This window comes from Lissotriton vulgaris, unplaced genomic scaffold, assembly GCF_964263255.1.
Source record: "Lissotriton vulgaris unplaced genomic scaffold, aLisVul1.2 SCAFFOLD_2919, whole genome shotgun sequence".
Taxonomy (NCBI): domain Eukaryota; kingdom Metazoa; phylum Chordata; class Amphibia; order Caudata; family Salamandridae; genus Lissotriton; species Lissotriton vulgaris.
This window is the reverse complement of record NW_028253686.1, coordinates 235,479-298,090: the sequence shown is the minus strand read 5'-3', so window position 1 is coordinate 298,090 and position 62,612 is coordinate 235,479. Positions and strand designations below refer to the sequence as shown.

General features: G+C 43.9%; 1 protein-coding gene and 1 long non-coding RNA gene across 3 annotated transcripts; both read left to right on the top strand.

Annotated features, from left to right (window-relative positions):
- The first annotated feature begins 7,223 nt into the window (after positions 1-7,223).
- Positions 7,224-38,183, top strand: LOC147660890 (uncharacterized). 2 transcript variants are annotated; one of them, XR_015306122.1, is made up of 3 exons: positions 7,224-7,344; positions 27,268-27,449; positions 37,666-38,183. It is a non-coding gene; the product is annotated as an uncharacterized LOC147660890 (long non-coding RNA). The 2 variants fall into 2 exon arrangements; XR_015306123.1 differs by having other exon boundaries at positions 27,263-27,449.
- Positions 38,184-38,903: 720 nt separating this feature from the next.
- On the top strand, positions 38,904-41,206 carry LOC147660889 (uncharacterized). The gene has a single exon (XM_086951443.1). It carries the CDS (start codon positions 39,072-39,074, stop codon positions 40,941-40,943), a length of 1,872 nt encoding a protein of 623 aa, XP_086807569.1. The 5' UTR covers positions 38,904-39,071; the 3' UTR covers positions 40,944-41,206.
- The last annotated feature ends 21,406 nt before the right edge of the window (positions 41,207-62,612 follow it).

Here is a 62,612-nt window from a genome sequence, read left to right as displayed (position 1 = left end):
ATTGTTGTCTTGGAACGTTAATGGTCTGGGTGACAAGATAAAAACGTGGCGTTGTTCTTCAGTTTCTTAGACGTCACTCCCCTGACATTGCCTTGTTACAGGAGACACATCTGATAGGGAATGCGTGTAGGGCCCTGGATAGACGCGGCTATAGATTGGTAGCTCACGCTGGGTTTACATCCGGCTCCAGAGGGTTCGGCATACTGATTAAATCCTCTCTGCCCCTTGAAATAGATGACGTCACACTTGATGATAGGGGTCGATATGCTGCTGTCTCCGGGCAGTGGGAGGGGAAGGTGCTCACAATCGTTAGTGTTTACGTTCCCCCGGGTCTTCAGGCTACCACCTATGCCGACCTGGGACGGACTCTGCTAGGGCTCCCAGATGGTCTCCTTGTACTGGGAGGGGATTTTAATTCAGTCGTCTCTGGCGATCTCGACCAATATATATATAACAGTGGATGAGGTCGCTGGTGCTATACGTTCCCTTCGATCTGGTAAGGCTATGGGGCCCAACGGTCTGCCAATCGAGCTTTACAAGTTGTGTCCTGACAAGATGGCGGCATACTTGCGAAATATGTTCATGGAGGCCTTTGAAACTGGCCTCCTTCCTCTTGATCAGCGCTTGGCCACTATTGTTGTCATACACAAGGACGGTAAACCTCGTGACCGATGTACTTCCTATCGCCCCATTTCTTTGCTTAACGCGGAGCCTAAGATACTGGCTAAAGTGCTTGCTACTTGTTTGCTTGCGGTCATCTGCGACCTGATCCATCCGGATCAATCCGGTTTTATCCCGCATCGGAACACTGCACTTAATCTTCAGAGGCTTCATGGAGTTCTCGCGAGAGCTGGGACGCTGACCGAACCCGCCATTTTGGCTTCCCTTGATGCCACCATGGCTTTTGACACCATCGAGTGGCCCTATCTCTGGGCGGCTCTCTCGAAGTTTGGTTTCGGCCCCAATTTTATTGCCTTGGTCAAACTCCTCTATGCACAACCACTGGCCCAGGTGGTGGTAAATGGCAGGGTGTCTGGTTCGTTTACACTTGGGCATGGCACCCGACAGGGTTGTCCGCTGTCTCCATTGCTTTTTGCCCTAGCGCTGGAGCCGCTGGCAGAGTGGCTTCGGTGGGAGCCCTCGATCAGGGGCATCTGGTGGGCCCCTGATCTTGAAGATCGTGTCTCGCTATATGCTGATGACATTCTCCTTTATTTCACCTCACCCCAGAAGTCACTCAATGTGCTTTTTGACGTCCTCACCTCCTTCGGGGAAAATTCGGGTCTCGTCATCAACTGGACCAAATCCTGCGTTTATATTCTGACAGGGGAGCTCCCTCCGTTGCCTTGTAGGTTTCCCGATCCAAGTGGTTGAAACTGGTTTCAAGTACCTGGGGATTCATATCTCCTTGGATTCTTCCGTCCGTTATGACCGCAATTTGTATGCTCCTCTCCGGCGTCTTAAACTGGACGTCCAGCGGTGGCGTCGCTTGCCCCTTTCCCCGTTGGGGCGTGCGGCTCTTTTCAAGATGATGTCGCTCCCTAGATTCTTGTACGCACTTCAAAATTTCTTCGATCCTATACCCTCTGGGTATTTCCGTGAGGTTGAGAGCCTTCAGAGGCAATTGATTTAGGATGGGCGAGCTCGTATCTCCTTACCCAAACTTACTTTGCCGTGGTACGATGGCGGCATTGCCCTCCCAGATATCAGGCGCTACTACTGGGCCTCCCAGTTGAGCGCGGTTAATCATGTAACCTATTCCCCTGGTTTTGCTCCTGCTTTTGCGATGGACAAGCTCCTCCTGCCGGGTGGGAATTTTAATAGGGCGTTGTATTCCAAGGAGCCATTCCGCGCCCTGACTGGTCCCACGAAAAGTGCTGTACGAGTGTGGAGGGATGCAAGTGCTGCTACAGGATGGGGCGACAGGTTGACACGAATGACGCCGCTGTATGACTCTGATAGATTGGGTGGCTTGTGGAGAACGAAAGGATTCGATAAATGGGACACGATTGGCATCAGTAAGGTGGAGGATCTCTGGTCCAAGGCCACTATTAAGTCCTTTGAAGCTCTTAAAGTGGAATACGAACTTGAAGACTAGGAGCTCTTTAGGTACCTTCAGGTGCGACACGCTTTGATATCCGTTTTCCCTCCGGGGACGGAGATTCCCCAGTCGTCGCCGCTTGAGGATCGGATTCTAGATGGCCATGTGCCAGACAGTACAATATCTCTGATCTATAAAAAGCTTATTAATAACAGGGCGGATCTCCTTGTGCGACTCAGGGCTTCGTGGACCGCCGACGGCTTGGAACTCGATGATGAGGATTGGCAGATGGCCGTCTCCTCCCCTAAGAAGGTGGCCATTCCGGCTCGCCTTCGTTTTGTACAGCTGAAGATCCTTCACCGAGTATATATGACGGTATGCGACTGGTGCGGATCGGTTACTCGATTGATGGGTTATGTAAGCGTGGCTGTGGTATGAGTGGTACCTTGTTACATATCATTTGGGAATGTCCTGTGGTGTCTGCCTTTTGGTCTAGAGTGCATGCAATTATGGAAAGGGTCACCGGGGTCTCTCTCTTGCCTCGAGCCCGACGGTGCCTGCTTAACGTCTGGGAGCCCACGGATTGTACTGCGGCTCAGACTTTTTGGGTTACTCTTGGTAACATGATTGCCAAGAGGGATATTGCTCAGCTCTGGGGTTCCCCTAGGCCACCCATGATAACTGCTTGGAAGGAGAACATGGACTGGTGCATGTTCAGGGAGAAGACGGTCTATGTGGCTCGGGGCTGTCCTAAGAAATGGGGCAGGATTTAGTCCCAGTGGAATGCATATCGTGGGAATATTTGCACCCCCCCATTTGACTATACCATTGATGCTACATTGTCCCCGAAGTTGACGTTCCGTACGTTTGTCTGTGGTAATTTTTTATATCAAGCTGCTCGTCACTCCCCCGTCCCTAGCCATATGTCTCACTATTCTATGGAGTTTGGTTCCCTTGCCCTCTCTACTAGAGTCCCTGGAATCGTTCTTTGCCATGTGTCTGTGTGGTTTGTTTGTTAGATGTTCCTTCACCAAAATTTTAAAATAAAACCTATTTCATCCTTTTGCTTTTCCTGTACTATGCGCCTGATGCACTGAGAAGTTGCTGATCTATGTACGAAATGTAAGCTTCAAGATACAATGTTATGATGCTATCTGTCATAGCGGCCGGCCCGTTGGGTTGTAGGCAGACGCTGTGTACTGCGCATACCGGAAATAAAGGTTTTAAAAAAACAAAAACATTGTGCAGCGGGGCAGGTTTGTCCAAGCCTTCCCTCCCCTCCTCCTGAGTTCAAAACAGTTGCCCCACTAAGATGGGTAATACTGTTATTGTAGGTACTGAACAGACCCATTTTAAACACTTTAAAACTCAAATTATTTTGAAAATTGTTGAATTCCCCTAAGCAGAAGTGGGTAACATCACGGTATAGATTATTACTTTGAAAAAAAATGTTTGATTGAGGCAATGCCTACAATTCTTGCCTCTTATTTGTTGCCTTTTCCTTGTGACAAGCTGATTTTTTCCCCATTGGCATCATATTAATCCTGTAAAGAGCCTTTTTCCTACTTTGTATTTAATGGTTTGCTTTTAATTACCTCAGGGTACCTCATGTTAAGGTAGTTTTCATGTGTTGCGTTAGATTGCCTTGTGTCTTAGCCTGTTTGGAATTGTCTTGCTTTTTGTGCTGAAATGTGAGGGATATATTTGATTTATTTTCTGTTTGTTTCCCTTTGGGTGCCCTGCTTTGTCGTGTGTTGCCTTATTTTGCCATGTGTTGCTTTGTTTCAAGTCTTGTCGTAGTTTCTCTTGTGTTGTTTTACTGACCCCATTAGTTGTCTGTTTGCCGTGTCGCTTTATTCAAGGCCTGCAATGCCTTTGGTTGCCCTGTGTTACCTTAGCTTGAATTGTTGCTCTACTTTTCTGTGTGTTGTCTTTCATCGCTCAGTTCTTTCTGTGCCATATGCGAGAGATTAAGCTATTGACATTGTAAATGACAATGCCATTTACTAATCTGTTTTCAAAAACAACACATAAAAAAATTGTCATTACTAACTTTGGCAAAGGCGACACCGTTGCATTGTAAATGCGTGTTCCTTCTGTTACCTTAGTTGTTCCTCACCGCCATAACTGCAGTGTCCCCTGCGGCCATGCCCCCCTGACTACCCATTCGCTGCCCCGCTCTCAACCACACACAACCACACACACACAACCACAATCACATAACTACATACAACCGCAAACAACCACACACACCACAACCACACACACAACCACACTCAAAACCACACACACACACAACCACACACACAACCACAACCACACACACTACCACACACACAACCACACACACACGACCACACACACGACCACACACACAACCACACACACAACCACACACACAACCGCACACACGACCACACACACAACTACACACACAACCACACAACTACACAACTACACACACACACACACATACAACCACACAAACACACACACACACGACCCTCGACCCCACCAGGTAGGTCGCTCCCCCTCCGCACAGCACCGCTTGTGTCTCCCTGCCCCAGCTGTCGCTGCTGAGGAAGTTAAAGGCTCTCCACCAGCAGCAGGCTACCACCTGCACCTCATCCATGGTGGCCAGTGGTAGGCCGAAGGTAGATTGTTCATCCTCCACTTTATTGCTTTTATTGTATTGCCTGTATTTTCATTGTTGTGTCTGTGACTGCTGCTGTCTGTCTTCCCCCGCTGCCGGTACGTGGTCCGTGCCTCTGTTCACCTCGCTGTCCTGTGCTCTCTCTGCCCGGTCTTTCCTACTGTACCCCTCGCTGCTCCGGTGTCTCTGCCCTGTTTTCCCTCTCTGCCTCTGTGCCTCTCTGCCTGTTCTGCCTTCTGTACCTAGCTGCGCCTGTATTTCTGTTTTCTGTATTTTGCCTCTGTGCCACTCGTTTTTCCGGTACTTCTGTGCCCTTTTTGCCTTCTGTGCCACTCGTTTTTCCCTCGTTTTTATGCCCCTTTTGCCTTCTGTTCCACTCATTTTTTGTTCATGTCTGCCTTCTGTGCACTAATTTTTCCCTCGTTTTTGTGCCCCATTTGCCTCTGTTCGACTCATTTTACCGTGCCCTCTTGCCCTCTGTGCCACTCGTTTTCCCTTGTTTTTGTGCCCCTTTTGTCTTCTGTTCCAATCGTTTTTTGTGCCCTTTTGCCTTTCTGTGCCACTTGTTTTTCTCTCGATTTTGCGCCCATTTTTTCTTCTGTTACCTTCGTTGTCCCTCACCGACCTCGCCGCTGCGTCCCCTGCAGACCGCCCCCTGACTGCCTATTTGCTGCCATCTCCCCATATATGCCGGCCGCTGCGCGGTCGTGCCAAAGGCGCGCCTAAGTCAAGCCCGTCTGCACCTCCGCCCCTGGATCATGCCCTGCCAGAACCCTTGGCCCCCGCACCTGCCACGACGACCGCCGCCACTACGACGCCTGCACTCTGCACACTCTCAACTCCGGACGGAGCCACACCTGCTTCAAGGCTGCCCCGAAATGCAGGCACGGCCCCTTCACCTGCCGGAACTGCAGCTACACCAGCCTCAGAGCCGATGAACAACCCGCCAAGAAAGACCCCAACCACCTCCGATGCATACTACTGAACATCCGCTCCGCAAGCAAGCATGCCGTCGAGCTCTGGGACCTGCTCGACACAACATCCCCGGACGTCGCTTTCCTGACAGAGAACTGGTTTAACAACTCCTCCGCACACGACATCGCCATAGCCATCCCTACAAGAGGCTACAAGATCTCCCACAGAGACTGCACCAACGGAGTCGGAGGAGGTATCGCCATCGTCCACAAGAACAGCATCAGGGTCTCGACTAGCACCGACAATACGCTCAGCACCGCCGAAGCCAACCTACGCTCCGCCGACCTCTCACTCACCACCGTCCCGCTCATCCGAAGAACAACCACCGGTGGGAGATCCTTCTCCCACCTCGCCCGAAGACATGGAACACACTCCCACTGAGCCTTCGACAAACCCAAGACCTGCTGACCTTCAGGAGGATACTCAAGACTGGCTGTTCCATCAGTAGCGCCCCCCGCACCTTGAGACCCTTGTGGGTATGTAGTGCGCTCTACAAATGATTGATACAACCACACACACACAACAACAAACACACAACCACACACATACACAACCACACATGCACAACCACACACACATCGACACACAACCACAAGCACACACATAAACACACACACAACCACACACACACAACCACACACGCAACCACACACACACACACACACAAGCACACATAAAAATCTTTCACTTTTTGACTCATACATTTAGCAGAAACATAGCATAGTACCATTAAAATAGTTGTGATGGGGAACATTCATGTGGGGTTAGGACTGGCTCGACCAGATTGGTTGCTGACTTGGAGGAGTATGGAATTGACCACCTTGCCTGGTCCGGTTTGGATACAAGCCAGCGATGCTTTGCTGCAGGCTCATTTGCCCTGATAGCTGGTCAACAGTTTGAGGAGGAAGAGGAGGTGAAGAGCTGGCTAAATGTGCCATGAGGCTGGCAGTTCAGTACATCCCTGAGAAGGGAGCTTTGAGTCCTGTAGTGTTCCTCTTATACCACGTGCAATTCACCCTCTCCAAAGCCTCAAGAATTCCTGGGTGTGAAGGGCGGCTGATTCTGATTGGGTGCTTGATAGTTTTCCAGAAACTCATGTTCTTGTTTGTTCATGTTTGTCTGTAGTTAGTGAAACACGCCCAGGCGTTTTATCTCTTCAGTTGACAGAAGCTGCAATAAAAGTTTCTTTGTCGTTACAAAATAATATGAATGGCCAACAAGCCCCTGTAGGTCAAAGAACGGAAGGGCTGGGAAACTGTCATTCATCTCACTGCTAAGCAGAGCCATGTCATGCTTCATCATCTGTCAGGCCTCTGATTTGGCCAACATCGCTTAGAACACAGGGACTTTAGAGACCATCCTTTTAATGAGAAAAACAAAACTACAAGTCCCATAATCAATAGTGGTGGAAGGTGTCACACATGACCTGGGACAACATCCGATTCAGCACATCCAGTTCCATTTTTTAAGTATTTGACACAATATTGAATTTATAACCTTTTGTTTTTTATGGTCATGAGTCACCAGAATACTAAAACGTGTCTTTTATTTTCAGGGTCACTTAAGTATTGGTCATCAGCTTGGAAGCTCTGTTCATTCTTCAGTATTTGTCATTGATCTCCACGTGTGGCTGGTTTGGGTCTGCCTCCTGCATCGTTCCCGATAACTCGCACAGGTAAGGAGCTCGTCGCAGCAATATTATAACCCCTTACTCGTCTGTAAGAAGTGCGCTCCGAGGCAGGTATCCGATCATTTTTGTGAAACAAGCAAGCACCAATATCTGCTATGTACATTTGTTAAAATAAAACACAATCAAATCACAGTATACTGTTCCGGAGGTTCAGTCCCAGAGTCATTATCTGTAACTGAACACAGACACCCTAGGAAGCATGTGCTCTTATGACAAGTTGCGTTCACTCACCTTAAGGTGACATGCTTCATCATTGGGCTATACTCCTCGCCAGGTTGGCGCTGCAATGCCTGGCGGGCACCACCAGAGGGCACTTTGTCGGAGATCTTTTATTAAGTACGCCAGTTGAACATAGTAGGACAGAGGATGTTGTGTCATAAGATGTGAGATTGGTGAAAGTCTGAATATAAGATCAACTATCGACCAGTTGCCGCAATATAGTTAATGTGAAGCCCCAGATCCGAGCCACATTTGCACCGACGCACAGGCCTCCACACTCTATGAGTGTCCCGTGGGGCCCGCTCCTGCATTTCAGCTCGACGCGTCTTCGCGGTTCCTTGCCCTTTGGCTAGTGAGCCCCTAGAAGACTTTCTTTTAAAACTAACTCGCTTTCCTGGTTGCTCCAGGCTTGCTCCAGCTTCCCTACAAAGGATAAGCTCCTCAGACCTTGCTGGTCTGCTCCGAAGCCAATCTTCATCTCCTGCGTAGATTGCGTTTGCCAAGGCTTGTTGGGTCCAATCCAGATACCAACACCGCAGTCCACTAGATCCTTCGTGGGACAGCTCGAATCCAGCACCTGGTCATCGTCGACGCCTCCTGGTCCTCGTGGCTGCAGAGACAAGCCTCACTTCTTCACCTGAAATCGCCTGCTTCCTTCCTGGTTCCTTCCTGGTCACTGGCTAGTGACCCAGACTCTGTCCCTTCTGCTTTCAGGTTCTTCAGATCTTCAATCCACTCTTGGATCCACCTGGACACTTTTCCTCCGGTCGCCTTCTGCCCTTCTTCGCAGCTCTCCATTGGAATCGACGACGAAACCCGACACGAAAAGACACCTACGCACCCGGCTTCCCTGGGTGAGGTAACTCGAGTACTCTGGTGCTCCTGCGGGTATTGACTCTCCTAGTGTCCTAGTCTAAAAGGGCTCCATCGTAGTTCACTCCCGTGTGCCCATAATCTGTAACTTTGTAACTTCTTCGTTTCCCATAGAAAGTCAATGGTAAGCTGCGGCTGTGTTTAGTTACTGCACGCGTCTCCCGTGGTCCTCCTGCATCCTAACCGTTGGTTGTTTAGAGTATCCCCAGCCATTCCACAGGCTATAGGCCTGCTTTCTATTCCAAAACTGGTTCTTATACCAATATTTTAGTGTATGGTTTGTGAGGCCCCTAAGGCATAACTGTATTTGTGCAACTTATCGTATGCTAAGTAAGTAACTTGTATTGTGCTTTTACCTCTGACCTCATAAAGAGTGCAGAGGGGTTGTGTTTAGAATAAATAAATATATATTTGATATATACCTTGTGTGGTGTCCTTTCATTTGGTATTCAAGGGATTAAGACAGGTAAAACAACGTGCTTAACTCGCCTCTAAGTCTTAGCCTGACGACTACTGGTCCATGCTACCACTAGGATAGCTTTCTATAAGGTTGACTTTACAACCACCATCAATAAGGGTCGATTAGACTGGTGCATGGTGCCCACTAGAACTAGTGGACATCATATGCCAGGCTGTAGTGTAGTTCCTATTTTCCCTATAGGCCCTGCGCATTTGAATAACATAAACAGCAGTGTAGACGTAGGACTGCGGTCTTCTAGGTCTCTACTGACTATGTTAGACTTAATTTAGGTTTGCGCCAGCTAGCACAGAGGTCACTAGAAACTTTGTTGACTGATTAAGAAGTGATCAGCTTCCCTGGCTCAGACAAGAAGGGATTCAGCTTCCGACAACCGCATAAACATGACAACTTTGCTCCTCAGAATAAGAGTCAATCTCTAGAGTTGTGTGAAACAATAGACAGCTATTTCACTCAGTCAGTTGTTCAGATTTTACTTTCACCAGGATGCAGAGAATAGAGAGACGGGCATTTTCAATAAAAGATATTATTTATTGAGCAGTCTTCCATCTCATGCAAGAGAAATGAATTGCCACAATTGCAAAACTTGTTATTATGAAAAGTTCGTACAGTATAAGGAGTATTACGAAATAATACTATAAAAGCATTGATATGGTTTCTTACCCATAAGATGGTTAAAATGAATAAAATATATACAATATATACATTCATATATACGTTGGCTAACGACCTCAACTGGTGCTTCTAACTATGCCTACCCCTCTGTACCTGACCTAAGCCTAATACATGGGAGGGAGTAAGTAAGTAGCAGTTTAAGTTAAGTTGGTTTTGCCAAGAGTTTGTTTCAAGAATTCTCTCTAAGGGTTTAGTCAGACCGTACCTCTGGAATAGAATGCAGGAGGTCTGGTATCTCCTCTCAGGACCCGATATCCCAGTTACCCGCAAGGGTAGGCTGGAAACTCCGGAGCTGGATTTTCTCGGCAGGAGAAAAGACAGCGTCTTTCTCAGCGCGTCAAGGAGGAGGAGGGGCAGCGTCCGTGGGCTTCTCGCATCTGCTGGGCTCTGCAAGGGACAGCTGTTCTGCTCCAGTATTCACCACCACTGTGTGTTTGCTTAAGGCAGCATTGGTATATTTATACCTGAAAGGTGCTGAGTTTGACGTACGTTTTTGGACATAAGACGTCAATAAAGATGTCATTAAGAACTGGTCGTTCTTACAGTGCTCGCAGGAGTTCTATTACTAATCAAAACAAAGCAAGCTGGGCTTTCCCAGGTTGCTGGGGGTTTGAGATGTCGAAAGAACTCGGTGTGTTATCTAGGAATCTAAGGAAGTGACTTCTGCTGTGTCATGGACTGACATGGACTGCAGAGGCGACTTGCTGAAATATGGTTTCGGATATTTTGCCATTATAGGGATATGTATCGATTATAGCCGTATAGGGGCATAAGGTCATGATATTGATCGGGGTCCTAGATAGAACACAACAAGGCTAACTTCTCACAAACTTCATCCCCAAGTTCTTCTTCCCTACTTTCAAAACTGAGGTTTTCCAGTGAACAACGCAAAAGGCCCAAACTCTGCATCCAGGTTCCCACACCCAGCATCCAAAGGCAATGCCCTATGGATGATTTGGTCAGGGATATTTGCGTACCCTTTTCCGCCTCTCCTGCTAATTCGATTACTGGTTCGGACACTCAGACAAACGTCCCCCACATTGATCTTAATGGCCCCCACATGTTCTCGTCAACCTTGGTACTCTCAACCTTAGAACTCTCAGTGGTTCCACATCAAAAGCTACATCTCACACCTTGTCTCCTCACTCAGAGCCATTGAGAAATCAGACATCCAATCCCCAGAGATCTCAACCTAGCGATTTGGCTCCTGAAGTGATAGAGTTTGGTTATTTACAACTACAACCAGACTGTATGAATATTCTCAAGGAAGCTAGAAAGCCTACTACTAGAGCATGTTATGCAGCAAATGGAAACATTTTGTTGCCTATTGTAACAACAACAATATCAATCATCTTGATGCGTTTGTGCAGAATCATTTGTTAACTGTTGCATCTACAGCAATGTGGATTCACTTACACATCCATTTGTTTACACCTGGGAGTCGTAGCTGCACACTTGCAAAATAGACAACACCTATCTCTCTTCAGAGTACCAGTGATTAAAGCCTTCATGGAAGGATTAAAAAGGGTTATACCGCCAAGTATTCCCCCTGCTCCAGAGTGGAACTTAAACATAGTCCTTACAAAGCTAATGGGTACGCCTTTTGAACCAATGCACAAATGTCCATTACAATTCCTATCATGGAAAGTTGCTTTCCTCATAACGATAACCTCACTAAGGAGAGTTGAGGAACTTCAAGCATTACTAATACAAGAGCCTTTCCTTCAACTTTACAAAGATAGAGTGGTTCTACCTACTAATCCTAAATTTCTCCTTAAAGTAGTTTCTGCTTAGGGGTAACTTGTGTACAATATCAAATTAAAATAACATATCATTAGCCTTTTCACTATTAATTGAACCATCGGACTTCTGGTATAGAATTTATGTGCTGCAATGATAATAGAGCAAAAGACACACAATTGATGCATGGAATGCAGAACAAATCAAAACATTCACCCCCAGCCAAGAGATCTGGGTTGAATCCATCATTATGCTAGTTGCTAGTTTTGCCGCCATCTTAGGGAAGGTGCTGGGTGACGGTGCATTTGACCGGACGATCCCACCCCCGGACAGCATAAAATGACATCACACTCTCGACCGCGCAGCGGACGATCGCAGCGGGCGCGCCTAAGGCAAGCCCGTCTGCGCCCGTCCGGGCCCAGGGCCACACTCCCTGCCCAAAATCTTCCTGACAGAGGGCAGCTGAGTTACTCCAGCCAGGAGCACCTATCGCTAAGACCCAGAGCTACATGTCCCATTATCGAGTTACAGAAGGAAGGTAAAAACTGTCCATCCTGCTTGCGCGCTTTTGCATTCGCATCTACCGGGGACCCAAACCTGCCCCAAAACCAGTACAAGATACCAAATCATAGAAACAACACTATCAAGGCTAGCTTAATCAATGTCAGGTTCTTGGTTAAACACAACATCCACACAGCGGAACTGATTGAAAGCCAAAAAATTGACCTACTATTTGTTACGGAAACCTGGGCAGATGAAGCCTCGGATGCCGATCTGACCTTGGCTATCCCAGAGGGCTTCTCCATTTATAGAGCCGACAGGAAAATGAAACGCGGGGGAGGTTTAGCAATCATAGCAAAAGAGGGGCTTAGGATCAGGAGTTCAGAAAAAGGGAGTAACCCGGACTGTGAAACCCTGATCTTTCAGATTAAGATCACAAACAATTACACGTTCAATGGCCTATTAATTTAGAGACCACCCAGTGCCAAAACACCTCTAATTGAGCTACTAAGTCCGTTCTTAGAATCTAGTGTGATAGGCCCTGACTACACAATTCTAGGAGACTTTAACCTACACTTGGAGAAAACTTCTGATCCCAAGGTAGCTTCATTCAAGGATGCATTGGCAAACTTTGCCTTGAACCAAAAGGTATACCCCGACACTCATTGTGCTGGCCATACCTTAGATGGTATTTTCACCTCATGTCAGTGCCTAAACAAAATTGGCACTCTCCCGGTTCCATGGGCAGACCACAAGCTGGTCTTCTTCTTATTAGAAATTTAAGAAGACACAGGGAGGCCCGCTGAAATTCTTAGGAACACTACATATCCCGACTGGTCAACAGTCAACCCTCAGGCTCTTCTTGACACACTCCGCTCATCCTACCCAGTTCTTGATGCGGACAGCAATACAGCCTGTAAGCAATTTAATGGGTGGTTGGATGCCCCAGTTCAGGTCACTTCCCACAAAGGAGAGTGACTTTCAAAGGGAAAACCCCCTCACATCCATGGTTCTCAGAAGCACTGAAGGCACAGAAACAGACGTGCAGAAGGGCAGAGAAAAAGTGGAGAACCAATTACGACACCAAGCTCAAACAGGAATATAAAGCAGTCCTAGCCAGCTATAAAAAATTAACAATGACGGAAAAAAGCAAATACTTTGTGCAAAAAATCAATGAGTCAAAAAATTCTAGTAAAGCTCTCTTTGCCACTGTAAAAAAAACTATCAAAAATTGGAAACAATAGTTCGGAAGCAATGTCGTAACACATTGGGTGAACTCTTTGTCAACAAGGTATCCTAAGTTTATGATTCCTTCAAAAGTCACCACCCAGATAACGCAGCCCAGGCTCTCTCACACCTAACAAATCTAGCGGAACAATCAGCCCAATTCACACTGTTCCATTTCATCCCTCCTACAGCAGGTAAATTCGGCAAGAGGTGCTTACCACTAATTCAGGCAGTCCAATGGACCCTTGCCCGCCTAAAGTAATGCAAGTCCAATCCATACTATACAATGCCACACGATTCCACTCAACGTCATATAATTTGGAATAAGAGCTGGGTAACAACGCAGTCGCGCATAGCAAATGTAATTTCTTTTTACAGGAGGCTTTAGAGGTGGGGCTTCTTTATCTATTTCAATACCACGGGAGGGGATTGGTGTGGGAGGAGTGTGAAAGGGACTGTGTGTGTTTCGGGAGGGGGCGGGTTGAAGAACAGAACACGCTGATGTCACAAGGGGGGATATTTCAGCCAAGCGTCCTGGACATGAATAATGTCCCAACTGTGGGTAGCATGAAAGAGGAGGGGGAGGCGGGGCTTTTAGAGATAGTTAGAGACGGAGACAGGACGGTTGGAGAGGGTAAACAATCCCGCGACCACGAAGAGGCAGAGTTAAGAGGGGTTTGAGGGACAGACTGCCAAGCACACAGACAGCTCACTGGGTAGCGGCGCACACGCCCTGTGGCCACAAAATACCAGAGAAACTGGCAGCAGTAGAGAGAGTCGGGCACAGAGACAGCCCCGCCTACGGAGGGCGGTGGAATGCTCGTAGCCCACAGACTAGTGGGCAGAGGAGGGAGCGCTAAATAACACTACGTGGGTAGCTTTGTAGTGTAGTTCCTATATTCCCAATAGGCATCTGCGCATTGGAATAATATAGACACCAGTGTAGACCTGGATCTGAGGTCACCTAGGTCTCTGCTGACTATATTAGACTTAAGTGTTTACCAGCTAGCTCAGAGGTCACTAGAAACTTTCTCGAATGTGCAAGAGGGTTTTACGCCTCCTACTTAGACAAGAAGGGATTAGTTTCTGACAACCATACAACATGACAACTTTGCATCTCCATGAATTATGAGGGAATCTCCAGAGTTGTGAAAAACAATAGAGGGGATGTTTCACTCAGTAAGTTCGTGCATGCTTAGTTTCACCAGAATATTAGAGACGGGCGTTTTCAATAAAAGATGGTATTTATTAAACAGTCTGTTTTCTCGTACATGGGAAGTGAATTGCTACGATCGCAATACTGGTGCTTCTAAGTTACGCCTACCCCGGTGTACCTAACCTAAGTCTAGTACTGGGTTGAAGTAAGTGAGAAGTACTTTAAGTTAAATCGTTTTGCTAAAAATTTATAAAACCAAGAATTCTCTCAGCGTCTAATCAGCTCCATACCTTATCTAGAATGCGAGAGGACTTGTATCTCACTCGGAACTCGATCTCCCGGCTTCCCGCGAGAGCAGTCGGGAAACACCGGAGCTGGATTTCTCGGCTGGAGAAAAGACAGCGTCTATCCCAGTGCGTCGGACAGGAGGGTCGCCTTCCTTCAGCTTCAGTAGGACATCGGGCGTGAAGACGGTCGATCTGCTCCATGAATACCACCGTGTGTTTTACTGGAAAAACCTGGGCATATTTATACTGTACAGGTGCCTGGCTTGATGTCAAGAGGTGGACAAGTTATCGTCAATGTAGACATGTTAACGTCAATGTAGACAGGTTAACATCAAGGTAGACATATTAATGTCAAGGGTGGACATATTAACGTCACTATATGCACGAAGTACGTCTATCCCTCCATGGGTCGGGTACAAATCAATACTGAAGACGTGGGTAAAATCCCCCAGGACTTACAGTGGGCTGATTTTGTCTCAGAGCCAGTTTTGTACTTTCTAGGGTCTTGGTGGAAGAGGAAACGCCATGTAAGGAGTGCGTCAACTCTTACTCTAATATGGGCTTGATTCTAATGTCCACATAGGGGTTTGAATGATTGAATCCGTTATCGGGCATGAATCGGGCAATTTAGATTAGGGACCTAGATAAGAACATGACAGCTTGGGGTGCAGAAAGAGAGTGCCGTAGAAGATGGGTCTTAAGAGATGCGAACTCGGCTGTTGAAAAAAGCCCAGCGCTGATCGAAATCCTAAGAGGCGTACCAGGGCATCATAAGAAAGCGGGGCAGAGTAACAATGGATGAGGGAAGGACGGGTAACAGAATACGAGGAAGGAGGGCAGAGGGGCGGCAGGCCACAAGAGGAAATATGCTGGTGAGGAAGGAGGGAGAAGCACAGAAACGAGCGAGAAAAGGGGCTGGCGAGGGTGAAAGAAACGGTCAGTTCACTCGGAAGGGAGGGATCGTCGAAAAAGGGTTGTGAAGGAACAGTATACGAGGACAGAGACGAGAACAGCACAAGCAGGAAGTGGTGTAAGGGAGGGGGTGGCAAATGGTGAGCACTGTCGCGGCCACTTTGATGTTCTCAGTGCCACCCGGCTCACTGAGAACAACAAAGCGGCCGCGAAAGTGCTCCCAATGGCTGCAGGCTGACAAATGGTGCACGCGCCAAGCGCACATGCACTGTATCTCATCCGCCTGCAGGCTTTGGGAGCACTTTTGAAAACCCCTTACTAAACTCTCACAGAGCAACGCATGTGCGTTAGCTCAGCGAGATCTAAAAAGGAACAGGACCTGCACTACACTCCCAACATGTTCCAGGAGGAATGTTGCTCCATCAGGTGATTATCAGAAGTTTGATAACAACAAGAATAGTGCACAGAGGGAGTCAAATGTTGGAGTTGAAGAGACAAAAAAAACTGAGATCAAGAAAGGGAATAGAGAAAGAAGAAACAGGGGAAAAGGAAACTTAGAGTTATAGGAATCCTTACCTGACAGTTATGTTATATTTTGCTCTTCCAAGGGTGGCAGCCACGCTGCACTGCCTGGTCATCCCAGAATACCTTGAAAGGAAGTAAAGAAATAGTTTTGCTTCAGACGATCACATTTCATCCCATCTTCCAAATAACCGTCCTGAACTTCCAAAACAAAAGAATCTCTTGTTCTCTGGACGCCATTGCCAAGCAACTCTGGTTAGGAATAAATACTTTTTTTGGTTCAAGAACCACGATACTCTGCTGGAAAAGGTCTCTGTGAATATAGAGTACACCCACAGTCTCAGAGAACAAACCCTAGCAACCCAGGCCACGTCTTCATAACCCCCATCTTTCCATTTAGATCCCATGAAACTTGCAAATCAAAACAATCTGGTTCACAAAAGGCATGTTAAAGTCCTTGTACATAATTCTGTCCACCATTCATAAATAATTCAACCAGACTCTTAGTTTTTTCCAAACCATGTTCTCTGAGCAACTGCAATTCTAGCTCAAGCTGATGCAGAGTTCGAATGAATGAATGAATGAATACGCACTTATATAGCGCATGACTACCCGGAGGCATCCCAGCGCATTAGACAACCTAGTCATTACTCAACGGTTCAGGAAAACAAAAAGGTCTTTAAAAGTTTCCTGAACCTCAGATGGTTAACTTCCAATCGGATGGCATCGGGAAGCTGGTTCCAAAATTTCGCAGCCTGTAGGGAAAAACGTCTGCCACCCATACAGGTCCTTTTGATCCTAGGGACATTCAGAAATTTCTTATTGCTGGACCTTAAAGTCCGTGGACTTTGATGGAGTTTGAACATAGGTTGTATCAAGGCAGGTCCGGAATCTATCATCGACTTATGCACAATAGTCATAGCCTTGAACCAAATCCTTTGTTGCACTGGCAACCAGTGCAGTTGACGTAATGCTGGCTTAGTCAAGCTCCTCCTAGGGATGTCCAACAGCAGACGAGCCGCACAGTTTTGGACTGTCTGCAGGATTTTTATCGTTCCCTGAGGGGCACCCAGATAAACTGCATTCGCGTAATCAAGCCACAATAGGATCAGGGCCTGCACCAGGAGGCGCCTGGCTTCAAACGGGAGGAGCTTAAGAATCTTTCTTATTAATCTTATTAGGGCGTAACAGGTGGTTGCCACCTTACGAGATTGAACCAGGAAACTAAGAGTTGGGTCTAGCCAGACACCTAAACTCGTAATTTGTTTCTTGTGGGAAGGGGGCTGGCCAAAGCTGCTAGGCCACCAAGCATCCACAGTAGTGGGTGCATTGTGCCCCAACATCATGACCTCGGTTTTTGTACCATAAGCTTCAGGAAGGACTCGTCCATCCAATCGAGTACTTCACTCAGGCATGCAGAGAGATTATTACAAGCAGAGCCCTGACCAGAGTGAAATTACTAACTGAGTGTCATCGGCATAAGTGACCAGTTGCACCCCCCTGGGCAAAACCACCTCAGCCAACGGCCTCATGTAGATGTTAAACTGGTGGGACTGAGGGAGGCTCCCTGGGGGACGACGCAGTGCAGGGGCATCTGGGTTGCAATTACCTCCTCCTCAAAGACAGCAAAAGTTCGGTCCGTGAGAAAGGAATTAAGCCATTTCAGGGCCACACCAGATACCCCTATGTCACTTAACGTTTGAATCATCACTGTATGATTGACAGTGTCGAAGGCTGCGCTTAGGTCTAATAGGATGATGGCTGCACAGCTTCCAGCATCCACAATTTTCCTGGCTTCTTCGACCACTGCAATGAGGGCGGTCTCTGTGCCCTGTTTGCGCCTAAAGCCCGTCTGGGTGGGGTGTAAGGATTTGTGGTTTTCCAGGAAGGTGGAAAGTATAGCGTTCACATGTTTTTCCACCAGCTTACTAATGCCCTGCAGCAAGGAAATGGGGCGATAATTTGTCCAGTCCTCCGGGTCTAGATTCGTTTTTTTTTTAAATAGCCTTCCACTCGCCTGCTTCCAAGGAGGTGGAACAAGACCCGATGCCATGGAAGAATTAATTACCTCCTGAATGACTGGCGCCACCGTCTCTGATACCCTCTTAAGAATGGTACGGGGAGCAGCATCGGCGGGGGACCCGGACTTAAGATTTCCCTGCAGTAACTGCAGTGTCGAGCAGTCGAGCGGATTAAACTCCTCAAGCCTAGTCATCCCAAGAGGGGGAGGGAGGAGTGGTACCGGGTCAACCTGCTGAAACAAGGAGTAGATTTTGGCCACTTTAGTAGCAAAATAATTTGCTAATTTATCGCAACATTTATGTGCGAGTAGTGGCTCACTGAATGCTGACCAATGGGAGCAACAAGGCATCAATGTGTTGGCGCTTTGAATTTATAAATTATTTAAAGGTGTGATGCGGAGGGTCAGTGTCTTGTGAGCCCTACAGGACGGCGACCCAAGGACTATAATTTGGAATAAATCCTTCGCAAGACAAAGCTTAGAATATTGAAATGTTGAGACCTCCATTGAAGTCAACGGAGCAGCAGCAGCCTCTAAAAACGGATATAGGCCCGCTGCTCTCAACATCACAATGTCCTAAAACACAGCCTCTGCCTTTCTCTTTCCCCTGCCTCTCCAAAATATATGAATTGGGCAGGAGAAGGCAGAGGATAGAGCCTGCAGCAGGGCACACAAGAGCCTCCCCCCCTTCCTCCTCGCAGTGTCACTGGCGTCTAGGAAGGAGGTGGGGTTCTGCTCATCTCTTGCATCTCTCCGGCTCACCTGAATGATGAAAAGCAGTTTAGCCGAGCCCAGGGAGAACCAGGGGCTGACTTCAGCCTCTTTTCACAGCTATTGCTGTGAATTTTCAACAATTAACCACCATGGTCCCGCATGCAGCTGTTAACTGTTGAACATTCACAGCAACAGCTGTGAAACAAAGGTTTCAGAGTACCGGAGGTGTTTCAACCCCCTCGGTCTCTGGGACACCGTTGTTTTATTAATGAACACATTCTGCCCTCATGGGGCAAACAGTGTAATGACCATATAGTTAGCCGTAGCAGGCAATACTGCCCATTAAAGGATCGCTCCCTTGATAAAGGCCATTGCCTTTGGAGCTACAACAAGCTTCAAAGCTATATTAAAGGTTTCAAATAATTACTGAAAGCATAAACATGGTTACTCAGTCAGAGAAATAATTATCATAATATTTGCAGGAGAATCACATAAAGGTAACTGCTAAAGTATATCAAAAGCCAGAATCAGAAATAACTCTATCTGTAAAGTCAATAGACAGACCACAACAACAAATGTGTGCTAAGAAATAAGAAAAACTGTTTCTATAATATCAAATAGCAAACTGACATAGAATTTGCTTAAGTAAAAATCAAGGAAAAGTTCTTAAGTACAAAATCAGTAAGAGGACTGACATGTAGTCTGACTTTAGGAAAAGTGTAAAATAAAACAATTCCAACAAATATCCCAAAACAGTCATTTTTTACGTTTTTAGACTGAGAGACCACACTATTGACATGGTTCATGATGAGGTAAAAATGACAGCAACCAATGAATGTTCATGAAAACATGGCACAACAAAATGTAGTTAAGTAAACCACACCTACAAAATGAATAATTAATTGTGACTTTTCCCCTAAAAGCCACAAGTCATTTTACAAGGTTATTCCCTAACATAATAACTGGATCTTAATCACAGTTTAAGTTTCTGGCCATTCATAATTGACCCAATTTGTACGGGAACATTTGCTGACAGCTCATTAGTTGTTTATTAGAAATAACCGAGGCTAGAGTTAACAGCTCGGCACAGGCTCTGCTAGCCTCGTATCTGTGCAACAGAATTTTTTCAGTCGAGCTGGGGGAAGATAGTTCAAAAACTTTCAGTTCCCCTTGCGGAGTGCCCCAGGGGTCCTCCTTAAGTCCAACCCTTTTTAATTTGTATGTAGCCCCATTAGCTGAAATCATTAGGGCAGCTGGCTTCACACCGGTGTCTTATGCCGACGACACCCAGATTGTGGTGTCTATTAGCAAGGATGTGAAAGAGACAGCGGAGAAATTCAGATCCTGCATGGTACAAGTCAGACAATGGATGCTCACCAATTGTCTGAAATTGAATGGGGATAAAAGTGAGGTTCTGGTGCTAGGGGGTGATCCAAACATCTGGTCCCCGGAGTGGTGGCCTGATAGCCTGGGCAGCTGTTCGGTTCCAGCAGAGAAGGTCAAAAATCTGGGTATGACCTTAGATATCAATCTTTCCTTCGACGCCCAGGCCAGTAAATTGGCTTCGGCAGTCTGGTTCATTTTAAAAATGATTAAAAAACTATTGCCCTTCATCCCAAAGGATGCCAGGAAAAAGATGGTAACTGCCCTTGTCCTGTCTAGGATAGACTATGGGAATGCCCTGTATGCCGGAGCTAAGCTGCAAATTCTATCAAAACTTCAGCGCCTGCAGAATGCAGCTGCAAGGCTGGTGCTAGACATTCCTAAACACGAGACAATTACCCATAAATTAAAATCCCTGCACTGGCTCCCTATCGTCAAAAGGATTCAATTTAAATCACTGTGTCTGTCCTACGAGGCGCTCCAGGGGTCTGGCGCTCAGTTCTTAAAGACCCGTCTGAAACAGTATGAACCCTCCAGGCTTCTTTTTTTCCAGTCAAGCCAAATTGATCCTGGTGCCCAGATTCAAAAGAGCCAGATGGGGAGGCAGAAGTTTCCTTCTACATACAGCAAAAATTTGGAACCTGCTTCCAATTTCTATAAAAAACAGTCCATCCCTGCTTTCTTTTAGAAAAGCAGTGAAAACCTGGCTTTTCACGGTAGCCTGCTAGAGGGCTTGATCAGGCCAAAAAACCTTCTTCTGTCTTAGCGCCAAGATGCCCTCAGGCATTCGCCCGCTCTATCAAATAATAAATCAAATCAAATCAAATTAAACCTGCACTACTTTCCCAAGAGGGGCGGGTTGGGAGCTCCCGTCAGTCTGACTGTGGAACGTGTAGGACATTTATTGATTAAAAGAGATGCTGGATTCCCATTTACTTCTTCAACAAAAGGGCCACTCTGGGTGACCTCTAGGACTGCACCAAGCATGCAATCCTTCTCCCGTCTCAGGCACCGTCATTGTGTCTGATTCAGTCCAGTAAAAACTCCTAGTGTAGATGCAAGTTGTGAAAAATCCTTATTAATCACTGAAGAATTTTGTTGAAATCCTGAATTTGTTGAGAATCTGGCATTCTATTCTGTATTGGGCTGTGGGGCCATCGGGACTGAAGGCATGTTCCAATTGATCTGCCTTTGATTCTGCATGCTCGTCACAAAGGCCAGTTGGGCTGGGACCATTGACTGTGACATCCCATTGTGTGCCGTCTGATTCATTTTTCAGTTTCCCAGGTTCCTGCAAACTTCGCAAGGATCATCTCTTATTCTGCATATTATTAGTGTTTGAGGTATTTAAATTGCCAAAACATCTGTGTTGGGTTTATATCTGTATATATACATCTGTTTTGGGTTTATATCTATAACTAGAATCAGAAACAACATTATTACCCTTAGCAATTCTTCTTACATTCCACAATTTTCCATCTTGAGTAATTACAGAATTACTAAACACTTTTTTGATTTGTATAGGTTTACCAAACTTACATGACCCTTTCATCATCACAACAAAATGATGAGTTTTGACCTTCCATTTTTTACTGTACCAACTCATGGTCTTGTGTTGCTTTGCTTCTAGTCTCTTAGCTGTATCATGTACACATTCTTTAATGTCCAGTTTACCTTGACACTTATTCTTAAACCACCATGGACACATTTTTGAAGCTGGATCTCTTCCTTTGAGTAGTTTAAATGGACTAAGCTCTGTTGTTGTATGGGGTGTAATTTGATACACCCACAATCTCTCTCTTAACTCATTCATCCATTCACCACGCGTACTCACCACATCTGTTATATATGACTTCAACACCCTAATAAACCGTTCCACCTGGCCATTCTCATGTGGTTCATATAATGATGTACACTTGTGTGTAATACCATGTTCCTTTAAGAAATTCTCCATTTCTAATGATTTCAATTGCACCCCATTGACCGTAACTAAACTCTCTTTAAAAAAACAATCACCGCATTGGTAGTGGCATTGGGTACAAATTTTACTTCTGGCCATTTTAAGTGGAAATCAATCAACACTAGCGCATATTGTGAATTTTCTGGTAAATTCTTAAATGGGCCTGAAATATTAAAGGCTAACTTTTGCCACGGCATGTCTGGCCACTTAACAACCTTGAAAGGTGGAACATTAGTTTTTAGCATTTTCTCACTCGACACACACTCTTACATTCTCTTACTGTCCTATCTATAAATGCATCCATTCCAGGCCACCAAAAGAAACTCCTAATCAACCTCTTCATAGAAGATATACCGGGATGTGTCTTATGAGACAACTTGTGTATGACATCCTGTATACCTTGTGGTGGAACACATTTGCCCTGACTTAAACAAAAAACCATTTTCCCATTCCAATTCATCCGCCACCCTTGCAAAGGGTAAGAGCTCTTCTTTAATTACATTTTTTTTAGGCCATCCTTCCATTATATATTTTTTAAGAGTACTCCACCTATCCTCTATCCTGACACAACTGTCCCACTTCTCCTCTGTAATCTCTTGAAAATGGTCACCCATCACATCAGCTATAGTCACAATAAATTCTCCTTCCTTAACCACATCCACCTTGTCCTGTTCACACAGCAGACGAGATAGAAAATCGGCAGTGACATTTTTCTTTCCTGGAACATACTCTGTGCTAAAATTGTACTCCTGCAATCTTGATGATAACCTCGCAATCCTGGCAGAAGAATGCCAACCGCCACCTGTGGACAATATATTAACTAGCGGTTTATGGTCTGTCCTAAGGATAAATCTACAACCCCACACATATAACCTGAAATGTTCCACCGCCCACACACACGCGAGCAATTCTCTCTCAATTGCTGCATATTTCCGTTCACACTCGTTCAATGTGGGTGAGGCAAAAGCCACGCACAACTCCTCTTTTCCTTCTCTTTGGAACCGAATGCCCCCTAAACCATATAAACTGGCATCCACCGTGATTATGCACTCTTTCTTCATTCTAATGGGTTTCAATGTAGGAGCATTAATTATATCCATCTTTATACATTCAAAAGCCTCCTGTTGTTCATTTGACCACACATTTTGTCTTAATAAAACCCGCAATGGTTCCATTTTAGTCGCAAAATTTTCCACAAACTTACTGTAATATTCACACATACCCGTGAACGATAACAACTGATCCTTATTAATAGATTATGGGGCTTTAACAATTGCATCTACATTAGTCTTCTTTGGAACAATTCCATTTCCAGACAATGCGTGACCCAAATACTCGACTGTACGTTTGAAAAGATAACATTTGTGTGCCCTCAATGTGAGACCATGGCTCTCTAACCTTTTGCAACACTTCATCTAAATGAAATACATGCTGAGTTTCGTTCCTTGAGAAAATTAAAATATCATCCTGGAAGCATTTGACAAATTCATCCAAATCTCTAAATATCTGGAACATCACTCTTTGGAACACTGACGCCGCCGACGCCAGGCCAAATGGCATTCTCGTATATTGGTATAGGCCAAAAGGCGTAATTAACGCTGTGAGTTTCTTTGACTCCTCCTCAAGTTCTATTTGGTGGTATGCTGATCGCAAATCTAACATTGCAAATATCTGGGCTCCCTCAAACATTGATACAACTTCGTTAATATTTGGCATTGGGTGACAATATTAGAGTTGAGAGCTCTAAGGTCAACACATACTCTCCATTTTTGATCCGGTTTGCGGACCAAAACTATGGGGGAAACCCACTCAGCCGATTCAATAGTTTCAATAATCCCCTCATCTGATAATTCTTTAACATATCCTTCAATTCTTGTCCTACACTAATTGGAACTCCCCTAATTTTTTGTTTGATAGGTGTGGCATTTTCCTTTAAAACTATTCTATGAGAGAAATCCTTTAATTTCCCTAACTTGTCACAAAACACATTCTTGTAACTGTTTACCAATTTCTTCTCTTTATCATTACAGTTATCGTTGTTACCAATGGTGGCAATCTGATTATATAGTGTATCATCACATAAAGAACTTAAAGAACTACCGCCCCATCTCACTCCTCCATTCCCTGCCAAAGTCATTGAGAAAGCCGTCAATATTCAGCTCGCCGCCTTCCTTGAATCCAACAATTCCCTCGACCCCTCACAGTCTGGCTTCTGAGCCAATCACAGTACCGAAACCGCCCTCATCGCAGCTACAGACAACATCCGAACGCTACTGGACAACGGAGAAACAGTTGCCCTCATCCTACTCGACCTCTCCGCCGCCTTCGACACAGTCTGTCATAGCACCCTCATACAACGCCTCAGCAATGTCGGAATACAAGGAAAAGCTCTGGACTGGATCATCTCGTTCCTCGCCGGAAGGACTCAGAGAGTACGCCTCCCCCCATTCAAATCAGAGGCCACCGAAGTCATCTGCGGCGTTCCACAAGGATCATCTCTCAGTCCCACCCTCTTCAACGTTTACATGAGTCCAACATCCATCGCGCGACAACACAACCTCAACATCATCTCCTACGCAGACGACACCCAGCTGATCCTCTCCCTCACCAAAGACCCAAACACCGCCAAATCCAATCTACACGAAGTAGCCGAATGGATGAAGAACAGCCGTTTAAAACTAAACTCGGACAAAACAGAAGTACTCATTTTAGGATCATCCCCCTCTTCCTGGGACGACTTATGGTGGCCACCGGCCCTGGGCACAGCACCCACACCTACAGATCACGCACGTAACCTGGGCTTCATGCTAGACTCCTCCCTCTCGATGACCAGACAAGTCAACGCCGTCTCATCTTCATGCTTCAACATCCTACGCATGCTCAAAAAAATCTTCCGTTGGATCCCCACCGAAACAAGAAAGACAGTCACCCACGCACTGGTCACTAGCCGACTGGATTATGGAAATACCCTTTACGCCGGAACCACAGCCAAACTACAGAAAAAACTCCAACGCATCCAAAACACCTCAGCCAGACTCATACTGGACATCCCCCGTCAAGCTCACATTTCCGGTCACCTGAAAGACCTCCACTGGCTCCCCGTCAACAAGAGAATAATGTTCCGTCTCCTCACCCACGCACACAAGGCCCTCTAGGACCTAGGACCCGAATGCCTCAACACAAGACTGTCCTTCTACACACCCACCCGCCAACTACGATCATCCAATCAAGCCCTCGCCGTAATTCCGCGCGTCCATAGATCCACCGCTGGAGGAAGATCCTTCTCCTACTTAGCGGCCAAAACCTGGAATTCCCTCCCCACTCACCTCCGCCTTACACAGAACCACCTCTCCTTCAGAAAGCAGCTTAAAACCTGTCTATTCGATAAGTAATGCACCCACCCTCCCTCAAGCGCCTTGAGACCCTCTGGGTGAGTAGTGCGCTATACAAATTCCTGAACTTGAACTTGAACTATAAAGTGACTGGTTCTTTTGCTCTTGGATTCAATATAATTCCTAGTTTATATTGATCACGCCATCCCAGGACATTAACCCCTTTCCTTGCAATGTACAGTTTAATATCAGTACTCCTATGCTTAAAACAGATTCTCACTCCAAAGTAACCCTCAACTTCAATCTGATTGCCTTCAAAACTTTCAGCCAAAAAGTCAGATGGTACTAAATTCTCTAAACACAATTGTTCAACTGCTCTACAAAAAAAATTGATGTGTGATAATTGTCCACTGGGACCCTGAATCTACCATTAACACTATGTTCACTCCACAAACTCTAAAATCACCATTAGGTTATTTCCTAATATAATCAGGAACTCCATCAATAATAGAAACAACAAAACATCTATCTACTTTGTCTGTTTCATGTACAAGATTAGGCCTGTTTACTTCATTATTCGCAACACATGACACTGCACCTCTGGAGGGTGTGACATTATGTCTAATGTCCCGACATACACTTGTGAAGTGCCCTACTCTACCACAGTTCCTACATTCCTTGTTGATTGCAGGACAACCCGGAAATGATGCTAAATGAGACTTATTGCCACATCTAAAACAAACCGCATTGTTCCGTGTTGACCCTTGAACATTCCTGTACATATTAGTGTTCGAACTTCCTCGATAGTTGTGTTGGAAACGTGTGGGTTGTCGTTGCATTTGGTTCTCATTTTTTGGTTTAATATAACAAACCTCCTCCTCTGCCATTTTTTATTTGCATTGTCTTTGACAACCTCCATCCATTTTTCCGACTGTTCTAATGCCTTTGCTTCTGAAATTGCCTCAGCCAAACTAGGATTTCCTAAAACCCATAATCTTTCCTGTATTGTTTTATTTTTAACATGTACTATGATTTGATCTCTTATCATTTCATCCGTTAACAACCCAAAATTACAATGCAAAGATAAAGATCTCAATCCTGTGAGGAAGTCATCGAAACTTTCATCATATTTTTGCTCTCTAGTATAGAACTTGAATCTGTTTAAAGCAATACTTGTAACAGGCTTAAATCTTTTTTCTGTTCTTAATAAAGCCTCATTATACACATTCAAATTATCACCGCTTCCATAGCTCTGGGAAGTAATTTGAGGCAATGATCTAAAAATAACTTGCCCTCCGAACCTAAACAATGCAAAAAAATACTTTTCTTTCTTTCTGCCCCCATGTGTTCGCCATCTATAGCCTTCATGTTTGTGATAAATTCTTCCTTCCATCTCGCCCAAGGCATGGGAGGATCACCCTTGGACTGCAAAAACTTTGCTGGGGGTCAAATTGCATAGTTACACGTTGTATTAAGAAAATGTAACGAGCAGAATTAAATACAGTATATATGCATCAACTAAGTTTTAAATGTGTAACTATATATTGTGTGATAATAGAATGATAATTGTTATACTATGACTCTTAACATATTAATATCATTTGAAAATACCCTATCATTTAAAAAAAAATTAAATACCACATTGTAAAGAAACATTACATTAGTTGTCCTTTGCGTTGAAATGAAGAGTAATCACTGTGTAGTATTTCTTCGTAGAACACCAGGAAGAGAAGCTGGCTAACTTTGAGGAATAAATGGTTGCGTAGTGTTTATTTGTAGTTTACCAGAAAATGAAGAATAAATTGCTGCGTAGTGTTAAACTGTAGAAAACAAGAAAAACAAAGCATTTAATGTCGTGTAGTCTTTAGATGTAAATCACCGTATTTGTTCGTGTTTTGTTTAAGAACAGTTGCCCCGGTGATAAAAATGCCCGCTGATGACATCAGACGTAAGCGTGCTATGTCCTGACGAAGATCAACGCGCTGACTTGTGTAACGTCTCGACGAAGATCAACGCGCTGAAATCATTGCCAAGACTCGGTTGCCATGGACGTTCGTCGGTGTTGGAATTCTGCAGTGCCGCTTAACAAGCGTGAGTGAAACTCAAAAGATGCAACAAACTCCCAATGTACACGATGCGGTGCCAAAGTAATGACCGTCTTGTAAGCTTCCCATAAAACTGACGGGGAACCAACAGATGCAGTGTTTTCCGCAAAGAAGTATTTTGAGGCTTTGCGGATTTCTTTTCAAATTTACGGGACTTGTAAGTATCTGGGGTAAATAGGGTAAAGCCTCTTACGGGACATTTGGTGGTAGGAGTAGGTTAACACTACTGGTGAGTGGTCTGATATACCTCTGGGTTTGATCGTAATGTCATCAACGTTCTGCAGACTGGTTTCCGATGTCAAAAAATAGTCTATTCTACATAGACTGTAGTGTGCATTTGAATGAAACGTGTATTGTTGTGTTGTGTGATGGGTATGCCTCCAAATTCAACCAGCCCCAGTGCCTCCGCGAAACTCTGCAAGCGAGAGAATCCAGGTGCCTGCGTCCTCACCGGATATCTGTCTAACTTAGCATCCATTGTGGTATTAAATCCCCCCGATAATAAGGTCTCCTTCCGGCAGGTCTCCTCTCGCCAGTGGTATAGCGTCCGATATGTGCCCATTGTCCGTTACATACGCCAGTGGTCCGGTGTACAGGAGGCGGATCCACACACAAAACTTAGGGACAAATCCCAAATGAGGAAGGACAGCGAAAAGGTAACTCCACTCCACCATATCAAAAGCCATCCTCGCATTTAGGGATATGACAACCGCCGGCTCTGACAGGGCTGGTGCTTGAGCCATCGCTCCATGCAAGCGTCTGAGGTTTAGCGCAGTGTTTCTATTTGGCATGAAGCCTGATTGGTCCGGGTGAACTAAATGCGGGAGGTGTGCCATCAGTCTGTTTGCCAGTACTTTAGCAAACATTTTTGCCTCCGCATTGAGCAGGTATATTGGGCGATAAGAGGTACACTCTGACAGAGGTTTACCAGGTTTCTGGATAGCCACTATTGTGGCCAGTCGCTGGTCAAGCGGCAGTTCGCCTCTATCTAAGCTGTCGGTGTACATTCGCAGTAAGTGTGAACTGATAGTGTCCGCCATCTGTTTATATAATTCTATCGGGATCCCTTTGGGTCCCAGCGCTTTGCCTGACTGCAGCGAGAAGATTGCGGCTTGCAACTCGTCCTCTGTGAGATCCGCCTCCAGCTTCAAGGAAGCCTCCTGCGTTAGTTTTATGCATTTCTATACCTTTTATGGAGGCTGCTGCCTCGGCCTCGGACATGCCCGATGCCGATGTATAAGCATCTCGGAAATGCCCTGCCAATGTGCGTATAATGGCCCACGGGTCTGTTGTGAACTGTCCCTCTGCTGCCTGTAGTTGCGCTATTCCCTTAGTGCTCTGCTCTCACCGATCAAGCCAAGCCAGGAGCTTCCCGTCCTTGTCCCCTACATCATATACCTTATGTCTGGTTGCTGTGAGGTTGGACATCGTCTCTCTTCGCAGATGATCCCTATACTGTTGTTGTTTGAGGTGCAGAGTGTGCGTCGAGTCAGGTGTGGGGTCCGTCGAGTGGTCTGTTTCGGCTGAGTGTAATTCTAGCTCTAGATCCATTAGTTCTTTCTTTTTTTCTCGTTTGTGTCCCGTATTGGAGACTATTGCCTGCCCCCTAATTACAGTCTTGTAAGCTTCCCATAAAACTGACGGGGAACCAACAGATGCAGTGTTTTCCCCAAAGAAGTATTTCGTGGCTTTGCGGATTTCTTTTAAAATTTTCGGGACTTGTAAGTATCCGGGGTAGATAAAGTAAAGCCTCTTACGGGACATGTGGTGGTAGGAGAAGGTTAACACTACTGGTGAGTGGTCTGATATACCTCTGGGTTTGATCGTAATGTCATCAACTTTCTGCGGACTGGTTCCGATGTCCAAAAATAGTCTATTCTAGATAGACTGATGTGTACATTTGAATGAAACGTGTATTGTCGCGTTGTGTGATGGGTATGCCTCCAAACGTCAACCAGCCCCAGTGCCTCTGCGAAACTCTACAAGCGAGAGACTCCAGGTGCCTGCGTCACCATTGGATATCTGTCTAAGTTAGCATTCATTGTGTCATTAAACTCCCCCCCCCGATAATAAGGTCTCCTTCCGGCAGGGTAAGCAGAAATTCACTAAGAGCTGGGAATGCCACTGTGTGGAGCGCCGGGGGGATGTATACTGATATCACATTAATAAGCTTACCTTCCCATTGACCCTGTATTGTGCAAATCTCCCCTGATCATCTTTTCTGGTTTGGATTACTATGAAGGAAGAGTTTTTCCGCACCAGGATACCCGTTCCCCTGGAGCCCGACGAGAACTCCGAGTGTACCACCATCTTATACCCCATCTATCTAATGCCTTACACTCAGTGACTGTGAGGTGTGTTTCCTGCAGGAGTGCCAATGTGGGAGCTTGACGTTTCAGGGCCTGTAGCACCAGTCCTCTCTTAATCTTGTCTCCTAGCCTGTGTACATTCCAAGTGAGTAGTGTGACGGGGGTCACCTCAGCTTCAGAGGCTGTGTCCTGGGTACAATCAACTGGGGTGTGTGATGCGGTAGTTGATGAGCGTGAGCCGTAATCCAACCATGTTATGTGGAAACCTGTCAGCCAGGGGATATTCCACCATGTTATCATTGCCGTTACAAACTAGAACAAAAAAACTCGGAACCCATACTTCCCAACCCCTTGTCAAACCCTCCCACCCTGCCTCCCTGCCCGACGGACTCTGAACTTCCCGCTACCCCAACTCAGCAGAGGGCTTCATCCCAACCCAGAACAGTGTACTTGCGTGAAGGGGGTAGAAAGTCCATGGAGAAGCGCAGACCTTCCCTTCCCTCCATAGCCCGCATCAGCCCAGTGTCCAAAGCCGGCGCGTCTGCCGCGTTATCTATGTTTGGGTGTCTATTGATCGGCCCGCTTTCCAGTTTTATCCGTGGGCGAGGTCGTCCACTTCTGTCCGCTGTGAACATTCCCGGTCTGATTGCCTTTGATCTTGGCTGCTTGAATCTCCGTTCTCGTTCCGATAGCGTTGGCCTCTATTCCCGCGACATGGTCCGTCTACTCGTCGCCAGCCTTTTTTGCACCGTTTTTTCTTAGCTTGTTCAATTGACACTGGCAGTACACTACTCGTGCATTATTTACACTTATTGTGGTTTTCTGCACCGTTTTTTCTTAGCTTGTTCCATTGACACTGGCAGTACACTACTGGCTTTCTTAATGGCGGGTACGCACACCAATCCTACCCCACCTGACCTCAGCTGACGTGTGGGGACATAGGGGGGTCAGGAGATCCGACCGCGACGGAGGGGCCCTTCCCTGCAGGATCCGATGACAGACACAAAGTGCCTTGAAAGTGACTCTTTCTTTAATTGGGAGTCAGTGTAACGCGGCCAGGGCTGCCCTAGCCGATGCCCTTCTCGGACGCCTCAAAATAAGGCGGGCTGCCACATTCTGCACTCCCTACAGACGGAGCATACACTTGGTTGTTGCGCCTAGATAAAGGACATTACCATAGTCCAGGCGCGACGTCACCAGGGCATGAACCAGAGTCTTCCTAGACGCTACAGGGAGTAGGTCCAAGGTTTAACGCAGGACCTTCAGGATCCCAAAACAGGCGCCTGCTACCCGTCTTGTTTGATAGTCTTAGGAAAGACTGGGATCTAACCAAACTCCCAAGTTCTTTGCCTGCACACAGGGTGTAGGTGACCCCCCAAGTCCTGGGGGCCACCATGCCGATGACAACACAGTCGGGGCCTTACCCACCACAAGCACCTCTGTCTTGTTGCTATTCAACTTCAGGCAGTTCTTAGCTATCCATGCAGCCAATTCTTGCATGCATGCCATGAAGTTGGAGGCAGCCAACTCCTGTGCCTGGGTCAGGGAGACCACCAGGTGCGTTTAATCGGCATAGGATACGACCCTGATCCCGACCCCTCAGCAGTCTCCGCTACGGGAGCTACATAGAGATTAAACGGGGTCGGGCTCAGGGTCGAGCCCTGCAGCACTCCCTGGTTCAGCATGATGACCCTGGAGTAGTGTTTGCCCGGTCTCACCTGGAAGCAGTGACCCGACAGAAAAGATTGTAGGCAATTCAGGGCATTGCCAGATACCCCACCCTTCCTCAGACACTACCAACGTGTGATGGGCTACAGTGTCAAAGGCGGCACTTAGATCCAACAGGATCAAGGCCACCGTTTGACCTGCATCCACAAATTGCCTGATGGATTCAGTGGCAAGAAGCAGCGCGGATTCTGTCGAGTACCCAGCTCGAAAGCCGGACATGGTCCCAGCCCTACTGGCCTGTCTGCATCCCTGGATGATCCTGAACCAAAAGTCAACTCGTCTTGCAGCCCAGCTACCTCCAGAACCTTGGGAGGACTGCCTGCCTTCGATCAAAACCAAGGTCTCCTGGGAAAAGCAGACCTATTCACAAAGTGGCTTGGTATACTGTAGGGGCGTTGTCTGGTATGTAAATACAACAGCTAGGCCCAATCAATTTGCATACTCCGCCTCTATCTGCAAGAATAACATCCAACACCATTCTGTTCTGTAAAGTTATGAGACAGTCCGCCTGAAGCTCAGCGGTGAGGTCCCAATGCCCCCACCGTATTGTTTACTGTAGCCTCGACAACGCGAATAAGGTGTCTGATGTCTCTGCTATTAGCCATAGGCCCCCAAAATTGGAGGAGTCCTTTGATAAAGTCCCCTCCCTCTTGTCCTGCCGTGTGGGGCTGTATATGTTGGAGGAAGGAGGAAAGCCACATAACACGATCCCGAAAAATTTATCGGCAACCATGTGACAGACAAAATATGTACCTTGAGCTGGTATTAACAGAGGAGAAGTATGAGATGAAAAAGTATAAGTATGGTTACAAGTGCTCTTTCCTAATTGGGCTTTGACATTCTGACCATTCCCTTGCAAACAGTAATGGCCTCGACAGGGTAGAGTCCAAACGGGTGGAGATCTTTTTCGTCCAGCCCTATCTGTAAGGCTGTTTTTGTATCGGGTCAAGTTCCAACCATCATATGCTTGCTTCTCGTCAGGTGGGATCTTCCCACCTTCACCAGTATTCTTTGTCATGGCTACTATTCCCTTCATCAAGGGTTCGTGACCAAACATCAGTATTAACAGGGTATCGAGGTTGGTGCTCATATGCGTTGGAAAACATGGCCTGAAATGCCCAGGAGGATTCTTCATAAGAAAACGGCAAGACTAAAAATAGCATCCCCTTATCCGTGCTGTGAGGCATGAGCCCACAGACCCAACAATCGGTGGTGTTAGTGACCAGTTGATGCTGATGCAACAACTGTATGAATGAATTGTTAAAGTATTCCGTTCTCCTGGTCTGTTCATGTTCAGAGAGGGTATGTAGCTGGTGCGGGGAGACAGTAGTGTGAAAAGATATAGGGTGAGAGGTGGGTGTAGGTACAGGTATTGGCTGCAAAGTGTGAGTAACCCAACCCACACAAGCTAATAAAACACATAGAAAAATCAAAACACATAATACTACGCCACATCTACTAAACAATAATTTACAATATTTCTTTTTCATTTCTGCTCTTTTATCATTTTCCGATTCACCAGAATTCATCCTCTAAAGTGTTGCTCGTGGCAATCTTCCTATCTCACTTAGTTGTGGTTATTAGCCGTCCTATGACACTACAGGTCATGCAGGCCTATTGCCACTACTCAGGTCACAAACCAAGTCTCCTACCACGACCCTGCAACTTAAATTGGATGATTCCAGTATCACACAGGAAAGGAGAGAAAAAAATATATATGCAATTCAAAATTTGAAATGTAAGTTCAGAAAAAGGAAAAGTTTTCAAATGTCTCTTGTCTTTCTAGGCCAAAGATTGTATTTGTTTTTGTTCGGCGCAGTCTGGTCCTGAAAAAGTGTCTCTGGATCAGTTGTATCTATTTTGAGATGCGATGGTACAGCTTCTTGCAAAACATCATCGTCTTCCTTCTCAGTCCGAGTTCATTCAAGGTACAAACCGCGGGACCCTTTCTCCTTCAAAATCACCTATACCTTTGCGGACCCACTGGTCAAAAGGCAAAGGCAAGATAACCTTTTTGCAGTGCACACCATGAATGCAGTTCAGTTCTTTTTCCCAACAACCTTCACGGCTGTACGTGTCGTCAGCAGGACCTGTCTTGGCGGTCCCCAGCGAGCTCCAGATTCTTTTTTCTTTGGAAATTCTTCAGACACACCCAGTCCCCAGGTTGGATGGTGTGCCCGGGATCGGAAGAGGCCTGAGGCAAAAGCGTCTTGTACCTGCTGATGGAGAACACGCAATTTAGTGGTGATGTCATGCAAATAATCAACCAACATTGGATACTCTATATCTGAGTACTTTTTGGGCCTAGGGACACCCCAGACATTAGCCTGGCATCTGAACACAATTTCATATTGGCTAAGTCCCACACGAGAATGAACAGCTGTTCGGGTGGACAAGAGAGCCAAAGGTAAAGCATCGGCCCAGGCAAGACCCGTGCTGGCCTGTATCTTTGCAAGTTTAAGCTTGAGAGTGCCATTATAGCACTCTACCAAACCCGCTGACTGAGGGTCATTTGCCGCATGGAATTTCTGCTTAATACCAAGACCTGTACATACTTTCTGCATGATTTGGCCCACAAATTCACTTCTATTGTCACTCCAGACAATTCGAGGTAAACCAAACCTCTGGAAGTATTCCTTCAGAAGGACCTTTGCTGTAGACAAAGCAGTATTATCCTTTAGGGGGTAGGCCTCTATCCATCTAGAAAAAGGCGCACACCACCACAAGGACATCCTTTAGGTTATTGCATCTCTCCATATGAATGTAGTCTATCTGCAACACCTCAAAAGGATATTTTGGGGGAGCAAAATGGCCTGCTGGAGTTGGTGTCCCTCTTCCTGGGTTATGCATTAAACAATGCAATGCTTAACTAGATTGTCTGCACATTTAGGGATTCCCGTATTCTGCCATACCGTAGCCAAAAGCTTGCATATTCCTTTCACACTGATGTGGGTTGGACCATGCGCCATAGTCACTACTGGAAGTACATAGGCGTCTGTTAGCAGCCAACGCTGATGTTCCGACAATTCTATCCAACACCCCGTCACATCTAACATTCCCGTACCATCTTTCCACTTACTTAATTCTTTCTCTGTAGCCTCTTCCTGAATCATTTTCACACTTTCTATTGTGTCCTCACACATTCCTCCTTGACTGACCCATCTGGCAGGTCCAGCAAAATACATACGACTTGTCACATCTCTAGCTGTCTCTTTTGCTATCTGATCCGCGAAAGCATTTCCTTCACCTACGTCATCAGTGATCCTCTTATGTGCACTACACTTCACAATCGCTATCTGAGTGGGCAAGGCAAGTGATTCTAAGAGGTCATTTACTAGCTGGCCATGCTGTATTTTAGTACCGTGTGAGGTAAAGAATCCTCTTTCCTTCCAGAGGCGGCCAAAACTATTGACTACCCCGAATGCGTATTGGCTATCGGTGAACACATTCACTCTTTTTCCTTTAGCCAATACACAAGCTCTAGTCAGAGCTATCAATTCAGCTGCTTGGGCTGAATTCTTCCTAATGCGTGCTGTTTCTACAATTGTATGCAAGGTGGTAACAGCATAGTCCCAAGGGATCCAGAGAATTGTAGATCAACTTCCTATAGATGGTTGAGATTGCTTTTTCGGTCAGGGGATTAGTTAGCAGCTGGTCCTCCAGTGGGGATGCCTCAGGCAACTTCCCCCCCCCTTCCCAGATGTTACCCTGCAGAGCGTGACCCACCTGCAAATGTCAGAACCGTTTTTAGTCGCCTAATTCATACCAACCGGACCATCGAGTTGCACCTCCACCAGCAAATGGTCTGAGATTCCCCCTGCTATGTGTGTAGCGGCCCTAAAGTCATCTTTATGGACAGTCCGGGTGAAAAGATAGTGCAGGCATGCCAGACTACCATGTGCTGCAGACAGGTGCGTCCAGTTCTGATACCCTCTTGCGCTCTAGGGGCATTTATGAGTATCATGAATATAGTATAGGGTCAGTTCTGTCACTCCAGTTACCCCCAATGCGTGTATGCTCTGTCGTAAGTGTCTTACCCTTTCACAGGATGAGTCAGTCTTGTCTGGGTCTCTTTCCTGTTTCCCGACATTTGAATGGCACCTCCGAAGACTCGCGAGAGCAGTGACCCACCAGCAGGTTTTGTGGAGCGCTTTTGTCCTGGATATAGTGCTGCATTCGGTAGGGCACCCACTCTCTTTTCTTTGCAGTTGCCTGTAGATCAGCAGTCCCAAGGTAGCAAGTCACACCTGGCCTGTCTGTAAGTGCAGCCCCCTCTGGAGGCCTGACCATCAGCAATTGAGCCCACATTCAAGTCAGTAGATTCAGACTTTGTTGTGTTAGGAATTTGGCAAATGCAACCTTGAATGGGCCTGTTGGCAGCACACCATCGTCCTACTGGACCTCAACAATCATGTTGTCGTAGAGTTTTATTTTCTACCTTGAACTGTTGGGAGAGTCTTGGCATCCCTCAGACTAGCTGGTCTTGCTGGATGGCTTTCCGGCTCGCCCTACAGATAACGAGGATGTGTCGGACCTTGCTTTTTCCAGGACAGCCTTGTCCTCCTGCTGGATAGTAAAACTCCCTTCCTTTTCTTACCAGACAGGCAGGCTTCTAGGCAGACTTCTAGGCTCTTGTGGACAGTTACACAGCTTTTCCATTAAGTAATTCAGCCTACAGGTGATGTCCATTCAATTTAGATAAACTGTCAGGCTGACACCATCCCTGGTGCCACAGCAGGCACCTGCTTACTTTGTAGAGCACATTATTCCTTGGTAACAGAGGACTTTGAACTCTGGTATAAATGAGGGAAAGATGGTCCCACTTGTATACACAACTGGCAGACAGGAGATGGTGTTTACTCTGTCACACTCTCACATTGCATTTATGCTACGCGCACCAACACCCTAAACATGCACTTGATGTTATTGCAAAGTCTGGGCACAGGTATAGAAATGGAGCATTACATGGGTGTGTCAGTAGAAAGCCACTCCACTGACCATGATGCAAAGATCACATCAGGCTATTGATCCTTACAACAGGGTGCATTGCCACCACCGCTCTAGCTGTTAAACACATGACAGTCCTCTGCCTTAAATGAGGGCACACTTGGTGTGACCCTCCAGGTCACAGGACCGGTCCAAGATCTCTTATAGCCCCTTGTTAGAAGTTGCACAGTACTGGGGTGGCAGAAAAATCTCATGTAATTGTTTTGTGGTAGATTTATCCCAGTAACGTGCAGTTACAGTTTTGACGCAATGTACTGGGGAGTTGCCACGAGGAACAGATTCTTCTGCCTTTCAAACCACATGCCATTCACTATTTCATACTGTTTTTCTGCTTTCATTTACCACTTGTTTTAAGCAGGAGGTAGATATATGCATGTGGTTGGTTGGGGGGGGGGGAGATGGGCGAAGCAGGGGAGGGAAGGGGAAAGATATTTCTAACAGAGGGAAGAATTGTGTGTTTCCCCCAGTTTGTAAAAAAACAGCATGAGTCTTGGCTGCTTCTGCTGCACCGAGTCTTGTGGGTCTTTTCAGTCTAATTTTTCTGTCTGGAAAAAAATGGTGTCCTGTTTCTCTAAATCCAGGTGCAGAAAAGCCTAACGACTGATAATCAGGTGGAATAAAATGAACACATGAAAGTACTCCTTAATTTCATTGCCCTTGATTCATACTCTGGACCATAGTTGAGAGATAGGTCTAGGCATAGTCCTCGCAACACACAATAGATTTGCGTGCGGCAGAGGCCAGAGCTCAAAAGTCAGGATACCAGATACAAGTAGGTGGTAACTCAGGGCAGCGGGAAACGCCTGTTGTCCGTGGAGGGGAAATTCCCATCCTAGAAATCTACATTAAAAATTAATTAATAGTATTCTATTTTCAATATCTTTTTGGTGCCAGTCCATATGACTTTAATGTCTGCTTTTGGGATTCTATGTTACAAGTCCATAGGGTACATGTATCCTTTCTGAGCTTAATAAAATGTTGGAAATTCTACAAATCCTCACTCCTAGATCCAAGTACTCTCAGGCTACCATTCTACACTCTGCTCGGTCTGAAGAACAGCTCAACACTTTCAAAATTTTGCAACTCTGCTTTGATATGGCTTGTAAATTATTTTTGGGGATATTTACATGTATTAACTATTTAATTTTAATACTATAGGTGATTGAAATTACGGACGAAGAAAGCAAGATTTAGCACCAGCCAACTGAATGTTAGTGCCATAAGAAGGATTATTTTGAAAAACTGAAGGACATCCAGCATTCTAAGTTTAAACAATTTCCAAAATCTAGGTGTGGCGAGGAAGTGGGAGCTGAGGAAAGTACTATACCTGTAAGTGAAGTCTCTAATTTTGCATTTCATTAACCCAGAGCAAAGGCATATCTGTCCACACAGCATCGGAAATAGTGCCAGAAAGACCAATCACAACGTCCTCATCTGAAATATTACCAGAAAGACAAATTGCCTCAGCATGACAGAATAACGTTCATCTAAAGCACGCATGATCTAAAGCATCATGTAATTCAAGAGAGGAAGCACACACTGCATAAAAGAAAGATATAACAAAAGGTTTCTTCTGCAAACCATCAAAAAAAAGACACTGAAAGAAGACTCCGAAGCTGACACGCTAACAACCAAAAGATTGGAAAATCACCTTTGTTCAACAACTGTTTTTAACCAGTTACGCAAGTTTGAGACTATCTTCCTCGGGATATAACACCTCGACCCACTCTGCTCACTCTGGCGAAAACGTTAAAAATTCACCACTTTATTGTGTTGTTCATGACCATCTCAGATTGTTTCCTTTTTATTGTGTACTGTTCTGTAATTCTATGTAAATCACCTCAACCTTATCTGTTGTGCAGGAGTGATATTTAAAACTGTTAAATATCAAAATGGATTAAATGAGCACCGTTGCGCTAGCTAATGTAAATAAATCCTTGTCTTCAGAACTACAATCCTTAACCTTACACCAAACACAGAACGGGTAAAAGGAACTGATGTTCTGCGACTGATGAGCCACAATATTACTGTGCATGTTCTAATGTTCTCAGTTACTGCCATTATGCCAGTGCAAAAAGGTACTTCTCAGTTTAATCATTAAATATCAGACTAACACCTTATTACTGCATTGCTAAGAACCTATACAAATAGATTTGAGAAAAACTTCAGTCACAAAATAAGTTGCTGCCGGATAGGCTTTAACCAAAAGACTGTTATCTGCTACAAACATTTCGACCGGTGTTACAGGGCTGCATCCAGACATATTTTGCTCAATTCAAGTGTTAAGAAGATTACACACAATATCTTTTAGAGATAAATGCTGAACATTATCTAAACAAGCCCAACTCTAAAATCAGGTTCACTCTTACCGTGGCATATAAGCAAGAGAAAACTAAATGTAGAGATATTAACTCTAGTAATACACATTTTAAAAACACGGGCTGTGAGAACAATTTCAGTGTTCAAACCCGCCTCAATCAAAGCAAAATAACCCAAGTTGGGGAAAAAGTTACCTGTGCCAAAAAAGATTCAGCCATAAATCTCATCTCACTGAATTTGAGAGAATGCACACTGGGAAAATCCTCTCTCAGTGCTCAGAGTGCCAAAAAAGTTTCAGCAGTAAATCTAATCTCACTACGCATATGAGAATCCACACTGGGGAAAAACCTTATCAGTGCTCTGAATGCCAGAAAAGGTTTAGTTTCAAATCGCAACTTTATCGACATGCATTAACCCACTCTGAGGAAAACCCTTATCAGTGCTCTGAATGCCAAAAAAGTTTCAGCAGTAAATATTATCTCATTGAACATATAAGAATCCACACTGGGGAAAAACCTTATCAGTGCTCTGAATGCCAGGAAAGGTTTTATAACAAACAACGTCTTTCTCGACATGTAATAACCCACTCTGGCGAAAAACCTTACCAGTGCTCTGAATGCCAGAAATGTTTCAGTCAAAAATCCAGTCTCACTCAGCATAGAAGAACCCACACTGGGGATAAACCTTTTCAGTGCTCTGAATGCCAGGAAAGGTTTGGTAACAAAGAAAGTCTTTCTCGACATGCAATAACCCACACTGGGGACAAACCTTATCAGTGCTCTGAATGCCAAGAAAGGTTTTATAACAAACAAAGTCTTTCTCGACATGTAATAACCCACTCTGTGGAAAAACCTTACCAGTGCTCTGAATGCCAGAAATATTTCAGTGAAAAAAGAGACCTTACTGTACATACAAGGACCCACACTGGGGAAAAACCTTATCAGTGCTCTGAATGCCAGAAAAGGTTTTGTAAAAAACAAAGTCTTTCTCTACATGTATTAAGCCACACTGGGGAAAAACCTTACCAGTGCTCTGAATGCCAGAAATATTTCAGTAAAAAAAGAGACCTTACTGTACATACAAGGACCCACACTGGGGAAAAACCTTATCAGTGCTCTGAATGCCAGAAAAGGTTTTGTAAAAAACAAAGTCTTTCTCTACATGTATTAACCCACACTGGGGAAAAACCTTACCAGTGCCCTGAATGTCAGAAATATTTCATTAGAAAAATAGGACTTATTATACATATAAGGACCCACACTGGAGAAAAACCTTATCAGTGCACGGATTGCCAGAAATGTTTCAATACCCAACCTGATCTCGCTCGGCATAGAAGAACCCACACTGGAGAGAAACCTTATCAGTGCCCGGAATGCCAGAAATGTTTCATTGACAAAAACAGTCTCACTCATCATATAAGAACACACACTGGGGAGAAACCTTTTCAGTGCTCTGAATGCCAGAAATGTTTCAGTGTAAAAATCAGACTCACTAAACATACAAGAATCCACACGGGGGAAAAACCATATCAGTGCTCTAAATGCCAGAAAAGGTTTTGTAACAAACAAAGTCTTTCTAATCATGCAGTGACCCATTTTGTGGAACAACCTTATCAGTGCTCTGAATGCCAGAAATGTTTCAATGAAAAACGCAATCTCACGGTGCATGTAAGAACCCACACTGGGGAAAAACCTTATCAGTGCTCTGAATGCCAGAAATGTTTCAGTTTAAAATATAGTCTCACACAGCACATAAGAATCCACACTGGGGAAAACCCTTATCAGTGCTCTGAGTGCCCAAAACATTTCAACAGTAAATCACTTCTAACTGCACATGTGAGATTCCACACTGGGGAAAAACCTTATCAGTGCTCTGAATGCCAGAAAAGGTTTTGTAATAAACAAAGTCTTTCTAATCATGCAGTGACCCATTCTGTGGGACAACCTTATCAGTGCTCTGAATGCCAGAAATGTTTCAGTTTAAAAAGTAGTCTCACACGGCACATAAGAATCCACACTGGGGAAAAACCTTATCAGTGCATTGAATGCCACAAATGTTTCAGTGAAAAAAGACATCTCACACTGCATATAAAAACCCACACTGGGGAAAAACCTTAGAGGTGCTCTGAATGCCTAAAACATTTCAACCGTAAATCACTTCTAACTGCACATGTGAGATTCCACACTGGGGAAAAACCTTATCAGTGCTCTGAATGCCAGAAATGTTTCAGTGACAAAAGAAGTCTTTCTCGACATACACTAACCCACACTGGGGAAAAACCTTATCCATCCATGCTCTGAATGTCAGAAATGTTTCAAAAACATTCGAAAAACATGTGGATGTCATCTGCCTGCAATTCCTGACATCTCGGGCATTTTGGTGGCGGTGAGGGGGCGAATTTCCTGATTTTATAAGGAGTGTAGTAAAGCCTATTGACCATGAAAAAATGGTTCTTTTTCAGACAGGCAGGCTTTATATGTTTGTATAGTGTCTTCAAGGATGGTTCAAGCATGCCCTCAGCCTGTGGTGTTATGGAGAAATTGTTCCAAACCCCCTCTTCCGAAGCTATCCCTTTAGTAGATGTTGATACCATACCGAGATTTCTTTTATAACAGGTGTGAAGGATTGACTTAGCCTTTCTATTTCCTCATTACTTTTTATCTCCTCACGTTCCGCTGTATGCCAGGACAGCAATTGAAGATATTTAAATCTTGATAAATCTGTCCCTACCTTTGCCCTCAAGTACACCCATGGGTATATCCCTTCCTCATCCATTAACTCTTTCCATTTCGTAATCCCAGCCCTTTTTATAGGTATGCCAAGGCATCGTTCAAGCAGTCAGGGGTACCAGGTGAATCCCAAACTGGAGCTGAGTCTGAATAGTACCCAATCCCACTGCTTACCCTTACCCTGTACCATGTTTCTAGGGCAGTTTTTAGTATCTTCAAACAAACCCGCTTGAAGAATCTAGGAGATCCAAATTTATACATAAAGGCATCGCTTCCCCCTTCTGCTCTCACCATCTCTTCCAGCAATCTGCCCCAGGATGAGTCGCCTGGCTTAGTAAGTAGCATGCGTAGGCTCTTAAACTGGAATGCCACTACATATAGACTAATATCGGGGAGAGCTAACCCACCTTTTAATAACCTTCTTCTGAGTTTCTTCCAGGTCAGGCGCATCCCTTTGTCCCCCCACAGAAAACAACCTATTTTGCTCTGTATCTTATTTATGTCTTTCTTAGGGAATGTTAGCGGTATTGTGGAAAACAGGTAGGAGAGCTTGGGGAGAATGACCATTTTCACTAGATTCACTTTCCCATAGATTGACAATGGGAGGTTCTTCCATCTGCTAAACAAATGGTCCATTTCCCTAGTTGTTCTGTCCAGATTTAACTTAGGAATTCGATCCAATTCCCTCACAATATATATTCCCAGATATCTAAACTCCCGACTCTCAGTGCCATACCATTGATCTACGTTCCAAACATGACCTCAGTCTTGGATCTGTTCACCTTGTATCCTGATAATGCCTGAAACTCTGCTGTCAGTTCCTCGATCCGAGGAATAGCTGTACCTGGATCACCCGTATATAAAATCAAGTCGTCCGCGTACAGCGCCAGCTTAGAGCTATACTGACCTGACTGAAATGTGAGATTCCACTCTGGGGAAGAAACCTTATCAGTGCTCTGAATGCCAGAAATGTTTCAGTGAAAAAAGAATACTCACTACACATACAAGGACCCACACTGGGGAAAAAACCTTATCAGTGCTCTGAATGCCAGAAATGTTTCAGTGAAAAAAGAATACTCACTACACATACAAGGACCACACTGGGGAAAAACCTTATCCATGCTCTGAATATCAGAAATGTTTCAATGAAAAAAGAATACTCACTCGGCATACAAGAACCCACATTGGGGAAAAACCTTATTGCATTGAATGCCACAAATGTTTCAGTGAAAAAATCAATCTCACTCACCATATAAGAACGCACACTGGGGAAAAACCTTATCAGTGCTCTGAATGCCAAAAATGTTTCAGCCGTAAATCTGATCTCACTGTACATTTGAGAATCCACACTGGGGGAAAAACACCAGTGCTCTAAATCTCAGAAAAGATTCAGAGGTAGTGATGGCTACATGCATCATAAGAAAACACACCATCAAAAATACTTTAGTGCTCCAAGTGCCAGAAAAGCATCCATTTTAAATGCAATCTCACCTACATGAGCAGACACACACAGGGAAAAAACATTACCTATGCTGTGAATGACAGAAATTCCTATTTTTTGATAGGCACAGCCTCACTAACCATAATCCACTCCATACTGATGAAAACCTTATGAGTGCTCTGAATGCCAGAAAAGCTGCAGAGAAAAACGCTATCTCACCATGAGAAACTCCACACTGAAGAAAATCCTTATGCCATAAAAGCTTGAATCTGAAAGACAGTTATGCTTCATGAGAGATCCCACTCTGGGGAAAAACCTTATGAGTGCTCGAAATGCAAGCAAAGTTTTGGTCACAAATTACGTCTCACTTGTCATGAGCAAACTCACACTGGTGTGTTCTGAATGTCAGATAAGGTTTAGTCTTGAATACAATGTCACTTCACATGAGAGAATTCACACTGGATTAAAGCCTTATACAGGAGGGGAAAGCCAGAAACGTTATACTCAGAAAGGAGATCTCACTAAACATGAGAAATGCACCCGCACCAGGTAAAAAGTAAGGCGTATCTTAAGTTGCAGAAAATCTTCTAACAACCTGACTTTACATGAGAAAACACTTATTGCAGTTGCAATAGGATTAATCAAGAAATTCTTGCAGGATAACTTAGGCTGCCCGCATGCAACCTCCAAAGAAATTTCAGGCCTTGAAAATGTTTTAATTGCAACAAAATCCACAATTTGAGTATCTGAAAGTTACAAAACTCTCAAGGTCTTTACTTGACACAGAGAAGTGTTAGTACTTGCAAACATCAACTAATTAACAAAAAATTCACAATATTAATGTCTTAAATTTTCTCCACCCAAAAGGTTTCTACTCACACTTGTTTCTTAACATATGACTGAAATCTAGATTTTCATGCTAAGAATAGGTCTAGGCGGTGTTTCTCAATGAAGAACTCGGCAAAGTGTCAAAAAAACTCAACCGCTCAATGCAGAGTTCTGCGAGCAGCAGAGTGCGTTAGGGTCAATTTGAACCGCTTTTTTGGCGAGTGGCACGCTACTCCAGGATCCCAAAATGATAAGTGGTGAATTAGTGTAGGGAAATATAAAATGTATTTGAGAGATGGACATGTTGGTCTGTTAGTTAGGTTGAAAAAGAGACTGGACGGATAGATGAGGGAAGGTTTTGCATTTATATAGCGCTTGCTACCCCTGATGAAGTGTTGAAGCGCTTTTCAGCGAGTAGCATGCTACTCCAGAACCCAAAAAGATGAATAGATAGATGAATTATTGTGGGTAGGTTGTTTTATTATATAAATACAACTGTATGAAAATTTATGAAATTCTCTTGTAAAGTTGTATCCAAGTGGCAAGTATAGTCTCTGATAATAATGTATACAAAGTTGGCTTGCCATCAAGACTGATGCCCCGTAATATTGATGCAAAGTCAGTTGTGCTGAAGTATTTTAGACTCTTGTTGAATTGTAACATCCACCTAGTAGTGTTGTAGACGAATCTAGGACCCTAGTGTAATTTTCCCGATTCATGCCCTTATATAGGTATAACTTATTATATCCTTATATAGGCATAAGAATCATAACCATATTTAGACATAGCCAATGCAGTCCAAATACGACATGGCTACTTCCACAAGTTCCTAGAATCCACAACGAATTCTTGGAGAAACTAAACTTCAGCAGTCCGGGACTTCCCCCTGCTTAAGTATTGATTTGTCCAAGAACTCATGGAGTTTTCAAAGAACTGCGAGTTCTTAGTGAGGTTATTATGTCCAATCTTACGTCGAACTCTGCACCTTCCAGGTATAAATATACCCACATCTGCCCTAGCAAACACACGGTGGTTTGGAGCTGATCGACTAACTGCTTTCCCGATACCCTGCTGTAGCGAGTGACGAAGGAAGCCGACCTTCCAGCTGATGCACTGAGAAAGACGCTGTCTTTTCTCCTGCCGAGAAATCCAGCTCCAGTGTTTCCCTGCTACCCTTGCGGGTTACTGGGAGATTGAGTCCTGAGACCTCCTTCATTCTAAAACCAAGGTATGGAGCTCATTAGACCCTTAGAGAAATTTTGGATAGATTCTTGGCAAAAAATACTGAACTTAAGCTATACCTCACTTACTTCTTCCCTCGTACTAGACTTAGGTTAGGTACACCTGGGTAGGCGTATTTTAGAAGCACCAGTTGAGTACTTTTAGTCGTTATTTATCATTGTATGTATTTTATCCTTTTTATGTATCTTATGGCTTAGAAACCTGCAAATCCTGGTGAAACGAAGCATGCACAATTGACTGAGTGAAATCGCAATGTATTGTTTCTGCGACTCTAGAGATATATTTCTTATTCTTGGGGAACAAAGTTGTCATGTTTATGCGGTTGTCAGAAACTAATCCCTTCTTGTGAATTCGAGAAAGTTTCTAGTGACCTCTGAGCTAGCTGGCATTCACAATCAAGTCTAACATATTCAATAGTGACCTAGTTGACTTCAGTCCTACGTCTAAACTATTGTTTATGTTATTCCAGTGCGCAGAGCCTATTGGGAATATAGGAACTACACTACAGTAGGTACTGTTGTTTGTATCATGTCCACATTGTAGGCAGACACAAACGCCGAAATTGTGCACTATTTATATTAAGCATAATGTAGGTGAACAGATTACAGTAACCAATGTACAAGCTGTAGTAGGTGCTTGGAAGTAGAGTGACATAGAGGGCAATAAACACTCATTTTACTCTATCACTAGCTTAGTACAGACGAACGCCAAAGGCTTCGTACATGATGAAGCATCAGAGTGCACCCTCTTTCTGCGTCCCATGGGCATTTTGGCTTTTGTTCTACAGAAGAGGCTGCAGACACTTACATAGTCCTTTATGTAGTATGGATCACGTAGGAGAGATTCTCAGCGGGCATGCTTTCCGTTGTATTGGGCATGGCCACATTCAAATGTGGGAAAACCTTTTGTCTTGCGACTGCACTGTATTATTGACACGGGCGAAAGGGCAAACAAGCAGTTAGGAGGCGCACTGATTGTATACCTCCACCTGACAGGATGGTGACAGACCCCAACCAACTGCAGGGGAAACATGCCACCTCGTTTAATAGCTGCCAGACGCTTTACTTTGTAAGCAGACTGGTGGTTTACAACTGTACCTACGTTGGGGCACCACATGCTTTTTCCAGCATAATCTGGTGTACTTCCCCTGTGTGACATGACAGCACCCACTGAAGACTGCACCGTTGTGTAGTCTGGGACAGTGCACCTTCCCTGTAATTCTGAACTGGGCCTTGAAATACGGTACTATTTTGTGTGCCTTTTAATTCAGGTATACAAAGAATGTGGTACTACTTGTATACTAAGGTACATAATGAGATTACGTAGATTACACCCCTGTGTGCCTAATGCTGCCACTTGCATTTCAAGACCAGTGATTAATGTGGCTTTATGAAGTTCAATGCCATTGGGTGTTCCCGACCTGTCTGATACTTGCATATGGAAAAGATGGACCATTTGGAACCTAAAGATAGATAAACATATTCATAGGTCACAATTTAAGTCTGCATCTAAAATAAAACTGAAAATTAGGAGAGGTGATAAGTGAGATGTTAAAAGGCAGCCGCTTATCGAGTTGCATTTGTAAGTAGGCCTCCCGATATTATGAGATCTATTCCTGCTTCAGCCCTTAATTGCAATGAATACTTTAATACCCAGGCATGAAGTCATTGTCGAGCTGTTTAAATATCCACCTGTCTCCCCACCTCTTCCCCAATGCATCCTTAACCAGTGGCCTAGCCAGTGTGCCCTGGGCCCTAAGGCAAGAAAGGAAATGTGACACCTGCCCTCTGTTTGGACTGTGGAAAACAGCAATAATTGTTCTGTGGGCCCCTCATGCCTTTGTTTGAACTGTGACAGACTGCAGTTATCAGGGTATAGTGGGCCTTTAAGGCGTCTGGGACCTGGTGCCACGGCACCTGCTGCACCAATGGGTAGCTAATCCCCTGCCCTTAACAGCTTCTATTCTAGCCCCACTGGTGAACTGAACCAGCCAAGTACTTCTCTGGCCATATCTGCAAGCTGCAGCCGCCTCTTCGACTGAAGGGATTTAAGTCACATGAAAGAAGCATGCGGGAAACAACTATTTCTGAGGCAGTCAACCAACCTGAATCCATTTAAAACCAGGGACGAAAAAACTGTTCATCCTCATCTCTTGCTTATCAAAAGTGTAAAACAGATTCATCTAACACTAGAGTGTACCACATAAAAAAATTGTGATTCTGTGTACAAATTAAAACTAGCATGCATAAAGAAAGGGGAGCCTTTGGCCAAAATAGCCATTTTCCCTACCCATACTTCTAACGCATCTTATACAAAAAAATGCTAACTACATTTTCATCCGGAAATAGTCATTAGCGCCTACTCATAAGCAAATGACATTTAGAATTCACTTTCACTTCAAGCTTTCAAAAGTAAAATGATATAAAAGCAGTTTTGAATTTTTATGACGTGTAGTCTTACCAAAATTTAGAGCATCAATTTTATATGACACGCCATAGAAAACAGGACTTCTATACATATACTAAACCTCCAGGAGCATTAGATTAACCAGTTATAAAGTCACGTCTAGCTTCGTTAGTTTATAGTCTTCTTTTTTAAGAGAAATTCTTTCACATGATCTGGATCTGCATGGCTAAACACTTATAAGGTCCCAAAGGTGAGCCTATTGGCTATGCTAATGCTTGTTATTGACAATGAGCAGCAGCACTTTTGATTAGGTCCTGAAGAAAACCGCAAACACCTCCTTGGAGGGTTAATAGGCTGAAACATGTTGACCTCTTATTAACTTTCACTCGGCTGCCCCCACTACCCTGAGCTAATTTTTGTGGTATTTAGTATACCTTTCTCTATAACAAAACATGCCTGAACTCCTCCGTCTCAGTGAGGGGGCTGTACCCTGTACTGTGACTAGTTATAACGGTGGGAGGAGATTCCGAATGAGGAAGCATGCCTACTATGGTGGGTGAAGGAAATCTTCACTTTAAAGGGATATTTCATCTTAGCTAGGTCTTCATTTGCAACAGTAATCCTCATAGACTCAAGGGTTTCTTGATTGTGGTAGAAATTAATTTTTGATTTTTGATACCACAAGGTATAAGAAATTAGGGGATCTTTATCTGATATCTTTATCAGTAAATTATCTGAAATTATTGGACATAAACTTTTGCAAGTATTATTTCTAAAGATAAAGGAAGTTCTATATTTGTCTTTTCTAAACTAACCCCAGTGCGTATCACTACAATAACCACCTCTCTCAAATCAATATTGTGCTTGGTTTAGTGAGAAAGCTAAATGATCTAGGAGAAAGCAGGACTGCGCGTCAGTATTTTTCTGAGGAAGCTTTAAGTTAGAGAGTGAAAACACTTTTTAGAATGCCCCAAAAATTGTGATAAAGATATTTCAATATGTTTGACAAAAAGAATAGGTACATTTCCTGACAATATTGCAATGGGAAATAAAATATTAGAAACAAATATTTACACCACATGACAAAAATATTAGAGACTACATTTCAGCAATATATAGGAAATACTGAGGTTCATGTATTAATAATCCATTTGGTAAAAGTGGTTGCTTGTAGAGTCAGCACACTACTCTGTCTGTGATTGCTTTTAAATCAAGGCATTTTTAATGCACTCCATTTTACTTTCAGATTCACAAATGTCCCCCTGGGTTACTACCTCCTGTTACTGTTTATCAGCCCACGTATGGTTTCAAAGCTTAATACATACCTTAAGGATGTATTAAGTATTGAGAAGGGACACTATTAACATTCCCCTTCCAAATTCTTAATTGTTAAATGGGCTTAGTACATTTCAAAAAGGGGGTTAGCATTTGCAAACTTCGTGAATTACCGAACCAGTGGATTTTTGAACAATAAAACCCTTGGTACATGGGTACATTTTTCTCAATTCCCTCCAAATTAAGTTTGCTAATAATGTTAGTTGAATGATAACCGGTGCACGTACCTATTTAGTGTTAGTGTTACTTCAGATCAAATAAAAACCATCACACATGACTCTTACACAACGCTTAAAGACAGAATTTCTGACATCCAGCTTTAATGTTTTGTTCAATATATTTGCAAATGTTGTCACTTAAACAGGAAAGCATCTAAACCGGTCTCTGGACATAAAATAGGATGTAATCAATTTCTGAGTTTCAGGAACAATGTGTGTCATCTATGTTTACTCTAAACTACTATAATAAACATATTCAATGCTTTTATATGTGATCTGTTTGCACTGGTTTCTGTTGCAGACAATAATTAGATTTAGACCAAGGATCAATTCCTCCCATGGCTTTTAAAATCTATTTATCATCGATCTCTATCAGTGTTATCGCAAATAAAACTGTAATAGAACTGATTTGAGAGATGGACCTTCAAGTATTAGGCCTAGTCAATTTATTGAACAAACTATGGAGTTGAAATCTGAATAGATTAGATCCACAAGCATTGCCTGACCACTGCATTAAACATCAATAGATTACTAATCAGCACATGTTGTCTAAGTACAATTCACTCATCTTCAATTTGTCTCGGAGCTCATGCTGGGTCTGTTTGAATTCTTTTAAAATGTGACATTTAAATGTCCAAAAGTTCAGGAATTCTAGTTTCAAGCCTGGTCAAACCTCAATTAATGCTATACCTAAAGATGGCCTTCTGTTCCTACATTTTATTGTGCACCATGATTCTGAAATGGCATGTTTTTGCTTTCAGAGGTAAAATACTAAACATATCTACTGTTGTTGCCATCTGAAACATTATCACTAATTGGGAAGATAACAACAAATGGCCCTGTGATGCTTGCTGGAATGGGAAGTGTTTAATCAAAAGGTGGATTGAATTCAAGTTTAGGTGACAATTTTACAAAAGTGTATGGATTTTGTATATATTTAAAATTGTTGATTCCAAAAAGGCCTAAATCAATAAATTGAATTGAAATTCAAGTTTATCACTTTAATCCTATTGTTGGAAAAGATGTGATTTTGAACCCCATGAGGCGGTTCCTTTCCCGAAAGCATTCAAGTTGTAATCATGAGTCAAATAATGCCGAGGAGGTTAAAATATTCAAATTGAATTCTAATTACACATGAAATGTTCATTGTTCAATATATTTCTCTTAGTATTTTAATGTGAGGACTTTATTGCTTAAGGAAAATAATTAGTATTAGTTTTTTTATATGTAGGAAGCATTACATTAATGAAACTACTGTATCCCACCTTCGTTCTCTCCTTTCCTGTTCTTTATTAATGTTTCTATTGTTAAACTTTAAAGATTGCCCGAAATTAAGAATTGTGCTCTACATAACTTTGCTGTGTAACAGTATGTTGATTTTTATGTACAACTCTGTCTCTTATGTGTAGGGCAACTGATGTTCTGTTTTACTTTAATAATCAGCTTATGTTTATTAGATTTTATTATTAAAATGTTCCAAACACAACAAATGGTAGTTGATATGTATTTACAACTACAGCATTTTTATTGTATGGGCACTTTCAAAGGGGCCAAAAAATGGCTGCGGGTTGACGGAGTACCACATTGGCATCAGCAGGGAGAGGTTTGGGCAGGTGATTGGGGAGACATGTAAAGTTGGAAGTAGGGGAAACAACGCATGTACATTTTGTGGAATGTGACTCCTGGAGTTATTGTGAGGGATACTATGCTATCCTGTAAATGATTTCCCTAGTGATTATTAGCAACAAACTTTATTTGGTTTTATAAAAGAAAACCATAAAAGTCATACATAAAATGATAAAACATTTTCCAAGTTACAGATTGACAAATATAATATGTCCAAGTTAATCAAAACACAAGATAAAAATTCATGAATTACAGAGCAGAAGTTAATTGCAGCTTGACCTGAGTCTAACAGCGAACCGTAAAAAGTAAAGCGTATGCAAAATAGTGTCTTTAGAGAGGAGTTGTAAAAAGATAAGAAGTGGTCTCCCCCTCCTAAAACCTGTTTTTTTGAGAATGGGAATAATAAATAACTTTTTAGGGACAACATAAAAACTACAAAACATTATAAAGTGCATCATGTCCTGAGGAGACTCACTGTTGCAGCCACAGGGCATGAGGCACAGGCCTCTGTGGGAGCCTAGAGGGTGTGCCATGAGGTAATGGAAGAGGTTGAGCCGAAACCGGGTCATTCACAATGATTACGGATGCTTTTAAGCCCTAGAAGATAAGGTTCGCTGGTTGGTACGGTTTTTAACACGATGTACATACGCACACTAGGCTTATAGAGCTCATTTCCCTCTCTATCACAGTGACTCATTCCTAAAAAACACTCTTTGACCAGAGAAAAGTCACTCTTACATCTGCGCTCAGGTTAGCGAATAGAGTTCCTACCTACCCTGGAGAGGCCAACTCTTATAAACTGGAGCCATCGGATGCTTGAGACATGGTCAAGTGAAAGGCATTCCCGTAGGATGCCTGCTGAGTGTATTTTCTTGCTTTGCCTAAATATTAGGACACAAAGCCAGGGGACGGAAAGCCAGTACATCTGAGAGGAAAGGCATTCCCAACTCTTTGTGCACGACATAAAACGAAGTGCTTTGTGGGATAGAAAATGCCCTTCGCAGGTAAGAGTTTTCAGCACTTTGCACTGCTCCTACCCCAATGTGGCCCAAAATCTCACTCCCATAATTAACCTTTGAGATATATTTGTCTTCATATGTCTTCAACAGTGCCCCTATTGGCTTCCCTTCCCCTCTGCTGGCAAAGTAAAAAACAGCTGCAAAAGCTTTAACTAGATTGCCTTTCTTCCAAGTAAGCAAAGGGCACCAACACAAGGAATCGTCAAACACAACTCCCAAATAGGGGAAAACATTGCTCTTCGGTATTGATGAAAGTCAGAGTTTAAAAGTGAACTGCTTAGCTTTACAAGGTCCCACCTGCATGAACGACTTGGCATGATGAAACAACAGGTCCAAGTTCTCCATAAAAAGGGCAAAAGAATTCAGAAGTTTTAGGCCCCTAGCTGTCCTTGCAAAGAGGACTGCGTTGTCCGCGTATAGGAGGACAGGCAAGCTATGGTTGCCTACCTTAGCACAATCCGCATTTGTGGCCAAAATGGCCTTCTCTAAGGAATGAATATATAGATGCTAAAATGCACCCCTGATGCACCCCTCTCTTGATGTCAAGCTGACTGGACGCTTTCAGGTCCTTTGAATAGTGGACAACCGCAGTTTAATCACGGTGAATAAAACGATGTTACTGTCAATGCCAATGGAAGACATAAACTGCCACAGCTTGGACCTATTAACCCAGTTGAATGCTGAGGACCGGTCCATGAAGGCTAGGTATATGGGGCTGGAACGAGTCACAGTGTATTTGTTCAGAACCATGTACAGGTTTAAACACTGTTCCACAGTGAAACGACCTGGGCGAATGCCGTTTTGGATATCGGATAAAAAGTTGTTTTCATCAACCCATGATACAAGTGTGTCAAGTACCATGCGGCCCACCACCTTCACCACAGAGTCCAACAGAGAAATGGGCCTATAACAATAGTTACTGCCCCGCTATCCCTTTTTAAATGCCAGGACTAAAATCGATTGAGCCCAAGAATCTGTGCGGAAACTCCTGGACTGCAGTATTGATGACAGCTGTGAGGACAGGCACCCAGGTTTTTAAGTGGGCGATGAAGAGATCTGTTGGGATCCCATCTGGAGCAAAATTATGTACCCAATCGTCCTCTGTGATTTGAGCATCCACTAAATTAGCATTATTTTCAGATTGAAATGGGCTGTTAATAATGCCTCAGAACTTTGAGCTATTACGCAGTGTACTAGCCTCCACTAAATTGATCCAGGCCTCCTCCTTCAGGATAGACTCGCGAGTTGCTAGAGCAGCCTTATATGCTCTTCTTAGTCTTTTGACCACCACCTGGTCTCGGGGCTTATCACCCAAGGTCTGACTCAGGTTCTGTTGCGTGCTTATCTAGGTTCCTGATCGATACTGTGACCTTATGCCCCTATTCGGCTATAAAGCCATTTATTCCCTATATTGGCATAACCGTTCAAGTGCGATTTTCTGTAAAGTCATCTCTGGCCTCACACGAACAGAGCCACATTCCAGCATGACTCTCTGCTACTTCCTTTGCGACCAATTAGTGCAATGACAGAGCAGCAGTCACTATCTGATATTCCTAGATAACACTCCGAGTTCTTCAACAAGATAAAAACTCAGCAAACCTGGAAATCCCCGCTTGCTATGTTTTGATTAGTAATGGAACTCTAATGAGCAACTGATAACTGCCACTTCCTAGTGACATCTTTAATTGACGTCTTATGTCCAGCAAACTTGCGTCAAACCCGGCACCTGTCAGGTATAAATATTACCAACGTTGCCTTAAGCAATGTGCGTTGCCTGTTGCTGATGCCAGCTGCCTGCATGACCCCGTGTTGGTAAAAACTAGCACTCTGTCGCTGCAGCCTGCTATCCTGTGGTGGTGAAGCTACTGATTACCATTATCGCCGCTACAGCGTGACCTATGGTGCAGTACGCTTGAGGAGCCGTGCAGCCGTCCTCTGCGAAGACATCCAGCCCAGCTGCCCGCGGACGCTGTCACCCCTCCTTCCTCGACGCGCTGAGAGAAGCCGCTGCCTTTCTCGTGCAGAGAAATCCAGTCCCGGCGCTTCCGGTTTACCCTCGCGGGTGACTGGGATATCGAGAGAGACCCCTGAAGGAGATACCAATCCTCCATCATTCTATTCAGAGGTATGGTGTTGACTAAACCCTTAGACGAGAATTCTTGAAACAAACCTTGGCAAAACCAACTTAACTTAAGCTACTTACTTACTCCCCTTCTCACTTGTTAGGCTTAGGTCAGGCACACTGGGGTAGGCTTAGTTAGAAGCACCAGTTGAGTATGTTAGCCTAATGTATATATGACTGTATATATGTTTTATTACTTTTAAACCATTGTATGGCTAAGAAACCATACCAATGCTTTTACAGTTCTATTTCGCAATTCTTATCTTACTGTACGTACTTTTTATAATAACAGTTATTGCAATTGTGGCAATACATTTCTCTTGTACGAGAAGAAAGACTGTTCAATAAATGTTAACCTTTATTGATAAACGCCCGTCTCTCTATTCTCTACATACTGTGAAAGTAAACTGCACTAGACTGACTGAGTGAAATCTATGTCTATTGTTTCACACGACCCTAGAGATCGACTCTTGATCTGAGGAGCAAAGTTGTCATGTTGCACGGTTGTTGGAAAACTGAATCCCTTCTTGTCTGTGCCAAGGAAGCTGATCACTTCCTATGCAGAGAAGAAAGTTTCCAGTGACCTCTGAGCTAGTTGGTAACACAACCTAATTAAGTTTAGCATAGTCAGTGGAGACCTGGAATATAAGCAGTTCCACGTCGATACTACTGTTTATGTTATTCCAATGCGCAGGGCCTAGTGGGAAACTAGGAACTACACTACATGGCGCCCAACGTTTGGTAAGGCGATAAACTAACGCAAGACTTGTAGAGTAACTCAGTCGTGCATATTTCACACCCCTTTCTCCCGTAAATACTCCAATAGACGTCTGGAGTGGGTGAAAGGTTAAAATCCGCCCGACCTTAGTAGGAAGAGATTCCTATGTAAAGCTCTGGTTTATTCAACGTTGAAGGATACAGTGTTCCAAAATATTGTGCACCTAATCTTTGTCTCCTTGGAGACCTACTCTGCAAACCTCGCATTTTTACAATGCCAGAAAACGGAGCCCCTGGGGCCGCAGTAGATGCGACTCAGCAAGGTCCCGAATACGCAGACCCGGATGCTATTATCATCCCGGTCCAGTTAAGAAGATCTATAACTTTAAAACTTATAGAACACGGACTGACACCTCAGGGTGGTACAGTAATTTTCGTGATAGAGGCTCACGAGTATCGGCAGACAGAGGTATGCTATTCATGGATAAACTTTCCAGCGGTAAACGCAATAACACAAGAGTTTCACTATTACAAAATAGAGGAACCTCCGGGAGAGTACGCTCCTTTCGAGGAGATTGAAATCCCACTTAAATTTCAAGAGCACCTGCTCTGGTTTAATGGCGCCCTAAAACATAATGATCACATAACCAGGCTCGGTCCACTAGGTAGACCAGGAGCCACGTGGCCGGTTCTAGCCAGCTACACACCACATCCTGACATTACAAGAATGTCTAGAGAAGAGCTGTTAGAACAGCTAAACACATTAATAAAAATACATAGGCAATTAGTCCAATATGTAATACGGACTGCAACAGTCCAGCCAGCTGTTAATTCACACCAGCTGACCCCTCATCAGGGGAACACAAATAAAATTACACCACAGAACATACAGTCATGTCTTGGTAAAACACCCGTAAAACGGGAACAAATTCCTTTCTGGTTAGCCCAGAAAATCACTCAAATAGAGGCAGTATTTCCTGATACTACCCCTATTGAGAAACACAGAATCTTGACCATCTGCCTTCCTATGGGAATCGCACCACACGTAGAGGACTGCGACACTTGGGGTACAGTCTTTGCTTCCATTTACACAAAAACACACGGTGTTCCGTCTATGGCGGTAATACCAGAAGTGCTAAAACAGATTCAAAATGAATTCGGTCCAGAGCCCGCTTTAAATCTAGGTATGAAATTACTGAAAGACTTCAAGCAGGTCACGGCTATATTATTAGCCAACATTAAAGGAGAAGCAGCATCTGTGGCGATCCGCCAGAAGTTGAGGGAAACAGATATAAAAGATCCTGTTGAGCTAGCAAAAATCATAGAAAAATGCTATGAAGAATTAGGTAGAGACAGCTTGGGTGGGAAACCAGTAAAGCCCCAACTGCTCGAAAATCCTGAAAAATTATTTATTAAAAATAATTTAAATACTCCTAAAAAGAGCTGGGATGGAAATAAACAATCCACTCCCAAGGAAAAAGTTTTCCAGTCCAGAGGAAGGTCTCCTCGACGGAGGGAAAGAACTCCGACTCGAGAACGCCAGTCTCCCCAACGGGAGCCCTCTGAGAAAAAATATAACCTTAGAAATAGGGATAATATAAAAAAACCTGATAGATATCAAAGCATTGATACACGTCCCTCTCGATCTCTTCCACAGAATTCGGAAAGAAGAGGACGGTCAGACCCAGGAGAGCACACCAAGTCCAAAGACAAGGAACCTGCTCAGAGTAAAAAATCTCAATTTCAGAAAAAGAAGGTAGCCAGTATTAGAGTAATCAACCATGCCGAGAATACTGAGGACACAGTTGAAAAACGGGGAGTGGGCATTGACAATGTTGGACAGTGCAGCAGAAATCAGTATAGCGCGCAAGACCTTGATGAGTCATCTGGAGACAGTGGACACGAATGAATACATTCAGGTTGAAACTGCCGACACCAGACTTAGCGAGCCCCATAAAATATACGAAATAACATTGCGTATAGAGGGTGATAAGACTAGGAAAATTAAGGGTCTATTTTGGGATAAGCTCTCAAAAGGCTATGATATTCTGTTAGCTGAAAAAGATTGGCCCCCGGAGTTTGTCAGGGAGTGCCCTCGTGGCGAAGAAGTGATTATGCCTGCCTTCTCGAATCACATACCGATTCACAAAAAATACACATATGCAAGGAAATGGGCAGTGGCCCAGGCACCTGCATTATATAAAAATCATGTAGGATGGGATGAGGATTCACCGCCTCACAAAATCCAATTAAAAAGTGAACCAACTGCCCAACGGCAGTATCCCATAAAGCAAGAAGCTAAAAAACAGGTCAGGGAGATCTTAGATCAACTTGAGTACCAGGGGGTGATTGAAACATGCACCTCTCAAATGAACAATCCTTTGTTTCCTGTCTCCAAGCCAGACAATTCATATCGTCTAGTTTTGGACTACAGACATCTTAATACATGTTGCAAAACTTTTGCAGTACAAAACTCGCATAGTGCAGCCCTAATGAATAATATAGTTAGGAAAAAATATAAAACGACAATAGACATTTCTAATGGTTTCTTTTGTCAAAACATTGCACCAGAAAGCAGATATTTGACCGCTTTCTCCGCATTTGGGTCGCAGAAAAAATTCTGTCGACTCCCACAGGGGTTCAAGAACAGCCCAGGACTATTCTCAGCTAGGGTAACAGAGTTACTACAAATCTATGATGATGAAGCATTATCTTACGTAGATGATATTTATCTCACAGACGACGACTTGGATACTCACTTGAAAAGAGTGAACACCATTATACTTGGGTTCGCAGCAGAGGGTTACAAATTCAACTTTAAAAAGTCTCGAATTGCCCATCTGACAGTACGGTTTTTAGGGTACGAATTATCAAGTGAAGGGAAAAGCCTAGCGGACAACTTCTTAGAGAAGTGCGCTGTACTCCAAGCTCCAAAAACGCTGAAGAATTTACAATCAATACTAGGTTTTCTGAATTTCGGAAGAACTTACATTCTAAATTACGCAGAGAGGGTTAAACCTCTCTACGAACTAATTAAACCTGATTTCAAACAAATCAATTGGACTCAAAAACACACAGAAATTTTGAGATCACTGCAAACAGACATGTTAGCAAAAACAAAATTAGATACACGTGACAACACACGTGATCTTGTAATCCGAGTCATCCCAGGAAGATGCGGATTCACGTACCTAACCTCTAATGAGGGAGAAAAGGTACCTATTTCAATTAAATCTCACTTGTACACACAAGCAGAAAAAACATTCAGTCACACAGAAAGAACTGTGAATGCAGTGCAAATCGCATTAGCAAATGAACGAGAACTAGCACACGGCAAACGGATTAATATCCTTACAGCGGAATCCGCCTTCGAAGCGCTATTCAGCCCAGTAAACCTGCCTACAGTGTCACTGGATCCGAAATGGATACAGTGTATAGATTCTCTAGAAGCGGAAGACGTGAAATACTATTTCGCCCCGCAATACGAAGAACTGAATGATTTAGAATATGAAGAAGAATATCCTCTGCCAATCGAAATCCTGCCTCTCCCACAATACGCCTGTATAATCTATACAGATAGCTTTGTACAGCATTTTAATGTAGAGAGTAAATCCTACAATGCAGCATGTGCGATTATTAAAGGTCGTTGGCTGTGCGGTAAATTCAGACCGAAAGTAACAAAAACTGAATCAGTAAAGTACTGTTCCGTTCAAAGAACTGAGATCAGATCTTTAAAGATGGCGCTCGAAAATGCAGAACGCGAATTCCCCACACTTATAGTGTGCGATTCTCATTTTTGCGTCAATTCTTACAATAACAAACTGCAGAGTTGGATCGAAAACGACTACAAAGATGACACAGGTGCCACAATAAAGCATAAAAAGCTCTGGAACGAGGTAGCTCTTTTACACAAAGACCTACAAAAGACTCACGTGATTCACGCACAGAGTCTTCAACGTGATGGCGTTCACGTTGCAGGGAATTCATTGGCTAATACAGCCAAAGCGGAAGCAACTAAACCGGCTTCCGTAGCCACAAAAAAGCGTACAGATAAGTACATAGACGGGGAAACCATGCTGGCAGTAAAAACAACCGTAAAAGGCGACTGTGCAGCACTACCCGTAAACTATCCACTCAATTATGCATACATAATCGATGCAAACTCCGTTCCTTTTGCTCGAATCCCTGGAGTGGGGGATAGAGTAATTCCAAACACGAACAGGAGAATATTTTTAATAGCAGACGCACATATGGGTTTGGGTCTTAGGCACAGAAAGATCAAGGAATCACGGACTGAATTACAATCAGTATTCTGGTGGCCGGGAATGAATGTGGAACACCAAATATATGCAAACAACTGTGAAAACTGCAATAGGGATCGCAGTAGCGAACCTTGCTACCGGCTACCAATCAGAAAGAGCGTAACGCTGCCTACACCCCATCCTGCGTCCTATTAATAGTTAAGACGAAAAGCACTTAAATAATGAGGCCACCAGCGCTCGGCTGACGCTAGAACGGTTATAAAAGATTTGCGAGTCCATATCGGCATATACGCAATTACCACGTTCCATTCTGACCAGGGTCTTGCTTTTGGCTCTCGAGCTTATGGGGAGGCCATGGCCAGCATGGGAATTGGGTTGTGGTATTCTTGTCAGTCATACAATAGTGTGATAGAAAGAAAAAACCGGGGCATAAAGCAATCTATAACAGCGAAGGTATTAGGTTCAGGCGCTGGGTGGGTCAAACATTTAATAAGTGTCCAGACTAGTCTTAACAACATGCCAAGAAATTCTCTAAAAGGTTTCAGCCCATACGAACTATTGTTCGGAATTAGAATGAACGTTCAGGACCTCGATAGTCAGATGTCAGTGGTACAAGAAGAAACAACGCAGTTTGAAGTAAAAGACCGTTTGGCTGTTTTACAGGAACTGAATGAAACAAGAAAATCATTAAGCAACATAAAGTTAAAGCAGCAGCCAAGTACCACTGACGAGGCACCACCCGCAACAGCCCCAGCAAGGCCTGTCTGGATTCCAAAGATTGGGGATCTAGTCAGAGAAAAGATCGTGGTTAAGAAGGAATTTGGGCCTTCTTACAGAAAAGCAGTACCTGTCTTGGCAGTCACCGGAACAAGATCAGTTGTGCTACCGCCCCTTGCTGGTAAAAAGGAGAACAGAATCGTATCCATCGATCTGGTAAAACCACAAGCATGTGGCCTATAATCAACAGTAGGCCCAGTGGACTCCCAAGAAACAACAGAATACCCAAACTTGCAACAATCCAAGAGGTTCAAACTGAAAGACTCATCACATTCGATCAGCCTGCAGTGCACAATGAAGGACTATGCAATACAGCCATGGAACTCGTGCCTCTTGAATCACAGATTGAAACAGTTCGTCAAGAAACAACACCAGTCTACAATAATGTGGCATCAGAAAATGCTACAGAGAGACAGATTGAAATAACAATCCCATCAATTGACAGAACTGCCTCTGGTTATTTCATCAACTTCGACAACTTCTCTGAAGATTTAAACGAGCCCGAAGTGATGCCAGAAACAAAAAAGTCTTTTAAAGAAAAAGCAATGGAACTCTTTCATCAACTGAAGGAAATCTACCTTATTTCCCCTTGGCTAGAGTTCTGGTTCGGTCTAGGTGTATTTTTCCTCCTGCTTTGGCTCATCATGGTACTATGTTTGGGAAAATTCATTGAAGGAAAATATATTACAATGGACACAGCAAGTCAGAACATCAACCTAGTCCTGAAACCACACAGATCATCCCACGTGAAGAAAAGAGAACTGTCAGCAGTGAATGTCACAGCAATTCCAATACCTGGTGGGGTAGTATGGGAGAAAACAGACTATGAGATCTATGGTCCGGTCGAAATCCTGAAGTATCCTCATCAACTAAAGGTTTCCTTAAGTGACTTTGTGACTCCTAGTACATTCTCTGATGATTGGGACTTTAACAGTATTAATGACATGATGTCTGATTTAGTAATGTCAGCTAGATTCACAGATCATGATTATTTACAAGGTTCATCTAGTTATGAGCAGTTATTCTGTTACACCCATTATGGGGATCATTACTTGCATAAATCTGCACAGCCTAGAAATGTTTTTATGTATAACCAATGGGAACATTGTTCTACACCACCTAAAAGCAGTTCTAAAGCATTTTTTGAGAAATTCAAATATTTTTCAGGGTTTAACACCAGTGATGCAGAAACGTTTTATTATAAACTGTTAGACAAAACAGGAATGAAAACAATGCTGACAAATTCTAAATTGATATATTCAGAAGCATTTTATGACAAAATGATGACATTTGGTTTTGATTATTGGAAAAATAATATTGAAACGAAAACGATTTGGGGTACAAAAGATTGGCAGGTGCAAGGCATTGAAGCACTATTTAGAACCTGCATGATACCTGAACAAATGTTATTTTTAAATGACACTGTACACCAAACATCTTGTCTTGGCCTAGCTAAGAACAAAGACCTTAAAACACCGTCTATTCCGAAGCCAATACCTGAGAATACAACCACAGATATTGATTTAGACGTGTCACAAATTTTAAATTTCAACAGAACACATCCTGATTGGAAAAAATGGTTAATCTGGCCTACAGACACAAATAGCTGTCAAGATAGATTCCTGAACAAAACACAGGGTTTAAAAATGACCAGATTAGACTCAAGATATTCCCAGAGACAACATCCAGGAATAATAACAACATACAGTGTAGGGAAGCTCTGCCTTGAATGGCTAACCTCGTCCACACTGGCTGAAATTAAGCAACACTTGTCTTTATTAAAAGATGGTGCTGATTTGCGCGATTTCATTCTTGGACCACGCAAACAGCATCAAAAGCGTTTCATAGCGACCAGCATCTATGCTGCTTACAACGAGGCTTGGAAAGTAAAGCAAATTGAAACTGCTGAAAAAATACGAGAAATTGATCGTATTAATTTGGAGAAATCACTTTCTGTGGTAGACAATGGGTTAATGACTCTGTCTTCCAGAATATATTCGTTGGACAATATTGTATCCTCTGCCTTTGATGTGATAGACAGAGATTTGCTAATGTTACAACATGGCCAGTCTCAATTACGCTCTATTATAGAATTAGGCTGGACGCTGCAAAATCTTCGTTCAGGCTATGTGCCTTGGCGTTTAATCAACACAACGTCATTATTTTCCAGTTTTAACCTTACTGATAAACAGATCAGTTTGGCACAGAAAGGAACAGACTATACAATCCTGAGCATCGAAAAACTCGAGCGATTACCATTGACAATGTCAGAGAGTCCTGTCATTGAATGGATAATACACGGAATTATCACAATTCCGATAACAACTTTCCGCTTTAAAAAGTGCCTTGAATACATACCTGCTGGCCAATATGAACAATTGGGTAAAGGATATGTTAAATCCGAATGGAAATTACCATACACTCATTCTTGCTATAGTGACAGCGACAAAAATGTATTTCTTAGTGGTGACAACTGTAAACACTCACTAAGCGGTATACTTTTGTGTCAGGGTATTAATTTACACGGAGCATGTGATGGAAATTCAAACAACCTTTCATGCCACCAGCTAGTCACACCTGCAACTCAGATAGAGCCCTTCTTTATGCAACTCGCAAACGGGAGTTACATTCTGAGAACGGATCACAGGTGCTGTGGCCTCGCGCCAGGGAAAAGTTATCTAGTACAAGTAACGTCCATGGTCAAATGTTGTATGCAAGCATTGTTCCCGAGCGGGCCTCCAGACATAGTGACTCCCCTCTGGCCTCGTCTGAATCTCTATTCTATACGAATTGATACATTAAGCAAAATGAAATCTGTACTTTTACAGACAACAGTGCCTATAACGTCATCTAAAGAGACGTATGATCTTCTAGTCGCAAGGACGGCTACTGAGGTCCATGACCTTTTATCAACAAATTGCCCCGTGCATTTCGTAGAAATGTTGAGCCAACTCCTTAACATGTCTAGTGCAACAAGCATCCCAGGCATATTTAAGACAGTCTTTACGGGACTGCTAACACCCTTCCAGGCAATTTTGGGAATCTTTCCTAATTTTGTGCACTC

What these genes read in the sequence shown, in the direction of transcription:
- LOC147660889 (XM_086951443.1), top strand. Translation starts at nt 39,072, where the DNA reads ATGCACACTGGGAAAATCCTCTCTCAGTGCTCAGAGTGCCAAAAAAGT.